The sequence below is a fragment of the Zonotrichia leucophrys genome, chromosome 1 (genome assembly GCF_028769735.1).
Source record: "Zonotrichia leucophrys gambelii isolate GWCS_2022_RI chromosome 1, RI_Zleu_2.0, whole genome shotgun sequence".
Lineage (NCBI taxonomy): Eukaryota > Metazoa > Chordata > Aves > Passeriformes > Passerellidae > Zonotrichia > Zonotrichia leucophrys.
In genome coordinates this window covers 48,678,423-48,750,511 of record NC_088169.1, presented here as the reverse complement: position 1 = coordinate 48,750,511, position 72,089 = coordinate 48,678,423, and the positions used below count along the sequence as shown (strand labels likewise).

Genomic DNA, 72,089 nt, shown 5'->3' with positions numbered 1-72,089 from the left:
AAAGTGCACATTTTATTACAGCTGAGGGAATATGGCAAAACATCTTTCACTAGTACTTGTTCAAAATTTTAAACACATTTATTTCCCTCACTCTTTCACATTTCTCTCACTTGCCTAGCAAAGGATTTTATGGATAAGGATATTGATGGATATAGAACTTAAAGAAAATCTGTAAATTAGTTTCTGAAATGATAAATCAGACATCTACACCAAGAACCAAGTTCGAAGACCTGCATATTCTCATTTACTTAGGAGACAGATTAACGTAATGAAGACAGTTCAGAATCTAATTTCCCTTTTCAGAAACTGCCTTTAAGCCCTACTGTCATAAACTCACCCTCAGAGGTGATATTTTGTTTTCTGGCTGTTTCATTTGCTCCCTTCCATTCTCTGTTTCTCACACTACTTCAGAATAAATATAATAATACACATAACTAAGTTCAGAGAAAGGCAGAGGAGGTAAAACAAGGGATGAGGATTATTTTTTTTAATGAACAAAAAAATTCCAGGATTTAGCAATAAAATTTCTATGCCTCAAGAAGTTCTATCAGAAACAAAGCAAGACATTATTTTGTGTTATTTTCTGGTTAAAAACTGAGAAAGGAATCTTATCCCTATGCATAGTTTTTTATTCTTAATTCAGTTCTACCAGGTTTAACATATCTATGGGATTTTCAGATCAAGTCATTGCATGGTAAGATGAGATAACAGTTTAGCAATAAACATTAGCCCCGCTGCTGAGGAATAGGGGAACAAAATTTTTTATTCTTCTCTTTATATGAAGAAAATTTACTTTAAAAACACAACGTATTCCCTTGAGTAGATAAATTTTCTTCTGCCTCTTTGGCCGCAAAGATGTCTCAGGATATTTCAGCTATTGGGATGTATTTTGTAAATGGAAGGAAGCTGGGAGGGAATATTAGGCTCACTCTGGAATATCTTGTTGAAGGTTACTCAGAGTAAAAGATGCAACAACATTCTGGAAATTTGCCAGCGATCTTTTGTTCTGGACCAGGAGCTGCTACTTCACAGATTTTCAGAATCAAACCTGTTGGCAGCATAGCTGCAGTTTTTCAAGAACAGAACGAAGTTTTTTGTTAATTAACTTACATTAATTTCTTGAATTTTTGCTTTTCTCAGATGCTGTGGGTTTGATATGCTAATGAACAGCCTGTTCCAAACATCTGTATCCCTCTTTTCCAAACATTTTATTTTGCAAATATGATTTATGTATTTAGTGTAACTCATTGGCAAACTTGAGAAAGAGGGCAGGAAAGGAGGTCAACTGTAAAAAGCTGTTAAGGAGGAAGGGGATAAAGTAGAATGATGTGGAGGAAGGATGAAAAAGGAAACTGATAGTATTTTAGTGATCACAAGCCAAATGTAGGAGCACAGAGTACAGCACAAGTAATTTCTGCTGGTACATTTTTAATTACAATAGAATTCAGTCTCGAAAATGAGGAGAAGGACAGTGTTCTCCAACATACTGATTTGTGAATGCTACAATCTGATATTGCTGCAGTTAAATATACTGAGCTTTGTCAAAGGTCTTTAAGAGTTCAGTCCATTTAGCCTTGTGAAATGAAGGCTGCGACAATGTGACAGCTTTTGACAAACATATCAAGGAAGTAAACATCAGGAAGGGAGAAAAACCATTTAAAACAAACAACACCTAACTACAGATAACCTGGATGAAAGTCAGTTTAGGTACAAACTTACCAGAGAAACAGTTGGGAATATCTTACAGTTTTAAGATATATCCTTGATCAGTTATAGATTACATTCTATCCTTTCACAGTCACAATAAAATGAAATTAAAAAGGATTTTAAGCAAAATAATTTCAATTTTATTTTCTTCCAACAGTATTTCAGCCATAGATGCTGATAAATACTTTTTTCAATTGAAAACAATTATTTTGATATTTTAGAACGTCTAGAAAAATATAGATTTTTGTTATACATCTAAATACCAGTTTTTCTTACTAAGTTGTTTTTAGAAGCCTTCAATGGTCCTGATAGATTTATATTCACTATGCCCATGTTATCATCCACCTTCCTAAATGATGACAGTTATGGGCATTCAGAGTATAACCAGCCAATGACAGTACCAAAGGGATGGATGATTTGGTTTTGTAGATGATTCTGGTTTTTCAATAGATAATTGTTTGGCTCTCCCCTAGCAAAAAAGCAACATGATATTCAACTGTTTTAATTGGTGCTCTCTTGGTATAAATCATAAGAAGCATTTACAGCTAAGTAAAGAGAAAGTATTCTGAATTAGAAATACAACAGCAGTTGTAAGTACATTTGGAAAGCAAAGTCAAAGCCCAGAATTTTGAAAAATCACAATAATTTGAACAATACTACATCCATGATCTTTCAATGGCAGTTCAAAAATGGGTCTTAATTTCAAATAAATACAGAATCTCTGTAATAAGCTGCCATAAAGTACTCAGAAATAAGATTGTGGGTTTTTTACTATTTCAATTTCAGGAGAAAATATTAGCTTTCATTTTGAAATAATATATTTCCTTCCGCTATACAATCAAAAGCAAAGACATTTTCCAGGTTTACAGAAGGACAAGATAAAAATGGCAAAATGCAAAGGCATATACCAGTAATAGACTGCAAAATCAATTTAAGAAGTGCAACTGCAGTTGTCTTTCCCAGGTTTTTAATTATGTGTTTGTTTGCCATGGTGGCCTAATTTAGTCAAGTAGATGAGCCAACATTAAAAGCTGGTAGGAGAGGTAAGTAATCCCCAGGGTGGGCTGCTTGTGTAGAGAGTTTAAAAGCTACATGTACAGAAGCAGAAGCCAAGGCAAATTTGAGAAGGGGGTCCACATGATAAACAGTGAAAAGCCAGCAAATCAAATTTTTCACAATTAGTTGAACAACAACTGTGACAGGTTCAGCGCTTAGCATTTTCATTTGTGTGCTCAAATTTGGTTATCCGTCCTCTTTTATGCAAATGTGATGTGACAGGAGAAGCTGGGAGCACTCAAGCAGGCCGATCACTCACAACAGGAGCTGGGTCTGTACAGCTGAGAGGTCTGGATTAAATGGACTGAGCGCTGATGGATAAATGACATAACCTAGGCTGAAAGCCTCATGAAGTGATTTAGAACTTCCACAAGATGATGCCCAGAATATAAATTGCATTTTATTCTCAAATGTAAAAATAAAAGAGATAAAAACATCAGCTTCTGCTAGTAAATAACCATACTTATAATCTAGCTAAATCCAACATGCTTGTTGCCTACTACAATAAGGAACTTGGGAAAACTCTAATAGGTATCTCTAATAATTGCTTATACACCAACCTTGTAACTCTACAACTCACGGTGATGTTTTTGTGCTTGCATGGGAGACTTGGAAAGCTGATTAGGCCATTAAATAATTCAATCTACTTTGACAGATGGGAGCATGGCTGATGAAATACATGCATAGACACAGAAAATATTTTTACAATGTACTTGCAAGTAATTTGGCAGCAGAAATTATCAGGTCACAGAATTCCATCCTACTGCAGAAAGTGTAATACTTAAGGTGATGTATTGTGCCAAATGCATACTTACACATGAAGGGCCAAAGGAAGAATTATCTGTGTAGAGCTCCCCCTCTGCCAGTATATACTGAAATTCTAGAGGAAAGCGTGCCAGAAGAGTATTGCAGCTTGCCCCTTTGACTACACCACTGCATTATTATTAGGTTAATTTTCAAGGCTGTTGGTAATACTCAGAGATTGTTCAAGAGACCTTCAAACCTTACTAATGACAGGAAAGTTTGAATAAATCACCTACATGAATTTCAACTTGAAGATTACTATTAATTTTCTTTAATAAGGTTTTTTCTCATTTTGCATCTCACAAGACCGCCATTTTATACCTTTCATTAAATCCAGTAGTTATGGTCTACAAAATTTTAATTGTTAATTGCATTTGTCCGTTAGCTAAAGTACTAGGATTTTTATTTTTTTAGTACCCATTCCCTGTTTCAGTTAGCGACATTTATCTCTGGAGAAGATGGATTCCTTGAAGAACATTGAGGACAATTGTCACTGCTTTTGAAAAGAACAGATTTTCCCTAAAGCTCCTTCATCTACCAGTGGAAACAAATCATATTACCTACTGTTAGACTAAGCTTGGCAACTCAATCACATATCTGAATCTTGACACATTTAGTGAAACAAATAGGTCCAGCATACATCATAGGCACCAGAACCCTGTTGTGGGTGCCACAACTATGTTGCTAGGGCATAGCACCTCAGAGGCCCAGATTAGCTATCCCAAGTCAGACCTTTTCTAGCAGAGAACATGGACATGGTGGTCCTGTTTTGAAACCTAATAGTGTGTGTGAGACTTGTTCCATGCCAGTTGGCCTCAGTGTCAGAGAATGGTCCCAGCCATGTTTAATTTACTAGTATTTTTGTAGACCAGGAGGCTGAGTACCAGCATTCCGACAGGGAACAAGACACTGAAATAACCTATGTCTCTAGTGAGTTCTACTAAAAGCAAAAGCTATGAAAACATACTGAAATGTGATACTGCTGGATATGCAGCACCTAAACCACAGCATTATTCCATGACATGAAATTATTTGGAAGCCCCCACAGTCTACCACCTTGCAAGATCTTTAGGCAAGCTACTATAGGCAGTAGTTGGTGTTGCAAGTACGTTCATGGGCTTTTCTCACCATTTATGTGGTTGTTGGGGTGGAAGAAAAATTCAGAAAGTCCCACATCAATCTAAAATACCATTTAAAATTCATGCAGAGGATTCCTAACACATTGTTCCCATAACCACTAACCAATACTAAACAGAGTGGTTAGAGAAGACTATTCATTCTTTGTCCAGACATTTGGAGGAAAACAAAGTGCTGAGTTCTTCAAAAGCCAAGGTATACTTCTGCAAGTAACAGTATATACAGTATTTGGGGATATTTTCGAGATTTGAATCCATGGAGATAAAAGTAGATCATTATTTTTCATAGTGATTTTGGACTCTGATTATGACTGAAAAATACAGTCTACCTTTCCTTTCGCATAAATATTTTAATTTTGAATGGTTTTGATTATCTGATTTTAGAAAGCAGACGTCAAAGCACACACAACCTCTCTCAGGTAAGACAGTACTAGGGATGGCTCCTAACAGTTCTAAAGTCCAGAACAGTTACAAAGCAGTTCAGAGAAAGATGGTCATGACAAGACCATTTGTTCTTTGTGCAACTGGAGAGATATCTGAAAGGAGTTAGGTACTGAAATTTTTTGGACTGCAAAAGTGTCCACTTCGAAGGCTGAATTGACGAGTTTCTGTTAATGTAACCACAAGAGCTTAGACCAGTACTTTTCATCTTACTCTGCAGCCAGGATAATGAAAGAGGATTCCCTTGTTCCATGACAATAACTCAACATCGTACCATTTGTTCACTCAGCCAACAAGTTAAACAGCTTAACAAACAGGAAAGTTCCATTAACTGACGTGTTGATGTTATCCTACCTAACTTGGATGAACAGGTTTGAACACACAAGCACCCATTGACTGGATAAGTAGTCTTTCAAAAGAGTAACTGACTGTTGACACAACCTACTCCACAGGGACTCATAACAAGGAACACTAAATTCTGCAATCACTCTGCCATGTAGAAATAATCACTAAAGTGAGGCTTCTCTTTACTTCTAGGTATCTTGGATGATAGTCTAAAGCGCCAAATGAAAGCTTCTTTGAAAGTACTAGTCAGAATCAGTATTTCCTGGCCCTATTTTCCAGATTTAGCAGTATTTCCCAAATCTTTTACAGCATGGCTTGTCTGCAACAAACTAGGCTACCCAGAGGTCTGGCAGAGAGGGTAGATTGCAGGAAAGGAAACCTGCAGATAAAAAATTCTTTGGCCAAGAACTTGAAACCTCAGCTTCCATCTGCCTCAGCACTGTGAGAATTTACAAAATTAGAGGGTTTTAAGAAAGCTGCAAAATACAGGCCCCAAAGACTGCAGAACTGCAATTAGAGCTAAGCAGTAGTCATGAGATATGTCAGCAGAAAAATTATTTATACTGTAGAAAAGCAAGGACAAATAGAACAATGATCTGTGTATTAACGATTGTCTAGAATAGCTCGCTAAGCTACAGAAAACTTTATCTAGCAAGATATTAGGAAGGTTAAAGCTTACTAGTGGAGCTCTGTGCGTTGTGTTTTAAGGCTTACAAGTAGATATTGTATTCGAAATAAGCAAGCATTGTTTTAACCAAAGGTACGTGTGCTCATGGTGATTGGATAGAACTACTGTCAATATGCTTTTGCTTTGTGTGATTGGTTAAGAAACTTATAAAATAAGTTGTAACTTTAAGTTCTTTGTCTGCTGCCTAGAATGTGAGCTGCTGGCATCTTCCATTGTCATAATCATATAATGACACCGATGCTGAAAAATAAAACAGCTCAAGGCACGTTCCACAGCAGTCCCGTCCTGTTCGTGGTCTCTAAATAGCCCCCCTGCTGGCAATAAGCACCTCCTTCTAGAATTTTAATATTGGTAGTTTATTTCATTAACACCCAACAAATTTAAACAAAGCCAGCCTTTCTACCATCTAACCTAATTTCAAGTCCTACAGTGCATGGTACAGACCTACATTTAGTTTTCTTCTCACCTTCTGGGTTCCCTGACTAAGGTGCCTAAATGCTGTCAGAATTGCTTTTGTTCCCTGCCAATGGTTTAGCTTTTCTACACAGATCCATTCGAGAAAATGATCTCCTGCTCCAACCTAGCCTCAAGGCTGCTTCACCCAGCTGGCAAAGCTGAGTTTAGGAAGTGCAAGTGCAAGCATATTGGTTCTGCTGCACCATGGTGAGTAGAGGAGGAAACCCTGCTCCTGCTGGATTAGCACTGCACTAACATAGGGCCACACAGCCTTTAACACAAAGCTACCATACTCACAATAAGCTAAATGAAGGTCCTAAAAATCAGACAAAAATCAAGGTTTCTCACAATCTTTTGGAGATGATTGTTGACTGATCCGAGACTGCCTTGCCCACATCAGAACCACTGAAGGATGTGCCAAAAGGAGTCAGAGCTCCTACAGCCAAGTCCCAGTTTGTAAGGCTATGAAGAACACAAATGGGTCCAGAGAGTCAGCTCAAATGCAGGGCTATACAGCTTTCAATTCAGTGGATCATGGCTGATGCACAGCATGTTCTGTGCTTGTCCTGAGTCCTGTGCAAAGTTCAAGGCTTCTGTTCTCAACTGCTCTTCTGATCTTCTGTGGAAGCACTTCAGCTTCCACATTCTGCTCACTAAAGTTTTTATTAAATGTTTTGTTCTGCTCCTGTAAATCAGGGGAAGAGAAGAGACAAACCAAGAGTTGAAGCCAAACATACGTAACCAAGAAGAGCACAGTGGTGTGGCTTTTTCAGCGAATGTAGCATGGCTTGAAACAGAATCATGGGATGAAGAGGTCTACTGATACCACCTCCTCACTCCTGTTCCCCCAGCATCCCCCACCAGTAACATCTTTTCAGTCATCAGACAGACGAGGAAGGTAATTCATTTGTACTATCCCATTTTAAATTACTACATTATCACTTAAGTAACCTGCTGTGTCAAGCACAGAGCACGGGCAGGAGTGATCAGCCATGGTACTCTCTGATCCTGGCGCAGAACAAGACTATTTATGAGAACATTTTTCACAACTTAGTCCAGGCCATCAAAGAGTTAATACTGCTTTATATAGAAAATTAATTCTTGAAAAACACTATAAAGTTCAACAGTGGGCAGAATTTATTTCACAGAAAGATTCAAATGCTAAAAACTATCTCAGTATTTGTTAATTCAGGGTGACTCCAGAGAGTAATTCATAAGCTTCTAAATTAATATTTTTAAGGAGGTCATAAAATGTGAACTTTAGTAACTGCTACAGCCAATCAAGGTGCCATCAATCTTGCCTTAGACTACTAACACACTAGTAATTACCTACTCAAATTACTTCAAAAGTTTAACAAAAGCTTATCTACAGATAGTATTGTAGCATGATATACTGCCATCTTAAAAATGGTAGTGTACTGAATTCTCCTGGTTAATCTTATAGTTACTTCAGATTCAAATTTCTGTAACTTACTCTCTATTTATTCTGTGTTTTCCTGGTAAACTGTCTTCAAAAAATTCAATATATGGTAGATTTGCAGAGAAAAGCCACTAAAGAGCAAAGATCTCAGTCTTTGCTCAGAGACTCAAAGACCTCAGTCCTTTTTAGTAGAGAAAGGATTACAGAAAACAAGGATGGAAAAGAAATAGTACTTACTTTAAATTCACTTGAAAGGATGTTTGGAGACACCTCAACACAGAAACTGAAGAAATAAATATATTTGAAATTATTTTAATATTTTAGTTATTAGAACATAAATTTAGTGAAGACATGCAAATAATATTGTGAGAATTCAACAGTACAAAATTGCATGTACAGAGCGAACTAACCTATTGAAACTTAACAAGGTCTAATATGACTTACATTCCTTAATTTTTCATTATATATTGACAGGAAAAAGTGTTCTGTATCATTCTGTTGTACTGCCAACATCCTTACATTACCTCTAATAGAAAACTTATTTTTTAATTCAGGTCAGGTACCAAGTCTGCTGACCAGCACTTTGCTTATTCCACCATATAGGCTACAGCTATTGCTTTTTGCTCTTTAATCTCACATTTTCAGAAACAGAAAACTCTCACAGATAAATTTGGCTACATCACATTAATACATCTAAATACACAATACACAGGATGTTGCTTCTGGGAACAAAGAATTCCAAATCCTAAACAATAAAAGTTTTCTAAGGTAAATTATTATCACAGAGAAAGCAGATAGAAAAATATAATTAAAAACTGTATTAAAAATACTCTTTGATTTCCTATTTAATGGGTAGAAAGATCACACAGGGGATGTATGATTTTAAACATTACCCAATATCTCTCTCAGAGCAGCAGTGGGTAAATGTTAATAATCTATCAGATCAGAAAGCAAAGAAATATTCATGATAAATAAAACCATGTAATTTTTACAACCAGAATTCCTCTTCTCTCAATCACTTCTGGTAAGTAAGGTTTCCTTCTTTAGGTGAATTCAAAGACACTGACTCCTTGGAAGTCTTGCAGCATTTTGTGATGTTTATCCACAGGTGCTGATACAGCGGCCCCTTTCAAGAAAAAAGGAGAGAATATAATAATCTCCACATAGCTGATTTTGTGAGTTAGGAGGAATGTAACAAAATCTGTGGTGCCTCAGCACTTTTTGACATTGCACTAATGACTGAAAGGGAATAGAAAACAAGACAGAATGAGTTACATACACGTCCTGCATGGTGTTGGCCTATATATGATTTGTGTGCATGGGGATTGCACTCTGAGCTCCAAGTGCTCCACTGCACACTCAGGGTTCCAATGCATGGGCTAACAGCAGCTTCCTGGTGCACCCAGGCAAGACTGTAAGAGACAGTGAATGGGTGTAGAAGGATCAGCAAGTATTCCACATCACAGCTGAAAAACTGTTTTGGGTAATTACAGTGCACCAGTTGGAGGAGCTACAGTAGTAATTATTTGATGTATTTCAGATGAGTCTACCATAAAGCAAATATAACTGGCTACAGTGGTGGAGTTTATTCAAACTATGTTAGGCTGGTGATTTCTTTTTGTAGTTTGTATGAAAACTCAATGTTGTGTGCCGTTTCTGTCCACCTCCACTTTCCAGCAATAAGTTTTAGCTTTCCCTATGCCAGAGCACAAACACATGCTTAAAAGATTAATTCTTACAAAAATCTTTGACAAACAGGATGAAGCTACCCAAAGTTTTCTATAAGTTCAAACCTAATTCAACTCCCAGAGCAGAAAAGGCATCAGATACATGCCTTTTGCAACACAGAAACATTCTTCTGTTTTATTCAGATTTAAACACCCGGAGTCATGTTTTATCACTGGTACCTAAATCCAGAGAGATACTTTGTTTCAGTTCACACACATAGGATTTCTGCTGACATAGTAGAGATGTATACAGGTTTTTCCAAGAAATGCAAATATTAGCATGAGAACTGAAACAGGAAAAATATCACTGAAGTGTTAAAATAGGAGCACTTCCCAGCTTTTGTTTCACTTGTGTAGCCATAGTGCCCTCTAGCAGCCGAAAGAGAAAATGCAAGGCTTTACCTCGAGAAAAAAAAAACCCAAAAAAACAAAAACCACACACACGAAATCAAAAGTGATTTTGTTTTTTGGGTTTTTTTTTTTTTTTTTTTTTTTTTTAAGCAGAAAAAGGACAGTTTGCAAATGAGAGGAAAAACTTTGCTTCGTGTAAAAACAAGGTACTTTAATGGAAAGGACACTTATCTTGGCTTCTATGTAGCAGAGCTCTGCAGAACTGGGAACCTCTATAAAAATGAGGGGTTTTACCCTAAAGGCATTTCTGTGCCTCAGCAGATCTTAGCTACACTATACAAGCCCTAGCAACATGCACCCGACTTTAGCAAAAGGATACAGATTCTTACCTGCATAGATCAACACACATTTCTGCGAAGTCTTTTTTCTCTTTGGCTCAAATATCTTTATTACACAAAATTTTGTGCAAGACAAAGAACAAATTATGACCTTTAAAAGCTAAAAAACTTGTCATTTCCCTAGAGAGCAAATTATTGCTTAGAGTTCATGGGTCATAGAGCTGGGACATATCCTGTCTGGCTGCAGACTATAACAAAAACATTTTTGAGAAGCTAGTGTTTCTGTTCCTTTTAAACTAGGTTTAAGAAACAGAAGCCATTCTTCAGCAACTAGGAAAAGAACATCTGCACTGTTGAAGTTTTCAGGCCTGTAAACAACATTTCCGATTTCCAGTAATCTTCTGAGCTTGTCAGGAAATTACTTTCTCCTGGGAGAGAAAGTGCTTTTCTCCCTTTTCTTTGCAGATAAAGAGTGTACATTACATGATATCAGAAGATCTTTTTAAAGAAAATTTTTACCCATCAAATTACTACCAAAAAATTTATGTACATCTGCAAGACAGAAAAAATAAAATAGTGTAAAAGAGTAAAAAGGCTATTCTACCCTCTCTGTTTCCAAGAGGTCAAAATGAAACAAACAGGTCTACTGCAGATGTTTTTCAGAAAAGTGAATTTTGAAGAGCATATGTCTCAAACTTTTTTCTTTTATTTGCTGATAAGAAAATACTAAAATCCAGTTCATCAACTAGACCAGACAGATTTGCTAAATATGGTATTCCACTCTTTGGCAGAGAAAGGTGAGAAACTGAATTAATCAGTTCTGCTAACAAAGCAAGAAGAATATTGGAATACAAGAATTAAAACTATAATATCAAAATTACTACACTATACCACAGGGTCAGATGAGATGATTTTCAAAGACATCAACTGGTCTCAGGATTACAAGCTTACTGCAAAAAGAAGAAAAAAACATTAATCTTCACTCAAGCCAAGAACAAAGAACAACCATTAAGTTTTAGCATTAACACATAGAGAAGAATTTTAAAAATAATTATCTATTAGGAAAAATAGATTGTATGGGTAGTATAGGTGGTATGTTCTTGAAATCCTTCTCATTAGATTTCCCACTAGATCTCAACAGAATTCAAATAAAGATTGAAATCACCGAAGTCTATTTTTGTTGTATTTTTGATGTCCTCAGAGTAAAAACATGGTTCAGAATAAAACATGCAGAGGCATATTTAAATAAAAAAACTTAAAAGACTGCAGTATTTAGAAACCTATGCAACAAGCACACTAGTGCATTTAAAAAGGTCTACATTGACCTCTTTACAGAGTCCACAAAAACTAAAGGTTCATCTGCCCCAAGGATAAGTTTACAGACATATTTGCTCATAAGAGAAAGATGAAGCTTTCTTCTTTTATCTTGATCAAGAACTTTTACTTTGTCTGACTTAACAGGTTCATTTGAAAGTAATCAAGTGCTGTAACACCAATACAGTAAGATACAGCTCCAGTCAGACCACTGTGATGAATAATAAAATTTTTTTCAAATTTCACTTTGTTTTCCCAGAAACCCCTCAAATTTCTGTTATGTGTTCCAGTTGCTCTAAATTTAAATTTTTTCATTGTAACTTACTGTCTCAGTTGTAATAAATATAAGTAATACAGGATTAAATCTGACTATATCTTCATTAGTTGTAACATAAAATAAAAAGCAAATTTGAATTAGTCAACAAGGTGTTTCATTGAAGGTCTCTACCCCTTTATATTACTTCGTGTGTTTGTACAACTGTAGTGTATGACTGGTCTTAAGACAAGGAAAAATATGAAGAGTTCTGGCCATAAATATTGTTTCAAAGATTTATTCTTGCTAATCTACTGTTCTGTAGAGATTGTAATATAGTCTGAATTACTGATTCTCTTTACTTTAAATGTTTTGTAGTTCAACCAAATCTAGTTTTAAACAATATTGCCATTGAACTGCATGTCAGCTCACATCTTACCTAAGTCCTTTAGCATCCAAGTGGAAAATCCCATACCTTCTTAAATGTTACCTTTTATTCCATGGAAATTTTGAAAAGCTGTACTGAGGAAAACCAAGCCAGCAGGATGTTTGGTTTGTTGACTGAAACAGGGATGCTGCTCCAGGTGACAAAAGATTTCACTGTAAGTTACGTTAATAAGGATCTGACTGAACTGAAGTGACAAGCATTAGCTAAGGTAGCAGCAAAAAGATGGAGGGAAGAGCAGGGCTAGTCAAGGAAGACAGAGCAAGCCAACAAGAAATCGAATGAAGAAAATAATTTGACAGTGACAGAAATCTGCATAGCATTCATTCAGACTGTAACTGGGACACTTTTCTTATACTGAATGACATACAGCCACAGACTGGTTTTGAATGGGGTTGGTTTTAAAATGAGAATAAGCCAAGCCATTCTGGATCCAGGTGTTTTTCAACCACTCAGAATGTCACAAGGGAACAGGAGGGAACAAAATACACACCAGTAGAAAGTTTGCAGAAGGAAGGTGATAAAAAGAATTTTAAAAGGTTTCCTCCTTTGCAGGGTGTAAAGTTTCAATGAAAGGAATCTTGGATGGATGCACTACCAGGCTGAATTCAAAACAAGCAGACAAACTTGGAACCCAAGTTTTCAAATTATAAGATACAGCAACTTCAGATAATTTGTAAGACGCACCCGTGTAATAAACACACTTATAGTTGGTGGTAGCTTGTGTTGAATGACTGCAGTGAAAAGGCAGGTTTGAACAACAAAGCATGCCACACAAACACTTTATGGAGCATGGACAATGTTTCACTATGCTGTACCTGTTCTGTAAGACAACACACAAAAAAATCTCCACATTGTGGATTGTCAATTTGGCCCCCTCCAAATGTACTAAATTAATTAAATAAGTAGGAAAGCTTGCACTTAATTCAGTGAATTAGAACAGCTCATTCAGAGCACTGGATAAAAAGTTTCTTAAAATATTTTATTTTGCCTGAAATTCAGTGTAAAAGGAAATCAATATCCCAAATACAATTCCTTACGGCAAAATTTAGAACTTAGTGTAACAAGCATGGCAGTCAATTGTGACATTTCAATGTGAAACTAGGACTGTACAAAAATTTAAGTGCATGTTTTTTGCAATAAGATATGCATACACATCAGGACAGAAGGGAAAATCAACCAAAAAGCTCAAAAAAAAAAAACCAACAAAAAAACCCAGGATCCAGTTCTTGAAATCCCTTCAAATAACTGGAAAGCAAACAAAAATTCTACAGCTGGAGCTCTTCTCTCTAGAATGCTACTACTTCTACTTTCCTCCATTCCTACTTTGGAAATGAAAAAAAAAAAAAAAACAGAGACATGACTTATATCCACTCTACCCCTCTTTCCAGCAAAACACAAAAACACGGACTAAAGAAAACACCCTATTAACTGAAGTACTACCACAAAATCACAGACTATTCCAAGTTGGAAGGGACTCACAAGGATCATCGAGTCCAACACTTAAGTGAATGGTGGTACAGGCTCACATCCATCTATTTGATAAGTAAGACAGTGGTATTATGATGCACTCGTTAATGAATTAATGGGGGGAAAAGATTAAATCAAAACAACACCCCACCCACTCCCTTCAGAAAAAAACAAAACCCAAGAATTTAATACTCAACATGGGTTTCCTTTTGAAACCAGTCCAGTAAAATGCCACTAAGTAGAAATAAAACCAAGTCTTCCTGAGAAGTCCTTTACTGCAAAAGAGTAGGCAGTTCCCCTTCCTAAGAAGCAACTTCAGACCTCATATACCAGAAAGACCAGCTAAAAAGAGCCAATGAAGACTTCCTGGAGAGCACACTAACATTTCACCTATTTTTGAATGGTGAATATGTGCTATAGTGTGAATACAGGATTTTCCAAGTGTTTCATTTGGAATGAAAAAAAGTAATCACAAAAACATAAGAATATAAAAAAATGTTTAGACTATTACCTACTAAGTATTGAGATTCTCTTCACATATTTTTCTAAATTGTATTTCAGTACTGCATGTAATTTTTGTGGCATCAAACTTTCTTCTAGAGTTGCCCAGTGCAAGATATATTAAAAAAAAATTCCTTATTGTTGAGAGTACTATTCTATTTAAGATTTGACTTGCATGACTTCAAATTCAGAACATCGAAAAGTTTTTATGAAGAGTACACCATGTGTTAATGTGGATAAAACACGATTGAGATTGGTTTCATATATTCAGTATTATTTTAGTGTAAGTGATAGTGATTCAAGCTCCTTTTGTGAACATGGGGGTGGGGGTTGCCATCTGGAATGGTCTTTTCTCTTTTTTTTCTTTTTTTTTTTTTTTTTTTCATCATGAAGGACCATTGCCTTAGCTTTTTTGGTTATTGCTTTTTTTTTCTTTTTCTTTTTTTTTTAAGACCATTCCATTTCTTTATTTTTTTAACATCTTAAAGTCATAAGGACTTATATGCAAAGCAGTCATACACTTTATCATTAAAACCCATAGGTAAAATACGTACACAAATCCAACAAAAGGCTAGTACATAGTAAAGCCTAAGCATACTACTATGCAATATTATGAATACATAACTTTAGAGACTTCAGTTTAGTACTGTTATCTATTCATTTCTGAAAACATTCACAAAGATTTTAAATGCAAATTTTCATTCCGTATCTGGAATAGAACAAAAATTATCTATGTTATAACAACTTTTGGTCATTTTTGTTTGACCAATTCAGTAAATTACAAAGAACCCAAAGAATTCTGTAACTTTCTGTAGAACTATGTAATAAAAACATTGCATATGTTCCTAGTATGATGTCTTTAGCAATCATTTACTGAAATGTAACTCAAACATCAATCTCCCAAAATGTATAACCGACCAGCTGCTTTTTAATCTATATCTGAATCCAACTTCATCACAAAACCCCTTTTAATACAAAGATGCAGAAGTACATTAGGTAATACTAATGCAACACAGGTGCAGCTCTAGCATTGTCGATCAGTTGAATCATCTTCTCCACGAACGAGATTCATTCTCCTCCTCCTCTTCATCATCATCTTGAAGCAGTGAGTCATCCACCAAAGATTCTTCCTGAAACTTCAAGAGAAAAATGTAATAACCGTTATATCAAAAAATGTTAAAGATCAAAAGGCAAAATACAAATCTCTGGCACTTGCACTTTAATACAGAAGAAAATTTGGTTGTGAATAGGTAAACATTAATGCTTTCAATAAAGTACACTGGATATATATGTCTTATATAGATATATTACTAAATGGCAAATGAAACTTTTTTTCAATAGACTTCAAGATGACCATGACACATGTACCTCATCTTTAAACAGCTCTTCTGATTCTTCAGCATATCATTCATGTCCAAGCTGCTATATTCCCATGAAACTTAATATGCTATACTGAAAACTAATTTTTTTTGCATGTTCACAGTACCTACATCTGTTTTCATCCAAGAGCTTAAATCCACATGTTCCACAATATGAAAAAGGCTGAATCTGGGATTTTTTGATTTTGACAGCTTAATCAAGATTGAAATCAATATAAAAATTTAAACTAGGCAGGGAGACAGGTATTTAGAGAAATTCAGACACACTGTATTAGTATATTCTCAATTCTGTTCTGTAACACAGTAACTTGACAGACTTCAAAGCTTTTGAATGTAAGTTGATTTAATTTCTATCTACATATAGACATAGAGGTGTATATAAACTATCCTATCTTGGAAATTTTTTGACCATCAACCCTAACACAGCATACTCTGCTATTGCTAAGGAAAGGAATAAAACACAAGGATGTCTTTCCCTAGCAAAACTGCCCAGCTGTTAGCTGCTGTGTTCTTATTTGTTCTTTGTGTCTAAGGAATGGTAGGTTTTTTGCTTCAGTATTTCCAAATTCAGCAAGAGGTGTGAAGGTTGATTTCCAAAATTATGAAGTCTTCTGAGAGAGAAACTACTATCTTCATTACTCTTGCATATGAAAAGCACAGTTTCAAAAGGAGGTCTGTTAACTCCTTACCTGTCTATCAATGTATGCCTGCACAGACTGACCCTGACTAAAACACAGAAGCTTTCGGAGGACTTAGATTCTTTCCCAGTATTCCCTGATGTTCAGTGAGCTAAAATACAACACTGCAACAGCCAAAGAGGAGTAGTCCTGGGCAGTGCACAGCACAGAACTCTACAGAGCACAAGACTGAGTGGTAGTACAGATGATCAAAAAGGCAAGCTTCCATAGAGGGGAACAACTACAGGGAGATAAAAGAAGTGAGGGGAACTATGACAGTGTCCCTGCATATTAAGAATCATAAAGAAAGTGAAGAGAGAACATGTAGGTGGCAGATCCAATAGAACAATACTTATTCAGGGTAGAGAGAGTTGAACACGAGCATTCCTTGATACAGGACATTACAGATGATACTCAGATTCTAAAGAAACCAGCTAAATTAATACAATAAACACATGCCAAGGCCTTTTAACTACAAAGACATCTGACTCAAGAGGTCCCTCAACTGCAAACCCCTGATGATTAAAAGGTTATCTCTACTTACACATTTTATAGTCTTCTTAGGGATCAACTGTTGACTCAGCAGAGTCAACTTTTTTGTTAGGCACCCAGGTGTAGAACATAAGGCATCTAGGAATACCAGATGCTTTTATAATTAGCTGCCTACTCACCAGGGATTTTCTAAAGTGCTCAAGTCCGAAAGACTGAAGAAAAACTTTTTCATGTGCTTACAACTGCTGCTATAAAACAAATTAAGTAAGTAGCAAGCAGACAAAACCCATGAAGAGCTAAGGGTTTTGATCCAAGTTCAACTCCTAGGTATTTTCCACAAGAATGATTAGCTAAGGGAGTTAAAAGACAGATCTCTCTGTAGTTCACCTACCAATGAATCTGTACATTCCTTCCTTTACTATGCTGAAATGTTTGCCTATCCCTGCATGCCCTTCCTTCACTACAAAAAAAGGCTCAGTGAAGTGGCTACTAAAAGAGACCTCTCAAAAATGCAGACTCCTTGCATCAACACACTGCTGTTGATCTTCCAAGGCAGTACTTCCCTGAAGGAGATGTGACAAAATACCTACAATGCTCTGAAGATTCCATAATACAGTCTCTTGTTCACTCACAGCCCATGACCATCTGACAATGCTTGAGGTTTGTGTACATGAGGAAAGCAGCACTCAGTAAACTGGAACGCACAAATGCACCTATCTTCAACTGGCACACAAAAAACAAATTGGCATTTTTGGAGACAGGAAGCCAGCAGACAATGTGGCTTTCTTCGGGAAAAAAACAGAAAATTAACACCACCAATGTAAGAAAACTAACCAAATTTGGTTGTATCAAAGCAAACCTGTGAAGCTGCTTCTAGGGTAGATCCACCAAAAGGCCACAGGAAAAAGATGCGGACAAAATATTGTCATCAAGTAAGTCAAGGTGCACTTCCACTTCAACTTTTCTATGCCAATTATGTGGATACAGCTAACTGACAGTAAATAAATTTGGAAAAAATTGCTTGACTTTATAGCCAGGTGACATTACTTTTTCTGAATTCACAAACATAGGTATTTTGAGTGTAATGAGTTAGACTGCATCAATACATATTGCCCCACTATTCCTACATTAATCAATTAGGATTATTTGAACAAGGTTTTAGTATCTCTTATGGACCATGATGAAGATTAACACTCAGCAAAGGTACTTTAGATCACTTCACTTGCAGTGAAGTCAGAAAATGCTCTGAATTACTCCTTCACCTGTATCCTCTGAGCCATATTCATAAAGTGAAATTAGAGTCTAAAATATGATCCTCTAAGAAATTAGTGCCAAAAGCAGATGGCACAAACCCATGTTTTGGACAAAATCATCAATCTCATGCAAGTTCAAACTTGTGCCTTCCATATTCTAGCTATATCCTCTTAAGTTTTTTGTTATGTAAGAAATTAAGTATTTCTGCAAGCACAAGCAAAGTATCTAGACTTCCAACACCCTAAACCCCAAGAAATATACAGAAATCTACTTTCAGATATCAAAATGTGAGTTAGATTAAAAAAACAAGTATGAATCCACAGATAAATGTTATTTTTGAAAAAGCTGTATTATTTAATCTTAAAAAAGAAAAATTAAAATAAAAAATAAAGAAAAAGCAAGCTTACTTCTTCTTCATCAGGTTCAGCTTCTTCTGTTTCAACAGCTGACATACTAGCAACAGGCTTGTTCCATGCCAACTTTAGCTCTTGTCCTTTGAAACGAGATCCATGAATTGCAGCCTAAAACAAGTTTAACTATCTTAGTTACACATGACTACAAAAGAAAGTCTAAGTTGCAATATGTTCATACTGAAGTACTGTTACTAGGTTAAATGAAACAACTTGATCCACTGCACATGCAATTCATACAGCCTTTGAGGAAAATGATGAAAATATATTCAGAAGAAAATAAGCTTGGAAAACCATAAATTATTTCGTAATGTGGGTAACATAAAAACCAGGAAGGTGTTGGTTCAGTAAGTATTATTTTGCTGGATCCCCCACCTTTCAAAGACAGACACAAAACTGTTAATGCATAACTTACTGGAAGAAGTAAGACATCCCTACAAATGATTTAACATATTTTTAAAAACCCAACAACCAAACAACTGAAAAAAGCCCCTCTGTGATTACAATTTAATCTACTGGAAAACGTTCCACTTCCTGTAAAGCTGTTGTAATTGAAATGTAAAAATTTTTAACTTATGGGATATTCATGTCTTTCTAAGTACCAGCTGCATTAAGTGTCTGCTTTAGAAATAGTATGTTCAAATTAAAGTAACATGAATGAGCATAAATCAGCGTTAGCAACATTCCGAAATAACCGTCATGGTCACAAAAGATTTATAGTACAATCTGAAAGTACAGCATAATGTGAAATGTAGAAACAATTACATGTTCAATGACATCTGAACATGAATTGTGTGATATTAAAGTCCCCAGGTATAAATTTTAAATCTGTACATATAAATTTATGATAAATTTAAAAGATTCTATGCTTATTAAAATGCAGCTCAGGAGCGTTTTGTCCATGGTCTCATCACAATGTCACAGAACTAGAATTTTTAAAAGTACTTATAAGTGACATTTAGGTCCAAAAATAACTTGTAATCTTTGGAAGAAATTACTACTACATAAAAATGCAATGTTTTACAACAGGGAATCTTCCTCCTCCTTCTAGGCTAGAACATGCATGATCATAAAGCCTTGGTCTATTTTCATTTAAGAAGGTAAAATATTAGGTGCATTTACTTCACAATTTGCCTCAGCAGATGTTTTTAATGATTACCTTCTACAACTTCCCAAACTACCAGCCTTAATGCTTTAGTTGTAAACACAGACATTCCAATGGAAATACATTGACTATGTAAGAAAATCTTAAAGAAAATACAAATTTTCCTAGATTTGATTGAATCTAGTCTTCATAAAATCTTCCTATAAAAATGAATGTAAAATTAGACACAAAGTCTAATCAAACACAAAGATGACAGTTAAATATTTTAATGCTCACTAAAACATGGACATCTGAAACACTGATCATGAATCCTGATCCTGATCCTTGCACTGAGTCATACTTCATCTGGGAGAAGTAAAGACTTTATTTGGATAGTCCACAAACACAGATTATTGTTCTAGGTGACCTATTTTTATTTTCAGGGAAGCAGAACTTTCTCTCCACACTTAAGAGTATTTCTTATGTAAACTACAATATCAAAGAATATGAAACTGCAAAAGGAAGTACCCAATACCAGGAAGCACCAGAACTAAAATCCCAAGTTTAATTCAATTCATTTATGAATATACTAATTACAGTAGCTTTTATCTTTGAACAGAACTTTTGTTCACTGTTGAACTGTGTTCCTTCAATACAGCTGTACAATACTAGCTTTCCTCTATCAGTCAGTATCCACCATGTACCATTAATTGTACCTCCTTTTTCACAGAATAAATACTATCTCCATACAGTTAGTGCTCATCATTCCTATAGCTAAGAGTTTCACAAACAAAACTAATTCAGTGTTTTTCTAAAACATCTTTGGCACATGGATATCAAAATAGCTAACCATAAATGACACTCTGAGCGTTCAAAGCTATTGTCCCCAGTGGTTAATGTGCATTGTAAATAGCAGTTTTTTTCTGTCAATCACCTCACTGGTGTCTCAAGATGAAAAGAGAACAGTCTGGCCAGGTATGAAAACTGTGTTCCGGTAAACTCCATAAGATAAAATTTGTACAAAATATAAACATAAACTGAAATTTTTTCATACAGCAATACTGCAAATATGAATCCACTCTTGCTGTAGTCCCTACTATTTTCAGGATTATTCCATCCCAACAGTGACACAAGGATTTTGAAGGAAAAAAAGCTTTTGTAGAACAAGTATGTTCATGAATTTGTTCAGAATCACATAATATACCTATATTATATGCCTACACCATGGACCAAGTAAGACAGGAGTCTTGCTGAGCCAAATGTATTAAGTTCTAATGGTCCAAATGTAATGATAGCAAATTATAATCTAAGTCAACTCCAGATTTTAGTTTCTAGAAGTTACTTCTGCAACCCTATGCTTCTGCAATTGCATAAATTTCTAAAAATACTCTAAAAGAGGGGGAAAAATATCAGATCAAATCCCATTTACAGCACCAGAGGTTTTTAGACAAAGGTAAACCAAACTGATCCCCAAATAAAAATATAGGTTGACTCTGCAGGATGTCAGTGAAAATTACAGGTAGACTATGAGGGTACCATGTCTTCAGGTGAAAAAACCTGGCAACTAAATGAAGATAAACCAAGACATCTAAATACAAATTCCTAAGTGTTTCTCTTAATTTCCCTCTTACATCCTGCACCTCGCTTTGCTATAAACTTAATTTCTTAAGTATTTCAGTGCCATACAATTTTGATATTTGTGTTTAATTTACACTTTTGTGTCAATAGTTTTAAAATAGTTAACAGCATTACATTTAATCAAATACAGAAGTGTAACATAAACAGAAAGTATCTGAATGCTGCAGTGTACTACCAAGAAAGACTATACTCACAGCTTCAGCTTCTGCTCTTGTTTTAAAAGTAATCACCGCATGGAGAGAAGAGTCATCTATCTGGCAATCTTCAATTTCACCATATTGCTTTTGATAAATAAACAACAAAAAAAAAGTTTAGTAAAATAGTTCTCCCACCCCTAAAAATGCAGTCCTAAATAAAATGTCATTTAAAAAAAAGTAGAAAACTAGCACAGTGTATACTTCAGTCTAAATGCCAGAGTACTAGTCCTAGACAAGAATACAGTTACTCATACTTGCACTTTTAAACCATCAAAGTGCTCTCGTCTCTGGATTTTCCAATTCCTATAGGTATGAGGTAAAAATATTATAGAAACAGGCCTACTCTGCTTTGGTATTTCTCTTCTGATTAGAAAGATGTGATCTTGAAATGATTACATTAGTCTATTATGAAATTATTCCACAGAAATATTTCTACAGGAGCTGCAGAAAAAGTTTGAAAACTTTACTGTATTTCAGCATCTTAATAAAATGACTTAGCTATTAATGGTCACAATGGTACTTGTAACTTTGATACTGCCACCACTGTAAGCTGCAAAGACCAACAAAAAACCACATCTGTGCAGGTGGACTGCACTGCTGACGTGCAGAGGACTGTGGTTTCACATCACAAAATCAGCAATACAGCTCAGAGCATTTCCAATGGAATTTGAAACAAGTTTAAAACATCAAACTTGCAACCTGCAAAATTGAGTAATTAATTTTTTTTCTCAGTTATCCTACTAACACTGTGAATGGATTTGTCTCTGTTCATGTTACTAAGATACTTTTTGATTAATATTTTTGCTTGTTGAAGACAGTAAGGTTCCTATACAAAGAGAGACAGGTTCTTGTTTGATTTTTTTTCAAAGCTTCTTGCATGACTGCCTGACAAGAAATATTAAGTACACTGACTGGAGGAGAATTTAGGGACTAACTGGCTCCTAGACTTCTCCCTTCAGAAAGAACCACTGCAATTGAATGCTGGGGAAAAAAAACCCAAACAAATAAGGAGGGTTGCACAGATGGAGATTCACATGATATTCTTAGCATTTATTCCACAAAATAAACAAATTTGCTTTTGTTGTACTCTTTTTTTTCAATTGGAGGATAAGTGGTTTTATAAATTTATGTTGAGTTTTCACTATTACATTTGCAAACAAAAATTTGCTAAAAAATTATGAATGCCAATTTATCGTTTTTTAGACTGAAAATAGAAAAAAAAGTAGGAAAATATCTGACTTCTTAAGCTCAAGTATATGATCAGACAGAAATGTTTGGATGCCTTTTCAAGATGTACACAATTTTTACTCTGACTCTTAAACTCAGAAATTTGGGCAAAAGCATGGAAAATGTTTGAAGAAAATGTCCGTTAAGGTACTTCAACAAAGACAGACTGACTTCAGGTACTGAAAGTTTGGCAACAAATCTTTGTTCTCACCATCCCTTCAATTATTTTATCTTTTTGTACCTAAAAAAATGTAAAAATTTTACATTTGTCCTGAGCAAATAAATATTACAAGCCATTTGTCTTTGTAAGAAAAAAAAAAAAGCCTTGTATAAATGCTATGTGATTACAGCTATAACTAGTTGAAGCAATAGTGTATTTTTCCTGTTTTACCTTTTCCTACTGCTTCCTCTGCATATCATGCTAAAGATTCATTCCTAGACAATATTTCCAGAGGAACTGAATCAGGTGAAAACAAGTGATTCAATGGAAAGACGTTATCCAAAGGAGAAAGAAAAGAGCGCAAATGTGACATACCGCAAAATGCGGCAGAAGATCTTCCCTGTCGCTCTCGGTGAAGGCGGAGATCTCCAGCGCCCGGGGCCGATGATCCACCACGGCGTGCACAGGAACGCCCCTGCCCCTGCCGCGGCCCCGGATCCCTCTGCCTCTGCTGCGCGCCGCGCCCCGGCCTCTGGCGTGAACCCCTCTGCCGCGCACCGAGGAGAGAATGCCCCGCTTGGCAGCCTGCGGTGTGCACACGTAACACTGACAGGTTAAAATTCACACTCCGCATGTTTAGATAGAATTAGCAAACACATATACTCATGTTTCCTAAAAACACACCCCTAAGAAAGCACCACAAAGAACAGTTTGCAGGTCTTAAAAAAACAGAAGGTGAACATTTAAGTAACATTCAAAAGCCAATTATCTAAGGGTCAATTATTACCAGATCAATAATAGGATGGAAATAGGAAACAAGAACCAGGTATCAAAAGAGCCCTTATCTGTGAAGAATAATTCCTCATAGGAAAAAACAACTGCTGCATAACTGAAATTTCATTATCAAAATTTCTTGTTATGGTGTCTAGCTACTTAATTAGTCTCTTTATGCATTTGTCCCAGAAGTTTAGGCAAGACCTTTATTCTGACCAGAATTATTTTGGCCACAGAATTTTAAGATACGAAACAAAGGCTTCTAAGGGGCACCTCTGAGGGCAAAGTATTCAATGAACACTTGGCTCTAGGTACTCAAAAATTTCCATTTCCACAGTACCTGTGTACCCCTTCTAAAGAACTAGCATATGCTCTTCAAGAGCTATCAAAAGGCCAATGACAGGGACAGTCATTTAAAAAAATAATTTCAAAAAGTTACTTTAAGCTTTGAAGGACCACTTTCAGGTATCTAATTTCAATGTTGACAGCAAGAAAATACACCTTTTTGAACCCAAATACATCTGCCATAGGAATCAAATGTTAAATGAAATCACCACACTTTTAATAAACCCTACAGTGTTTACAAACTCAAGCAGTGATGGCACTACTTTAATCCATGTCAGTGATGCTACCCATGAAGAGATAATTTTCTTATGGCTTTATTCATTAAATTATTCAGATAATTTTACAATAGTATCTAGTTTGCTTTTTAGTTTTTTATAAACATAATCCTGAGGTGCTTGGGTTTTCTTAGTTTTGTTCTTTGTTTGGGTTTTTTTAAGCATTTTAAAATGTTTAAGTGAGTAATTCAGGGCATGCTGACTCAACAAACAAGCTGTAAACTACTTGGATTTTCTTTCAGTAAAGTCAGGGTCACCTGGAACAGAAAAACAGGTTATGAGTCAAAGAAACAACACATTAAATATTGTGGGAGTCAAAGCCACAAGCATAATGTGTAAATAAAAGTTTTTAGAAGAATTTTTAAGAATACTTAAAAATCAAACAAACATCAAGGGAAAAAAACTCCATATGCCTCTTGTAATCTGGGCAAGGGGTATATTTCATGCTGTTCCCTGAAACATAAGTGTGCATTACTGATGAGCCTGTTTTTCTCCATCTAATTCTGTTGGTATTTGCTAAAGGCTTCAGAAAATTCATTTAAATATTACTGTCCTGAAAGAGCTCTTTTTTACCCAACTCAAACTACAAACAGACTTAGAGACAGAGTAAGATTAGTGCACTCAGCTATGATGTAACTTTATCTTAAATGTGCACCTACTTTTCCTAATTTACATATCATTCAATTCACTTGTTTTATGAGATGCAGAATTTATAAACAAGCATTCACTACACTTATACAGCATTACTCACATAAGCTTTTGTACCATCATTATTCAATTGGCTTAATTTATTAGCGAAACTATTTTCACAATTACTAAAGCTGCATAACAACTAAAGGATTTAATGCAACTTGGCCACACATTGGTGCACCGTATTCATGTGCAGTAATACACAAACTTCATTAAGACAAGAGCGTTTTAAGTGACACAGCAGCCCTGCTTAACAATAAAAAGAAATAAGATTATTAAGTGATTCAAGTAGATATTGCAAGAAAGTGCAGTGTAACTATAAATACTACTCACAGTATTTATAGTGTCTCAAAACTAGACACACATATAAAGAATTTTGTACAGCCATCTCAATTTTTTTTCAAATTAAATACTTGAAGAAAAAATTGTGTGTTTACACAATGAATACTTCTTCAAACACTGTATTTGCTTCTGTTAAGTTCTCCTCTTGAAACCAACACTGTAATAATATTATTTCTGGCATCTTGGCCTTTTTGATTAATCTCATTAAAAGGATGCTAACACTTAGGAACAAAAGATTAGGCAGTATTTCTTAACTTGTCTGGGTCAAACACAAAACGACCTTCAGGCAACAATTTAAAAACACTACACATTCTCAAGAAAGCATTATTACCCACAAATCTATAAAATATCATGTCATCTAGTTACAGAATTTAAACAGATTAGCAATTGCAATTAGAGACAATACTATTTCTCAATTCCACTGCAACAGAGAAAGTGTCTCCATCTACATGCAACTTAATAGTGCACTCTGGATAAAATAGTTCATGATACAACATGCAAGCTAATAAACATAAAGGAAAATATTTGATTAGAACTTAATTGCTACAAAAGAAACACAAACATACTTCCAGCTGCAGCTCTGTATATTTTCGTCTTAATTCAGTAACTTCCTCCCCAGCTTGCATCTTCTTGTATAAATCCAGTTCAGTATCTAGTAATTCCTTCTGCATCTAAGAAATTGTTATGGTAAATTATTAGTTCCACAGTTCACATTCTGTACTAAGGAAACAACTGTTAAGTAAAAAGCTGTAACTTTGCAGGTATACTGCTCATTACACTGGGTTTCCACCTCCAAAAACAAAGCACAAGCTTAGGAGCCTTCATGGCAAGGTGAAACTTCATCTAAGCTTTGTGATGTCAAACCTTTTAGACTACCAAGCAAAGCCAAAGCTAATGGAATTTTTTCTAAAGACACATACAATAAAAATTCAAGATGTTATGGTGATGAGATGAACTAAAACAAGCCGAGGGAAAAGTACTTCTCACAGGTAAAATCTAAATATGGGCACCCAGATAAAAAGAAAATTGAGCAGTATAATCTTCAATCTTAAAAGATTATCATATTAACAAATTTCCGCAACACAGAGTCACAGGAAATTACATACCAGTACAGTTTGTTTTGTGTATAAAGCCTGACCAGAAGATATTTGTGCTGCCTAACTATACTATGATCCTTCGATAAGAAGGCAAAATAAATCTCACTTCAAAGAGAACTTAAAACCTAAACCAGTTTGGGTTTTAAAAACTGCTGATGGGACTATTTATTTTTATTCTTCTGAAACAAACATGTGAATTGATCCATTAAAAAGCTGACCAAAACTTGAGTACCTGAGTTTTAGTTTTCATGCTTTTTAAAGGAGGCCCTCCTCCTGGTGATACACCTTTTAATTCATCCTTTAACTTGGTAATGCTATTAGTCAAAATTTCCAGTGTTTTCATGATTTCTGCCTTGTCTTCTGACTTCATGGCTTTATTCTTCTCCAGCTTTGAAATCAGCATCTGTCCCGTTCAGAAAAAGAAAAGTCTTTTTACTCAGCAACTACGAATACATACCTGTTTTCCAGTGTTCATTACAACTAATGGAAAAAACAAATACTGCATTTCTTTTGCTTTGACCTACAAATCAACACATAGAACTTTTAACAGTTTGTATAAACGGAAATCTTTGTCTGAATCTCTGATTCATTTCCAAATGAACACCTGATATTTCCAATTCACTTGGACAGATTTGCTTAACTTAACACTTGAATTATTTCAAAATTTTATTCAACTTAAATGACACTCTGGCTTTTTTTCTCTTCCTAAGCCTAAGTGCATTCATGCATCATTTTCTACGTCATTCTCTCCTGCTCTTGTCAAACAGAACTTAGGCTTTCCCTTCTCCCAAACATATACATGTCACTCCCAAATTAGGCAATATCAATTAAATTTGACATAAATTGAATGAGCTTGTAGGGTTTTATTTAAATGAACTATCAGCACAAGTTAAATTAAAACTATAAACTTGAAATATTATGATAATGCCATTCTAAGAGAATGCTTATTTTACAGACTTTTTTTTTGTTCATTCTTACAAATTCGGAAATATTTTAAACTGAACTGAGATTTTGTAACTGAATTGGTGACTATCTTTAATACCAGTATTTTACCTTCTGTGTTTCAATGTGCTTCTCCAAGATTTCTTGCTTCTTTTTCCTCACATCTTGTTGAAGTCGCAGTGCTTCCTAGAAGCATAAAAAGATTACAGAAAGTTTCTAGACTTTGAAGCATTAATGCCAGAATAATATACTATGCCTGACAACTACACAGTAGTAACTTACAATAACAGGGGAAAAAATAGTAACAGGAAATGCAAGGTACTGATATTTCCAACTATGTTTTAGAATATAACACATTACCAAATTAAAGAAAGATCTAATTATCTTTTTTAGTTAGATCTGTGCTGGGAAGACTTTTATTATTGCTCACATATAAAGTAACACCTTACACAACTCCACTGAAAGCTGAAAGGCAACATATTACACTACCTCAAGAGGTACAGCATGCAAGTTTTAAATGTGTGAGCACAATTATTTTGAAAGCAATTGCAAATCAAGCCCATCAATTAAAACCCAGTCTCCAAAACTTTTACAAGTAAAAAAACGCTTTTTCTTTCCCTAAACTTGAAGTGTCACCCAAAGAAAAGCACCCCTTGTGTATGAGCACTCTAACTGGGAACGACCAGTACAGCTACTCCATCTGCCAACCACAGAACCTTGAGCAGGCAATGGGCAAATCAAAATGAACTGAAACTCATCAGTAAGTGACAACACTGCACTCCAAATGAGAAGCAGGATGAGATGCCACCCCTGCTGTGCTCAGAGCCTACTAATGGTGCTTGTAAGAAAGCGGTTGCTTCTTGTTCTCAGATACAGAAGCCTTAGACGGTAGAAAACCCTTAAGAGCTTTGATATCAACATATTTCATGGAGTAGTAGAGGAGAGGCAGAAGATGATCAGCTGGGATCAATTGCAAGTGGAATATCTTATACAAGTATTGCAAATCCACAGCAGCCATAGAAAAAGAAATAGCAGTCAAATTTCTGTATGTCTTCCCAAATACTGACAAATTCTGCTGCATGAAATGTTAGTTTTTCAATACAGTGTGCAATCATTTTTTTGAAGGGAAAGGCAAGGTAAGATAATGGGATGAATGTGAAAAAAGCTAGGGAGACAGGAGGAAAAGAAGGGAGTCAGTCCCACAAAATAATGTTTTTCCACAAGTATTGCTATATTGTAACAGAAATCTCTGAAGGCAGGAAGGAGCACAAGATCACATGAAAAAGGAGCCAATCACTTCAGCACAACTTCATTGTCTTCTCTCAAAAAACCCTCTACAACTGTTATGATGAGTCAACAATTTTATTACCAGTTTTTTGCCATTTTACAGGCATTTAGCATCTTAACTTGAAAGGTAAAGGCTCTAATTCTAAAAACATGTGTTAGGGGACAAACATTAAATGAAATCTCAAAATCAGAACTGCTTTCTATAAATTCTGGACCAGTGGCAAAATTCATGTGCAGCTACAAACTGCTAGTTCAAATGACATTAGACATAAATTACAGAAATTTAGTGGTACTTGACCAAAATCTTTAACAATTATACTGATTTCAACACTTACATTTGGATGTAACCTTAGTACTGTAATTTGTAATCTGTGGTTAAAAAACAATAAGGCAAATAATGTCCTGTATTCAGTTTCTCTAAATGATAAGGATAAACCTGAAGAAGGAGCTTTGATGTGCCCTCCTGGAAATTATAAGCAAGCTAAACTATAACTAAGTGACTTATTAAGTCCAAATACATTTTTATTGCATTTCTCTTCTAACATATGCAAAAAAGAGAAAGCCTAGCACTATGTAAAAATAAACGTGGGTGCAGAAGAACTATAGCTCAGAAACAACAAAATGCAGGCATAAAATTCTCAGTTCTCCTGAAGAAACCACTTTGGTCACATGTACAAAATGCACTGAGAATAGAGGCCAGTTCCAGAATAGTTTAAGAGAGAAGAACAGTGACTAAACTATACTCCCTTTCACTCACAACAGACAATTCATACCTCAACGTGTAGATTCTGATTCCAGGAAAAAGTGTTTCACATTTTGAATTTCTACAGTTTTAAACCTGCTTACACTGCCTGAACATACACTGAAAAATAACAAAACAATGCTGAATTTTCTTGTAATATGTGGGGGGAAAAAAACACATTATAGTGAATTCAATCTTGCAACAAGTTTCATCTACGTTCTTGTGATGAATATACATAGTGCTCTATCTCTAGGCCACAAGTTCCCAACCTAGGTCCATTTTAAAAAGAAGCATATTTAATTTACCTGTTTTTTCTTCTGTGCTTCATTAGAGTCTAGCACGGAAGTGGAAACAACAGGCAAAGATTTCTGTGCTGCCTTCAAAGCAGCAGGGTTGTACACAGTTTTTGTCAAGCCAGTAGAAGTAGATAAAACCTATAGGAGGAAATCATTTTATTTTTTTGCCAGTGAATTTCAATCTTTTAAAAAACCCGCATGAGTGCTTAAAAATATATAAGCGTATTTTCTTTTGTCTCCTTTGATGATACGGAATCTAAAAATTTGGTGTAGCTATTATATTTGGAGTTGTTGAAGTTAAACAATTTCTGAAGAGGCAGCACTACATCAGGTATGTAAGCTATCAACATCAGCTTATAAATCCTCTCCACTGAGATTTTGTATGCACTTCCAAGTTTCAAATACATAAATATTTATGTATTTGAGCATAACTAAGGAAACAGAAGATCGAGATTTTTGCAAGAGTAACTGTTGTTTTTGTGTTTTGAAGTCTAAAATACAGTATTTCATGGCTGCATGAACTTTCCAAGAAAAAGTTCAACATAATTTTAGAGACTAAGGTCATAGAGACAACAGTTTCTTTTCATATGCAGTTGGTGCAAAGTAGAGCTTGCACAATCAGCAAGAAGTAACTCAAGAACAAGGAAGTCCTCAACATTATACAGCACAGGAAGAGACTCCTATGTCTCTCTGTTCTCTTTCCTACATTTGTAATGAGGTATGAAATTTCTTCATGACTTACTGAGAACACTGAGAACTGCTTTATTATCTCCCTAAAACATACTATGCACTTCTCCACAATATCTGAAGATCTGAACTGCTTTCTGAGCCTGTTCCTTAAAGAGTTTTTTTGGCATGCTACTATTGAAAAGTACCCAGCTAAGTCGTTGAGATAATATAGGTATGATCTTGTCCACCTTGTTAGAAAATAGAAAAATTTCTGTAATCAGTATGGTTTCCAGGAGCTTAAAAATACTTTCTATCTATGTGGAAAATTAAAAGATGCATGCAGATTCTATTAGTCACCATGCACTCCATAAAATAGCAAAATGCCCACCAACAGGGAGGGGAGAAAAAAAGAGACAGACAAGAAACAGAAAGGAAGAAAAGACCAAGAGCTCAGAAGAATTCACAACAGGAACAGTTCATATAAACCCTCTGCACTTCAGTGTGATATTATATTATTTCTTCCCATAGTAAAGTGTTTTCAAGAGTACACAGTGCATAGAAAACAGCAGCAAAAAGAAACCAACACATGTTATGAGTTACTATAGAAGGTGGTACAAAATGCTCTAAGCAGGCCATTACAGAGATGAAGGATTTTTTTTATAAATTATTAAAGAACATTTAAGTATGCATATCTGAATCATACAGTCTCTATTACAAAGTAGATTTAGGACAGGCTACAAGACAAACAAACAGAGAATCAAGCAAAGACAAAAATATTGACAATGTAACATTCCGCTCGGCCTGAACTGTCTTCAGGGCAGAGTGAACCACATCTCCTCGTCTCTTCTATGTAGGAGATGTAAGGAGAGAAGCCACAGCACCAACGCAGACAAGTCAAAAGCAACACTAAGGTCTTCTAAATTGCTTAATACTATTCAAGAGAAGCAATAGTGTGAATAGCGTGCATCTCTTCACAAGTACACAAATCATAAATCCCTATACAGATCCTACGAAGTCTCACAATGACTGTTTCAGCACCTTTTCTTCCTGCTCTTTGGGAAGAATAGCCACCTCTGTTCTCACTGCAAAGTTCTTGTCAAACCGTGCTCTCCATCAGGAGAGCATCTACATCCATCATCTACAACATGACGTCTCTTTTTTTTTGACAGATGTCAATCATTTTACTTCTAGTGGTTATAGAATACAATGCCTGCAAACTAAGCAAGGTATTTCTTTGTAAAAAGGCAGTAGTAGGTAAAAATAAGTCAAATCAGGCTCTAGAATCCTACTAAAAATGTCAAAGGAAACTGCTGTTTCACAACACATCCAGTGAACAGCCACTCACCAAAATCACATCTGTACTATAAGACAACAGAACAGAAAAACATTCTAGCATAAAATTTACTCTTTGTAGAAAAGTGTTTCAGGATAACTCAATTCTTACACAATGAGAAAAAGTATTTCCATTCAAGCTGCAAGATGAAGCAGACTTCCTATTTCTAAAGTAAGCATGTACTATGTATGTAAAATGCAGATCAGGAATACACAGCAAGGTATTTATCTGCAACTAATTTAGAGTACCAAGAGTGGAACTAATGAGACTAACGACAAAATACAGGCAAGAAGCCTTGATCCATGCATTTAGGAGGACTGCTCGGCTTGAAATGAATCAAAGACACATTCTCTAATATGACAACTAATATTATCAGCTTCAAGTATTGTTGCCTTTCTATGTTAATTATCACTCTATGTAAGTGAATTTTACCTGTTAGATGCCACTTAATCCATCAACTGCCATACTGAAAAGGGGTGGGAGGGGATGTGTGTGGGGAAATATAGTGGATGCTTCATTTATTTCAGGTCAAGCTAACTCCCAATAGAAAAGATAGATACCTACACAGAGGAATCCTGTTACGAGGCAAAACTTTGTGTTTCTGCTACAAGTTTTCTCAAATCAATGTTAAGAACATTGGGGAAGCCTATCCCCTGAAGTGCTAAATAGATCTGGAAACACGCATTACAAACTTTGCTACTATAGTAAACACATCAACCACTTTCAGTATTCTGAAAATTGGAAACACTGGCCAAAATACACAGCTCATTACCACAATTCAGATGCACCTTTCCCCCCTTACCTTTGTCCTTTCTATACTGATTAATTTCCACCTTTATCTTTTCACAAGTACTGCAAATTGTAAAACCAAATAAAATGGTAAATGTTTACAGCATCATCTTTTAAAGGTCACAGAAGACCAGAAATATTTTATAGAAGTGTGTTCTACAGAGTCATATGTAATGTCAAAAATTTATTTATTTTTTAATTTTGTTTGGTATACTTCTAAACAAGTCAGGATTATGAAACATATCCAGTTCTTTGTACGACTGAATAAAAGGAACATGACAGATTAAACAAAATCCACAAAATAGCAGCTTCTGCCCTTCTTATAATCATTTAGCCATCTGCTGACTTTTGACTCATTATACTTCCTAATACTAATCCTTCACAAATTATTTTATTCATAGTTATGAAACAATACTGACACAAGGGGTTTGATAAAAAAATAATTCTACTGAAAATAAGTATGAGAGAATAGGAAACATTTTCTTACCTTTTCAGTTGTTGGAGTAACTGGCTTTGACACAAAACCCAGTCTATCCTTCACAGATAATTTAGTCACATTCTAAGAAAACAAAGCATAATTATAGTTCAAATGTACACTACAAGCACTAGCAATTTAGAAAAAATATTTAATAAAATCATAGACTTTTAAGCAACAATAGAAGAAAAATATTCAAATAATTAATAAAATTCATTTTAGATATTTTTCAGTTACTATACATCTACAATTGGTAAGACAAATACAAAGCCAAATTTGGAATCAAAGATTATCCTTCGTATTTTTTGCAAGAAGTTCCAGACATGCTAGCTGGCAGAGGATTATCTGCACAGGCCCTTTTAAATATACTACAGCTCTTGTGTTCTATAATCTGCTATTTGCAGATTACATCTGTATCAAATGCAGAAAGTTGTTTGAATTTAAATTACAAATGTGTTCTGATTTGTGCTGGTCTTCCTTTCCAGAGCTAAAACCAAAGCAGCGGCATAATGCTAATAAGGAAATGTTGCAAATATAATAAAACATTAAAGACTATTTCTAATGGGAGTAACACACCAGATTCTGTCATTATTCACACTGGTACTGTGTTACATTCTTCCTTTTATTAGGGGAGAGGAACAAATTCTAAAATCTATTCTAGATACAGAGCTTCATTCTCTAATGATTTTAGGTGTTTAACAGATAAAATACATATATAAAGAAAAAAATTATCTTTTAGTTCTTTGGATAGAGATTCACTTTATTTTGAAATCTCACACCAGCAATATAACACAACAATCCTGAAACAGTCTGTAAGTCTTTCAGTTTTTCTTTTTAAACTATATAAAAAGCAACAATACTAAAAAATTAAGTACCAGGCTCAGGTAAAAAAGACAAATATCATTGCACTGAGGAAAACTTTAACAGGAAAGCACCACTAACAATGTAAGCAAAAGCACTTTGAAGTAGTAAATCTGTACTTGCACCACAGAAGTAACTGGTACATTCCTACACCACAGAACCTATTTCAGAAAGAGCAGGCAACTGAATTCCTCCCTAGGGTACAAACCTGAGCGACTTCTGCGTTGGCACCCTGTGCTTCTGCAGGTTCAATATTGCTCGCAGGCACCGGGCCGAGCCGCTCCTTCACCGACTGCTTCACTACAGGCAAAGTGGGCTGCTGCACCAAGGGCTGGATCACCTGCAACACCAGCCAGCCCCCAAAAGGCACAGCACAAGATTAACAACAGAGGCTGCTACACGTGTCATTCAGTTAGTACACAATGAAATTACAATGGAATTTATGTTTACACTTCTTCCCTTCTACCATTCACCTGATGGGATAAACGAGCACTTCATGAAATTTATTATGTTATACTGAATGTCTGTGTAGCGTGAGTGGCAATAACATTCACTCTACACTTACAACTTACAGAAGTTACCAAACAACTGATTTACTTCTATTAATTACATTTACTCAGCCTAACTTAAATTCCATCTGTTAGAACAAAATAAAACATAATAAAGAGGTCTTCTGATTCCTCCTACAATTCTTTCACCATAAACTGTTTAGTTATGAAAAAACAGAATACAAACTTGTATCACAAAGACTTTCACTTTTTACAGCGATAGGTCACACTTTTCATCCCCTCTGTGTTTAACTTGGACAAAATAGAAAAAAAAAGATATAGAAACATGCAGTCATGGGACTGAAGAATAAGAAAAGAGAGTAGGTAATCTGTGAATCTACAATGGATATACCCTGACAGCTAACACCTTTCCTTTTTTTTTCTTCGACAAAAACATTCCACGGTTAAGACCAAAAAATATGCTTCCAAGCAAGTTTACTGTCATATTTATAGCTCTCAGAAGGTCACCTAATCCATTTCTCTCCACTGCAAGGCAAAGTCAGTTATGCCATTACTGACAGTATCTATCTATCTCGTTCTTACAAATTTCAGATGAAACAGGTCCTGTCACCTCTCTAGGCAGAAGTGCTTCAGTATGCTTTGGCATTAGAAAATGTTTTTTTAATATTTAACCTAAATCTCTTTGTGCTGCCTTTTAGGCCTAGAACTTCCTCTTTTATCTGCCTCAGATGTGGAAAGCGTATTATTTTCTGCTTCTTGGCAGAAGCCTTTTATTTGATGATTTATTATAGTTGACTCCCACCATCTTTACCTAAGTACTTCCACCTCTCTGGAAATTCTACAGCAAAGAATTTCTAAAGTAATCCTGCTGATAAAATAGCAATGGTTAAGCAATTGTGCTGGACCAGATACTACTGAAGGGACAATTTAAAAGTCAACTGACTTTCCACTTGGTGTATGATGGACAAAACCTGGTTGGAAGTCATTACAATTACAGGTGAAATTAATTAACCCATAATTAATTAATGTAACAGAAATCTTGACAAAAATATAAGTATTTATAGTATATGAAGAAGTATAAAGTTTCCATACTACTCACAGATACGATACCAAATATTAATTTCAACAAAAAAAGAAGTAAATATTCATGCTCCTGGAATACTTACAAACAAAAAACACCTGTTTACTGACCCAACAATTTGTTAAATGTTATATCTTGGAGTAGAAGAACATTGAAGCATTGTACTTAAAACTTTATTTTCCTGTTAAAAGTTTTTCTTGTTACTGTGTGCCTTCTATTGCTGATAACAGACTTCAAAATGCAGTCTGCATACATGTGCTAAATGGCTGTTCTGGGTGAGGCAGGAACATCTAATACTGTCCCCAGGACTAAGGGAAATTCATTCTCAAACCAGCAAAGTTAACTTGCTAAAGGTGCTGTGATTGGAAGCTGTTAGTTAACACTACTAAAAATTATGGGACTACTACAAATAAGACCTACATAGATCGAATGCTTGTTTGGGAATATAGAGTTAATACTCCAATAATACTCTGAATAGCATAATCAGCAAATAAGCTGATAGCATAGTCCAAGCTATCCTTTGAGTAAGAGGGAATGTCTATAGGAATGCAAATGACGTACTCCACTGCCCTCTTCTGGCTGAGATGAAAATCAAACTTAGAAAATAAATACCCTCTTTGAGCAGCGCTACTTTAGACAAAGTATTAAGGATACTGATAAAATCTAAAGGATAATAACAGGGAAGACAGTGAGATAGATGTCATTAAAACCGAATTTTTGAAGATAAAAATCAGGGCATTTCTTACAAAGAAGGAGAGAAAGAAAACTGTTAAAATGCTGTAAACCAGGATTGCCAGGGAAAATCAGGTCACTGATTCTAAATGATGATGACACAAACCATCAAGAGGAAGTAGGAATTCCCAGCTCAGAGCAGCAATTGAAAGAATCCCCTAACTCAAGTAATTCACATATCAAATCAGCATATATAATTAAGCGACTGTTTCTTCTACAGAGCCTGTCTCGTATTTTTGAAGTGCAGAATGTGTACTCCACACTGATGGCAAATCCAATAGAGCAGGATACACAGATATTTTGAAGGACTTGTTACACCAGCCGCTAACTGAGAAGACTCAACTCAATAACCCAGAGAGCCATGGCAAACCCCAGGTTCCTCTTCTGCTTGACTACAGCCACTGCTGTACTGCTGACAAGTCTGATTTGGCCTGACACAGGTTACAAATCTACCCTTCACAACAGTAATTGCTGTTTTATTGTTTTTAATGTTGCCAATGCTGCTACGAACATGACAACTTCCAAATGTGTCTCTGCAATTCAATAAAAAAATGTAGATCAGAGTATTTCAGTTGTAAGGGACCTGCAACAATCATCTAGTCCAACTGTCTGGTCAGGGTTGACCAAAAGTTCGGGGCTGACCAGAAGTTAAAGCACATTGTTAACAGTACTATCCAAATACCTCTTAAAAACAGTGACAGGCTTGGGGCCATCTGCCACCCCTATAGAAAACTGGTTTCATTGTCTGACCACTCTCAGCAAAGAAATGCTTCATGCCCACTCTGGACCTCTTATGATACACCTCCAATCCATTCCCAGACATTCTATCCCTGGATATCATAGAGATCATCAACTACCTCCCTACTTAAAAACATCCCTGATCCCTTCCTAGAAAATCAGCCTCTGTAATGCAGTTCTTTTCCACTGCTGTTTGCATGTCCTTAGATCTACGTGTATATACGTGTATATACAGAGACACCTATGTGTAAACCAAATTGTTCTGTTACTTTGTACAACAATACCCATGCTCAACAGGAAGGGAAAGGGAAAGACCAGAATCTAATGGAAGAAAATGGAGATCATCTTTCATGAAAAGAAATATAACTCTGCTGTATTTCTTATGCTCACCAAAAGAAATCAAAAAGCCTATATTAATTAAAGCAAAATAGATGTTATTCAGCAGAGAGCTTCCTCAAATCTTGCTTGACATGATAGCAGAGTGGAATACACAGAAAGTCACAGAAGGGCTTTCCTTAAATACCTTCGGTCTCATCTTGCTAATCAACTGCTGAACGTTGTACATCAGGTAAAAGAATTTACAACTGAAGAGTGACTTTGGAAATTAAGTAGTCATTATTTCAAAATGACTTAGTTTACTTGATATGAACAGTCTCTTGAAAATGTTTTGAAGATTCTTTTTTACACAATATGCTAAAACAGACTTAGATCCTCTACCTTCTGTGCAGTAGTCTGGATTTGCGGTGCGCTGCCTTCTCGATGCCAATAAACTTTAATAAAACGATTATTTAATACTGCTTCTGTACTTGATATAGCTTTCTTTGCTTCCTCATGGGTGGCAAACTGAATAAGGGCACCCTCTGGATCACCCTGATATGCAACCTAAGATTTAAAAGAGAAGAACAAAACTTACCATACAGAGGATTCTCATTTGTGTCTAAATTATCATTAAATCATTAACTTTTAGGCTTAGAAGCTCACAATTTACACCCAAATCCCAATATGTGTCATTAGATACTTCCCATTCATGAGTCCGTTTGAAAGGCCTGGTGTCAAAATCAACCTCGAGTTTATATTAATAAACTTTAAGAATAGTTTAAAAAACCTCAAACTAACAAAGTAAAGCAAAACCCCCAGTTAACCAGTAACAGTATTTCTGTTTGCAAATATGAGCAGTTGTTTGAAAGACAAAAGGAATCATCAGCAAAATAAAGAAAATTACTACAAAAAATGCAGGGGTCAGATAGTAAATGTCCTATCTAATATTAGAGCTAGACAGCAAAGTTCATTTTGATTTCCCTCCTTTGAGCATTAACACATCACTTTAGCTTCCAAAGCCAAGATTATACTCTGCAAGAAGAGCACAGCTTGCAATCACCATATACATATCTGTCTCTCCATACACACCCATGTTTTACTTGCCTTAATGAATAATATTGCCTGCTAATACACCATATTCTTAGGTAAACTACAGAAAAGCTTAAGAAATATTTAATAGCAATTAAGAGAGAGTTAAAATCCCTCCAGTGTTCAGACAGGCACAGAGTTTATTCTGTACTGTATCAGTGTGTACAAAAATATTGCTGCACTTCTTCATTCCAGCCCTCAGTACAAAGAAAAAAAGGGTTTCGAAAAATGCATGGCAGCACCTGAAACTTGTTGATAATGAAGCACAGTGAAAGGTCACACTGAGTAGCTCAGAGACTGGGTATGCAATACTGACATTACAGCAATATGTAACATCAGCCTAAGTCAGGGCCTAGTTCTTTCACTGCTTTCCTCTCTCTTCAATTGCTTATTGGGTGACTCCAATAAATCACAAGGTGATTTTAAGGGACAAACCGTCATTACCATGGAAAGCAATTATGTCACAGGGACTGCCTTCTGGATGAGAAATGCAGGTTTTCTGTATTTACAATTTATCTCTGTATATACAGAGTGTTTATGAGAGCATATCCAAACTTGATAAAATGTGTGGGAAAAACCGACGTGTAATCAATTTTCAATGTTTTAAACAATGTCTCTTAAAAGTCTTATCTCTGAGGAACACATTTGTTCAAAATCTAAAAGATGACTAGAACATTTCATTTCTGCTTCTTCAATGGCAATATCATTAAAAACAATGAGATCTTGTTTAAGAAACAAGTTAGGAAAATAATTAGGAGTTTCAGGGAACCAGGAAAAAAACTGTCATTCTTCTTTCAGCAACTACCATTACCTTTACATCAAAACATACTGCTTTCTCTTTGTTGACTCTTACCTGCAAGTTGACTAAGTTTCCAAACTTACTGAAGTGCTCATTAAGTTTGCTGATGTTGTTAAGTTCTGGTGGAACTTTTCTCAATTCAAGTTTTGTATTTTCATTTCCAAACTGCACTTTCTTCTGGAAACCTGGACTATTTGTTCTGTTAAAATTTTGCCTGCAACAAATAAAAAATCAAGCCAGAAATCCATAGCAAACTAGCAAACACAATGTTAAATTGTATATGCTTACACAGAAGCATGTGTGTATGAGACACAAAGATCTGCAGACTTAAAAAATAATGCAATTTTAGAAGAGTGAAGGAGAGTACAGGACACACACCCATACAACTGCTATCTTCCCCACTGATATTCTCAGCATACCTCAGCACATAAATCCGTGAAATAATTCATATTTATTTGCTCATGTCAGTCTAATTGCTGACTTTTACATTGCTTCTTTCCAAAAACTGCTTCTTAGCTATTCCATGAAACTTCCCCACTACTGTTTCAAATAACTATTACCTCAAGGCTTTCCTCACTCCCAGCAATCTCTTAAAATCCCTTCCCACCTTGCACCTTCTGTTTTTTTCTCAGTAACATACCTGGCAACTCAAATCAAAATAGCAGTGACAAAATTCACATTTCACTACTAAAATCAGTCATCTAACAACCATCACACTGCAGCTTCTCTGTTTCTTATATCGTGCCAACTTTCAAGGAACAGATCAAAGTATCATCCAAAGAAACTTCATCTATCTGTATACTATCTTTGATAGGAAACAGTCAAATAAATACAGCTCACACTTTAGTATGACTTACTTTAGTACCATAAGTGTACTGAGTTTCACTTGCTTGCAATTTATATATATACACATATATATATGTTTCAGATTACAGTAAAGCAGTTAATGAAATTCCAGCTCTAAAGCCAACACTGTGTTAACAGTCACTCACTTGTCAAACCAAGTCTTCTTTGTAGGAACTCCACCATCCCCTGCACCAATTGTTCTTTTCCTGGATTCAGCATCTACCACTATTCTCATACTACTTTTATTAGGAGGTTTTTCTGTAAATAGATGAGAAGATTTTACTTTTTTATAATTTATTTTCTGTGCATTTGATTGTAAAAAAATATTCTGCTCACACTGAATTTGCACTGAAAAGCACAATTGTTTATTTTGAAATTACTATGATTATTGTTCTGACTGAATCAAACCTTGGTCACAGACTTCTTAACTATCAACAGATGTTGTGACAGATCAAAGTAGCTAATAGCACTCATTTTGTCACAGTAACATCACACATATAGAAAACAAAAGAGGTGTGACAGAAGGCATCTGCCTCGAGATGACTGTGCTCTGATTCACAATGATTCACAATGTCCCATGCAATACTCAGAGGCTCACACCACTCCAGCTAACACCTCCATTCTACTATTAGATGGCACACACAAAAATGGTCATGATAGGAAATGCACATTACTCCAGGGCAATAGCACCTAGGAGCAAGATTTATGGATGGACTGGGAAAGGAGTCACTTTTGCTGAAGAACAGGAATCACACTGGGGGACTCCTCACTGAAAATACACCAACAGAAACATAGTAAGATTAAATAGAAATACATACAAATGCAAATAAAAACCACATTAAAAATGGTTTTATCCCTTTTCCATTCTTATTTTGTGTGCTGCTGCTTCTTCTCAGGATCACAGGAACTGTGAGGTTAAGATTATTCGTGCATAAAACTGCTACCAGATAAAAATGACTCCCTCCTCTATAAGCAAAAAATCATCCTGAGATTCTACTACAGAAACATTAACATTTTTCTGTTCAAAAGATACACAAAGTGACCAGTTACTACAGCTAGAGGTAAACTGCAATACTCTAGCAAGAGATTTCATTCTACCTGTAAAAATGCACACACAAAGCAATTACAGACATAGTTCCCTATTCAACTAAACATCTCTTAATTCCAGAAGATTTTAGGAAAATGCTGTATTTTCCAGTATTCTCTGCAAAGTTCCTCAACCTGCATTAATGTAAGAAAATCAGCTAAACTAAGTATAGCTTTGAGAGCATACCTCTGGGTGGTAGATCCATATCACCTGATGTGAGTCCTATCAAATTTGGTCTTTGGGCATGTACTCTATGTCTATACATAGGTCTTGAAGTATTTGTTATACTTGGAGCCTCTGGATTATAGCCATCTGTGTCATACGTTTCTGGTAACAAAGAAATTGTCTAATTAAAATAAATTGCAGTTAAAACCCTTAAGCTTTCAGATACAATATTTAATTTAATTACAATATAGAGTTACAATAAAAGAGTTGTATAACCACTATCATAAAAAACCATCATGCCAAGTCTTCTGCTTTAACACAACGAAAATATTACTCTCCAGTCAAAATTCATACTTTATATGCAAATTTTACTTTACATCTTGAATTAAGTCTGAAAAGAAGAATGTTAATTTACAGTCCCAATCTATACGATACAAACTTATTCTCCCAAATTATGACATTATAATCTCTATAAAGTACAGTATAATATGAATCAATGTTATTCTATTTAGCAAACCTTGTGGGCAAAGCCTCAGTACTACACCTGCTGTAAAAAGAGAGGGTGGAGCAGGAGGCGGCTGGTGATGAATACCCGTGGTAACAACGGTAGGAACTGAGCTGGTGGCTGAGTTTGGGGGGGCATCCATGCCAGCAGGCTGCAGTGGCGGAAGGGGAGGGGGTGGTCCTGTCAAAAACAAAGGAAAACGCTGCATTCATTTATTATCCACTACATTTTCATTACACTCCCCTCATAAGGAAACTGATCTGAAATGCTTTTAAGGTTATTTAAGAAAAAAGAGGCTGAGAGGGCACATCTGTAGACTTGATGCTGTACCACAAATTCACATGAAACCACCCCCAATAGCAAATGACTCACAACTTGGATTAGACAGAAAAGCATTTGAATCATTTAACATTTCTCCAAACACCTTCTTTCTACAAGTAAAATTTAATTGCTAGACCAGTATTCATCTTTACCAAATGAAGCATTTTAAAATGTTCAATAAAAGCTGATCAAAGAAACAAATTCTATTTTTGAAGTAAAAAAGGTTTTTTTAATATTACAAAAATATGCCATGATGACAATAACTAACTTGATTGAAATTATTTTTCCAAATACTCAAGAAGAAACCTTCAACTCTAAAGGAACTCTTATTAAAATTGAGGGAGTTTTTTTGTTTGGTTGGTTTGACTTTTTTTAAAACAGGTAATGTGAATCCTTCAAAGCTGAGCAGTCAAGCCTGATGTTCAGTTTAATCACTGACAAGAGCAGGTTTTGGGAAAAGTTATAAAGTGATATATCTGAACTTGTGAACCAGATCTGAAAATAGCATGTAAGGCAGAACTGCCCAAACCAGAGGAAGTTACATTCTATATTAACTGAAATAAATACATTCATTCATATCTTTCTTAAATATACTATCAACAGGAAATTAAAACAGTTTAAGAAACTTCTACGCAAGATCAAATATCAATTACTCCTGAATAATTTTATGAAGTGGGACACACCCAAGTTAGGAAAAAAAAGAGAGAAAGGAATAATCACATAAAACTAACATAACAGCTTTTAAACCACACAAGGCAACTGAGCACTAAACTTTAACTACTTTATAAATGACAGCCAGGGTCATAAATTTTCATGTAATTCTTAGTGCTTCAGCTGAAGTACTTCCCAGCGAAACAGTAAACAAAGCTGAGACTTTTTCTTAGTTACTTTACAAGTTTAGTTTTAAAATTTATCTTAAATGGTATTTTCAGGTATAAATTTGATGTGGTCATGAATTATCTTTACTTCTATTACTGTGAATGAAACAGTAAGTATCAGTTGTTTCCAGGATTTTCATTTCTTTGACAGTAGTCAGTTTTGGACAACTTCTCCTATAAAACTCAAGGAACTGAATTTTGCCATGTCAGGCTTTTGCTTAAATACAGTGAGAATATTATTCCATATTAAAGGGTAGTCATATTTAGCATGCAACATTTTACAATAACCAACTCTGCAACAATTATCAGACAGAATAGTTTTGAGGTAAGCTATGCCATAGTAGAGCACAGTTCAACTTTACATAATACAGCTGGGATTGTTCAAAACAGCTTTTTAAACTGCATACAATTCAAGTAAGATCCAGGCTTTCCTAAAAAAAAACCCTGGGTTTAATCTTTTGTAATTACCTGTTACAGGTGGGAGGCTAGGTGGTAAGGGGCCTGGTGGTGGTACTGGAGGTCTAAGGTTAACAGGAGGAGGACTGAGAATTGGTGGAGGGGGAGGAAGTCCAGGAGGAGGTGGTCCTTCGACAACAGGGGGCTGTGCTGGAAAAGGCAGAATGCCAGGAAGATTCACATCTTCTACCACTACTGGATCGCTTCCATGATCAAAAGGGCACATGTCTCCTCTCATACAGAAACCCTTCTCTGAAACATCAAAAAGAACTGATGTTAGCATTCAGCTGTAGCTTGATTCAGGGTAGATACAAGACATTCAATGTGTAATGCGGTAGTTTGTAAATTAAGATCTCCACATACCAGCAGAAGCTTAGATTAGAAAATAAAATTGTTTAATTTTATTCTAAACAGTCAGCACGCACAGACATTGCAGAAACTTGCTAGCATAAAAGTGTTTAATTTATTGTTAAAGAACTAATTCTGTACTGTATTGTAACAAATGGTGAAAGCAAAGAATGAACTCTAGATGTCATCACATTAACAAAATCAATTTGTTTCTAAGCAAAAAGTGCAGATGCTGGGATTGAGAAACCCCAATTAAAAGCTAGAAGTTAATATTATGAAATTCCAACATTAGCAAATTCACTTACTTTTTTCCCTCTTTTGCAATTATTTCAGGACACATTATAAACATTTGCCATAGTTTAATGTGGTTACATGAGAGCAAAATTTGTTATTTACAAATAACATATGCATTTGTAAATATTAAATATATATAAATAAAAATGAATACACATTCACTTTTTTTTTACATACAAGTCAAACACAGAAGGAGGTCAGAGGAGGGCCACAAAAACTACCAAAAGCCTGAAGCACCTCTCTTACGAGGAAGGGCTGAGTGAGAATTGGAGCTGTTCAAAGTGGAGAAAAGGTGGCTCAGAGCAGTGAATTTAAGTACTCACTGCAGCCTTTATACTTCAAACTTTCTGGTGGGACATGAAGTGATAGGACCAGGGGTGACAGTTTTAAACTAAAAAATGGTAGATTCAAATATAAGAAAAAGAAATTATTATAATGAGGGTGGCTAAACAGTGGAAGAGGTTGCCCAGAAAAGTGCAGAAAAGTGGTGGATGCCCCATCCCTGGAAACATTCAAGGTCATAATGGAGTGGGCTCTGAACAACAAGATCCCGTTGAAGATAACCTTGCCTACTGTAGGGATGCCAGACTAGATGACTTTAAATGGCCTTTCTAGCCCAGATTCCTCTATTATTATCTGTTTGGTAACAGTGTCCACAGAAACAACACCAAAATACCAATCAGTGCAATACAGGGAAAAGGCTGAAACACCTTCTGGTAAATAGGAATAAAGATGAGTGCTCACTTCCTCAAAACATGATGTGGGGAAGCAGTATGTATTACCTCATCTTCAAGAAGAGTTATAGAGCACATTAAATTGAAATGTTGAACAAAACCAGAATTTCAGCAGAGGGTAAAGTTGAAAATTTGAAAGTGCAGATAGGAAGAACAGTATGATGGAAACACGTAGCCACTGAAGAGAGAAAACTTCAAAACAAAATGACACATTGACAATTCCACTTGCTCCATATTGCTGTGATGTACACTGGCAAAGCTATTTGTCAGTACAACTCTGCCAACATTTGAAAGCTCAGTTTCCCATTTTTTTTTTACTTAAAAAAAATTCTAATCAGAGTTCTGAATGTAAACTGTTCTAGAACTTAAACTCCTCATTGTGGTACACAATAAAACAACAACAAAATCCATCAGAAGGAACTTTACAGGAAGATTTCAACTCTCCTGAGTTCACAGGTTGACGGGTTGAGTTCAGTTAAGGCACCGCCAGCTGCAGCAGCCTCTTGGGTGTATTTTGGCACAAGACATTTAAAATGAAAGCTTAAGACAGAGATAAGTAAAAACCTAGCCAGTTTTAAGAAACACCTACACAGAAAGAAATGAGCCTGGGAAGTTTCAGCTCTAGACCTTTCTAGTTAAAAACTGTCTGTTAGTTAGGATAGAATGAAATAGTATGAGACCAGTAAGGTGCCAACCATTGTCAAAACCAGCACACACAGTATTTGGTTGGAACACGACCCAAGACAGAAAACCTGGGTAAAAATGGATTTTTTAATATACTCTTTCTAATTTATACAAAATAGTGTTAGCAAGTAAAAAAATAGACAAACACTAAAAGAGCAAGCTGTCTGAAGTCAGTAAGAAGAGGTAACATGGTAAAATTTGCAATCAAGAAGTGTGCAATAGAAAAACCCAACTACACCAGAGAAGATCAGAAAAAGAAGGTGAATTATCTCAATCTTTTCATAAAGGGGACAATCATGGCTGCAGGAAGCAATTAAAAAATTAAAATGCACTTACCATCATAATCTCTACAGCGTTTCTTTGGCAGCGGAGGTCTTCCATAGGAGTTGTGGTCCAGCTGCTCTTCATGGAACTCCGACCAACTTTCAGTAGTGTTATTTCCATGATGAGCAGGAGCAATAACAGTAATAGTACTGCTCAGTGTAGGGACAGGGTAGTGGCCAGATGAAATATTTGTCACAGAAGAAACTGGAGTATAATTGTTCTCTAATGGATCTGTTCTATCCATGTCATATTTTGGCTTTCCTAAATCCCTTTCTGTAACAAAAAAATAAAAATAAAAATTATACTCAATAATTCCACCTTTTCACCAGAAGCAGCCACTACTCTCTAAGTATCTTTACTCCACATCAACTCAATACATATACACAAGAATTGAAATGTTTTACAGGTTGCCCAAAGTGCCTGTTGAATCTCCACTCTTGGAGTTATTTATAACCCAGTTGGTCCTAAGCAATCTGCTCCAGTTTATTTGTTTTGATAAAGGGTGTTAGACTACACCACCTTCAGAGGTCTCCACTAACCTCAGCTATTCCATGATTCTACATTCCAAAGGTTTAATGAGAAAAATAATAATCTCTGAAGTACATAGCCAGTCCTTGGGCAATATTAATAACAGATATATCAACAGTAGAGCAGATATCCTATTTAACTTCAGGCAGAGTACATCTTCTTTAGTGACGCATGTAAGAACTTCAGATGTAAAATTTTTTTGAATAAAGGGAAGCAATGGCAAGAAAAGGGCAACCATAGCTTGAAAATACTATAAAAGTTACAAATCTTTAATGGTTCAAGGCAATGTTATTGTTGTGTCTTCATTTTGTTGATCTTCATTTTCTGTTGCACTCAAATGCATGTATTTATTGCATGCAAAGCTTTCCCTTAATAGTGAAATAACAATGCTTGACAGGTGTGGAACATTCCTGGGCAGATACAGCAAGTAAAATGACCTTTCATTCTGAATACATACAAACTATTATCTTCATTTTCTAGTATTACCACCAAATAAAAAGTAAGTATCCCATTTAAGACAGACTAATTATGTCATGACATAAGTTAATAGACTTAAATAACTAGACATTAAAGGAACATTATGAAATGTCTTAAAGATGGCTCATCAGTGTGGGTAAAACAGGCTTTTCTTCATGTTCTAAGAAACAAAGCTTTCACTATAAAATATTGTCCATAAGTACTGTCATTTTTTGTGTAAATAATCTTTAAATTAAGATTTAATCATGTTGTCATCTTTTAGTTAAACTGCTGCATGTCATTTAATTTTCTCGTTAATAAGTTGTCTGGAAAATATCTGCTCTCATATTTTCCAGAAATCTGCATTTCTAGTTTTAAGGCCGAGTTACCAAGGTCTGTTTTACAGAAAAAAAAAATAAATAACACCAAGGAGAGTTCTACCACAGCTTTTTACCCGTACATTGTCAAAGACAGGACAAAGATATAAAATTACTTTCACTTTTCAATTACTTTGGTCTTTTCCAATTTACCATTCAAAACTATTGAGGGAAAAACCACTCTTTTCAGCTGAAAAAGTAGTCCCCTTTTCAAAGAAGTTTAATTCTACAAACTACTGTACTGAAGTCTTAAGTCCTATGGATATGTGCACAAATGCAAGTATTTATTGTAACGATTTCAGCCCTTCACCTATGACAATAAAGAAGGGACAAGACCAAAAGAACTGAGCTGTACTGTTCTGTTTGACAAGTCATTTACTGCCGAACAGGCAATTTCTCTGCCAGTTCCATCGTTATAAAGCAGTAATAATTTTTCTATCTCCCTAAACCAGATTCTGAGTTTCCTAAAACTTAATGAAATGGAAATAACTTGTATTTTTCTGCCTCTCGTGCAACAATGCTTAAAAGTGGCCAGCACAGCCACCTCAATACAAAGATATTAAAGAAGAGCAGAGGGTAAGGGAGGAAAACAAGCACTGAGAACACAATCACAAAAGCCTCATTTCCACAGAAAACAAAGCTAAATCTGAATAAAGGAACAAGAACAACAGAGGAAATTCTAGTACATTTTGAATACAGTTTTCAAGTTTAGTTTCTAAATTTTGTAGAAAACATTCACCGTATTTTAGAGACCAACTGTTGGTACCTCTGCTTCGCGTTCTGCTCCGGCTTCTGCTCCGGTCCCGATCACGGTCCCGCAACCTCTCTTTGCTCCAACTCCTACTTCGGCTCCTGCTGTAGCTGCGACTCCTCCCTCTCCGTCTGTTGTATCGATCCCTGTAGGAATCTCTTCTGGGAGGATTTCGGTCATAATCCCTCTTCCGAGAACGTTCCTCTTTTTTCCTTTCATCACGGCTTCTAAACATGAAATATCAGAGGGTAATTACAAGAGTTATGAAGCCATAATTTCAAATCTTAACCACTTAAAAACTACAAGAAATGTCAATGGAAAACTAGACAAGAGCTACAAAGTGTATGGAACTTGTGGCTATTCCTTTCTTCTCAGAAGGATTTTAAAATTAATTTTGCTTATTTGTTTTATTTTTACCATACCTAAGATTTTAAAACATATAAAAATTTCTGTTTCTGCCCAGTACTGCATATTCCCCAAGTTGGAAACACCAAGACTTATTGAAGGGAATGCTTCTAAATCAAAATTCAACTCAATATCAAGCAGAATAAATACTGCAATATAAACCACAAATCTAACACCAGAATTACTCCTAAAACCCCAAGGATAATAGCTGTGCACAACTCGAGACACAGGTTACAGTGACAGACACTTGCCACTTAACTCCATATGTGTAAAAGCAATAGAAGCCTTCTTTTCAGGCTTATTAGATGATAATACAGAAACAAAGTATTTAATTCAGTAAAGATCTGATTACTGATATAATGCAAGGGGTTAAACAAAATTTTTACCTGGTGTCTCTGTAGCGAGAACTTGACTGAGGAGGGCTGTGATTTAACCTTCTGGAGAACTTTTTCTCTCGCTCTTCCTCTTTAGCGATCTGCATTCAAAGCATATATATTAGATCAAAATATGAGTACACTAAAATGCAAACTTCTGCATAACCAAATAAAAATCAAGACCTCTGAACACAGAGCAATCAGCAGTACCACTGAAATTAAATATTTTACTACCTAACATAACAAGAGAATCTTCATAACATGCTTATTTCTATTTCTAGGAATATCCAAATCTCTGTTAGAGATAATATAAAATAATCTTTATAGTGCTGCACTGAAAATACAGCTGCTTTTACTGCAGGTAGACAAAAAACCATATTAAGCTTTGGGAAGATTTGAGAAAGCATGGATATTCAACAACCAGCACCAAAGTCTTTCTTTCATCAGCAGCTTATCTAGTTCAGTTCACACTTAAAACACTTTCACAGAGGCAAACTTGGGTTGCTATTGAAAATCAAAAACTTACTCTTCTGGCTCAATGAACAACATAAACACATGTGACAAAAGGATATTATCTGCATCCAGCAGCTGAAGGAATGAGAATTGCAATTTAGAATGGCAGCCTGAATTTATGGAGGCTTAAAGTCCTCCTTAAATTTATGGAGGCTGAATTTATGGAGAATTAAAGTGCAGCACAATTACAACAGCAATTTTGACCAGAGAACTAATGCAGGTTATACTGCAGCTCCTACACCACCAAATAATCTCATTTACCTTTGCCTCAGCAAAACCACGTTGGTTTACATTTGAAACACCCACTTGTGTTAGAAAAATTGTGCAGCAGTGCTCAATGAACCAAGAACAAATCTTCTGACTTATTTGAATGCTGTCATGTAATTATTAATAATATGATTAATAAGCATAAATTATTACTGATATGAACTATAATAAATTGCTAATAACTATAATAAATTACTAATAAAAACTATGAAATTGAACACATAAGCAAATTACATGAATGAGGAAAAAGATGTACATGTAAAATAATGAAAATCATTACCCACCTCCTCCTTTTTTGCCTCCTTTTCTTGGTGCTGAAAAAATTCTACTTTCAGGCTTCCTGATGATGGCTGTTCTGGTGGAGGTAGGTAGCTTTTTGTATTCACAGCATCAAACAGTTTTTCCACAAATATCTGAGTTTCTAAAAGTAAGGAGTGTGCAAATATCCATTATAGAAAACCATGGTTAACATTTACTTTAAAAAATAATAAATAAATAAACCCAAAAAACCCAGACAAGCAACCAAAACCTACATTCAGCAAAAAAAACCAAAGAGTATTTTCTTTAAATATTGTGTCCCTAAGTTATATTTAAAAGGACATTTACAGAATCAAAAAACATGTCAATAATGAAGTATCTTTCACATAAGTTTTCAATTCTTCTAATGTCTCTCAATAAAGCACCTGGAAAAATATTTCTGGCATATATATATAGAGAGAGAGAGGTTCAGTAGTTGCCCAGGAAGTTGTGGATGCCCCAGGCTGGAAGTATTCAAGACCAGGTGAGACCGTGCCCTGATAAACCTGGTGTAGTGTGAGATGTCCCTGCCCAGGACAGGGGGCTGGAACTACAGGATCTTTATGGTCCCTTTCAATCCAAACCATTCTATGATTCTGGGCCTCTGTGAGTACTAACAAAACATAAACCTAATATATGCATGCTAACCTATACACCTGGGCTTTTTAAAATTACTTTATGAAAACTGAATTACATTCTACAAAGTAACAAAGTCAATAATGAGATCAAAGCCCAACTCTGTGGTAAACGATTGCTTGAATAAATTGAACAAGACAGAATTTTCACTCAACTGTTATGACAAAGCCCATACCTTTCTGAAGAAATACATCCAGCTGATCAACACACAATGCCTTCAGTTCCTTTTCACTTTTGTCCTTCTTTACCAAAGCCAGAACATATTTAGCTAGGGCAGATGGATCAGCATCACATCTGCAAATAATTAGTTAGAAAAAAAAAGCAAATTAATTACAGAAATTAGTGTCTGAAATTGGTATGACCAATACATACATAGGGCAAAATAATTTCCTACCAAAGCAATTGGAAAACACTCAGGTGTATTTTTCAAAACAGAGTCCAGATAGATAACAGTTCTAAGTATCACTTTTCCTTTCAAGAGAACAATTGCCTAGAATATTTCCTAACAATACTGCACAGAGAACATCAGAGCTAACTAGAACAAACTGTTTCATAAGAAACAGCTTCAACTGCCTAACTGTTTCGCATTAAAAACAAAGACAATGAATACTTCCCTAACTTCCCAAAGATGGGGTCAATAATTCTGAATGCAACACTGAGTAACTGTTATCTGGGAAAAGTCAGTCTATCCAATTACAAATTAATACAGTGATACAGTAGAAGTGATCTATGTTACAAAAAAAAAAAAGTCAGACCCCTGAGTATTCTATTAAATACACTTTTGAACGTTCTTATTACTACTTATATATGAACACCATGAAAACTGAAACTGATTTTTTCAGTTTCAAAAGCCTAAATTCATATATTGTAACAGACACTTCTATAAGAGGTTCACTGAAAACGGAGAGAAATTTAGGATCATTATCCATTTGGCATCTGAATTCAGAATTCAACCTACAATACAGAGCACCTTGACGCAGAAGTTGATGTCTTATGCACATCTACAAAGAACTTGAATGAAGAAAGCCATGTATCTACATTCAGTAGAACATTATTTAATATAAATGGCAGATTTTTACAATGTTTCACAAACAGCAATCTACAATGAACTTTGTGGCGGTGGTATAAAGCCTGCCAAAGCAAGTGAGACTACTGCACAAAACCATTCATGTTTCAAAAGGAGTAATTAATGAAATAGTGAGACATTGGTCTTAAACAACTTAACCTCCTTATTCAGCATATACCAAAGAAGACTTCAGGCCCCACAAAACAATGCAAGATTGAATGGATCATGTGATACAGACAACTTATTTGGGTGGTCCTCAAAGTTTGTACTAATGTTTTAAAGAATAAGAAAAAAAACTGCACTGATGCATCCTGACTGTACATGCTTTCTAGCAAAAATAACCAATAAGAAAAATTAATCTATGGTCAGGGAGTTGCACTGAATATGAACATTACACAAATACTGCTCTAGCATAGAGGTCCATCAGTCATCTAAAGGAATAAGAAGTTTGAAATCCCTTCCACAATGAGTAAGATATATATATTGGAGCTTAATTATCAATCTAAATGTTGATCATTGAAATGACATTATTTTGAACACTGGGCAAAAGAACCCAAATCCCTAAGCAAACATATCACACAACCTAATTTCTCTCACTAGAGAAACTTATCTCCTGCACAGCAAGCAACATCCCCCACTCAAACACATCTGCTAAGCAAAGGAAGCCAATCTGTCAGCATTACTTATGGACAGCCTGGGCCCAGCACAGAGAGCCCTGAAGTTAAAGGTCAGAGCTCCAAACATAACCCAGCATCCTTTAGAAAGGAGACAATACTAGAATTTCATGCTGAAAAAGCAACTTGGGCTGCTAGTGGATGTACCACTGTATTCCATGTTAGTCTGCATTATTTATAGATACAGGAAATGGGAGTTCATAATCATTGCAAAAGAACCCATGGACACTAAATGAACAAAATATATACTGCTAATCAAAAACCAGACTGCACACTGACTAGAAATTCTTCAGAAATTTTTCAAATCTAGTTTGCCCCATTCAGATCTGACAATTCTTTATTCAGAAGAAAATACAATCTGAGCACCAAGTCAATGCACAACTGGACACAACCTCCTCCTAGCAGGACTCTTAACACTGCAAGCACCTGAGCACATCAGCCAAGCAAATTATCTGAAAGCCCAGTGTCGAACAGTATCCATCACAGTCTGTAATGATGGTTCTCTCTAAGCCTTCAGCAGGCACTAAGACCAGCATTTCATAACCTCAATCCTTGAATTTGAAAAGTTATTAACTTGTATTACTGTTTCTTCACACAACTTCAATGGCGCTTCACATTTTCAATACTTTCCCAGTTTCAAGTTGAATTGTGCCATGGAAAATTGATGTGCTGTTGTCATCATGATAGGTGAGGAGGGGAGCAGACAATTTTCACATGATTATTCTCAGTTTTTCTTTTTTAATTTCAATTTCCATAAATTTGGTTCTCATTCAATAATATGAACAGTCAGCTGTTGTTCAAAATCCTCTCCAACTTACTTAAATGACACGTGCACTCAAAATTTAGTGGGGGAAAAAACCCAAGTCAGTCTAGAAGGTAAAAAAAATCTACTGCTCTGAACTACTACAATGCATTTTAATTCTCCAGCTCCTACAGCACGGACTATACAACAACCTCATATTCAGTTTAAAGCAATTCCCCTTTCATGAGCAGGATAAAAACCAGAAAATCTTCTCTGGAAAGCCACCTAGACCATAACAAAATACACAAAGCATAAATTATCTCCATAAAAACAAACCAAAAAACCCACAAAACCACACAAAACCAACAAACAAAACCCCAAAACCCAAACAAACAGATGATGTTTAAAAATAATGAACAGTTAACGCTTTCATCCTCCCTGCAATGCTGACTTTGGAAATCTTGGCAATCCTGCCCACCCCAGGACTTGAAATCATCCACCCAACTCCAAGATATGCTTACGAAAATATTCTCCATGAAAATGTACTTTTAATTTGCAAAACACAGGATCACTTTGTGCTATGAGCTCGTGCACATGTTTCAACATTTGTCACCCTGCACAGCCACATATCAACAAAACAAAACGATTGCACTGAATTCTACCATTATTATCATTCAGTGTGTACAGGGGAATTTCTACTACAATGAGAATTTACATGCTTTCAATTTTGGCAACTTAACAAGTACCATTTTTTTAAAATACTAACATGAAAATTATTTCAAATTGACACTAATTAAGCAATAATGAATACAGTGAGTTTTGTGGCAGAGTGAGCTAAAGATGCTTTAAACCAGCACCAGGATTTTCTGTGCTTTCTTTTAATTTCTTAAAATGAAACTGCAAATGATCTCTACACAGATAGAGGCTGACTTGAAACACAAGTCTCTTCTATATCTGTTCTTCAAAACTTTAAAAAAACCCCACAATTAATCTGTTTTCCCCACACTAATGCAAAGACTGTTTCTCTAGATACTATCTTAAATAAATCTGTCAAGTCTATAAGATGATCTCTTATGACTTTTCAAACTCTTGCAATGCCTTTTTTTAAGATTATGCTAAAATTAAATTGCTAGCAACCTCAAGTGGTGGAAGAGAGGACTAATTGGTCTCACAGAGTAAAAAAAAAAAAATTAAATTTACAAAACTGTGAATAAAGGAAGTCTGCCTGAAAATTTCTTTACAGCTATCCAGAGTTCTAGACATAATCTTTAATAATTTTGTTTGGGGGAACTTTTTTTAAAAGTAATTCCTTTCCATTTTTTCACTCAAACCTAATTCTGAAATGTTCTGTATAAATTCTCCATCCACTGGTTTAGTCAAAATCCGCTGGTTTGGATTATGGGGCCTTGAGTTTTTCTGATAAACAAGATCTTATGTTCTCTCGTTTAACAGTATTTTCTTAGAGAATAGCAGCCTTTGTGTGTGAATAATACGCAATATGCCTGCTCTGTCTCTGTTGTGCATACATGGATTTTTCACTGATTTTCAGCTAGCTTTGTCAGTTTTTCTAAACCTCTTTGTCTTGCATTTTATGCTCTTATAATCGACTTTGTTTTGTTAACAAGTAATGTGAGAATAAAGAAAACAGTAAAGGCATCCATGCTGATGGCAGCAAATATACAGCGTAGCACAAGGATTTGTCATACAATATATGTATCATGCTATATTCTTGCAGATTGAAAGATAACAGAGAAAGATCCTTAACTGGTATCTCAGAAAAATGAGAACACCACTAACACATTTTGAGTACTCTAAGTTGCTCTAAAAATGAACAAAAAGTTTGTAATTTGATTCTACTGCTCATTGAATGATATACATTTTCAGTCATCAAATACTGGTTTGAATTTAATAAACTTGAATATAGTGTGGTACATCAGTCCTCACCATAAACACAATTTGTGCATTACAAGTGTGACAGAACTTTATACATAATTTCATTCTTATGACAACACATGGCTACTAGAAAAATGGCCACATTCATTGAAGCGTGCAGAGAAACATTTCTCAACTCTGATTTCCCTATCTTCATCCCCTAAACATACTGCAGCCATGCGCTGCAAGCACTAATACACATCTGTAATCACAAATTTCTCCTCCTGTTTTCACTTGTGTTTTCTTTAACAAACAAACAAGCACCAGCTGGCACAAGCAATCCGAATTCATTTCCACTGCAGCAAGTACATCCCAGTGTGTGTTACCATTAAACACCATAGCATGTTTTGTTACACCCAAATTCTCAATATATATCATATACTCAGAAATATACATGTATCATTTTTCCTAGCAATGTTAAATGTTTTTACCTCTAGTAATACCTTTTTTGCAGTCTGTGCTCTCTAAGTCAGAAAATACACAGTGCTAATCCTCTCTCTTAAACAAGGGTGACTGCTCATGTAATCCTGCTTTAATAAACACAGTACTGAATATGCAGGCATAGATGGAAGAATTCTCTTGTGAGATCTCTACATGTTCTTCAGAGAACTATACGGATACCTCCAATTGCTATGCAACAGATAGAAGCTTCAAAAAGGAAAGCAATTTCCAATCAAATATTCTGCTCAATCACAGAAGGAACAGTTCAATAAAGCTCACAGGAAAGTTCAAAAACTCATGTTTCTGACCTCATGTTGTTTTGTGGTCATTATTTGAAATTACTATTTCAAATGAAGATAAACCAGAAAAAATTAAACTGTCAGGGTAAATTTAAGTCCTATTTTTTTTGTTGCAAATAATATTTGAAAAAGGAAAAGTAATTTGGCTGAGTGACCTCTCAGTACAGTATTTACTTCTTATTTGAATACTTTGCAATTCATTAAACACTTTTTAACTGGTTTCCAATACTCACATTTTTTTAAATATAAAATATGCTCTGAGAACCCACTGTGACTTTTTAATCACCAGGCAACTACAGACTTTAGCATTAAGTGAGAAATGGAGCATATGAGGAACAGACATAAAAGGTGTTAGCAACAACATGTTAATAGTGTAGCTGTACGTTCAAAAGCCCTTATTAACACATACCTTACACGCTGTATGCACACACTACTGTTTTAAGATGTAAAGGAACTACAAAAGGGGATTTTTTCTTCAGTTTTAAAATTAAATGTACAAACCAAAAAGATGCTGCAAATCCTGAAACTAGTTCCCTGACAAATTTAAACTAGCACAACACAGTGAAACCTCAGAAGAACGTCTGTAGTACTCCAGGCAACAAATGGTGCTGCTGTAGAGGAAATGACATGTAGGTGCATGCTATTTGCCATGCTCTGATCCTGTGTTAATAACCTAAATTTCAGAGTCTAGTTTTGTTGCCTGAAGACCAACTGCTAAAATACTGCTCAGTTCTTGACACTAACCAAGGTGGACATGGCTGTGTTTGAAGGCAGAGAGAAATGCTTTCCACTTGCAGGGCCGAGTGGGTGCAGAAAGGTGTACATGGCCTACTGGGCAATGCAGCCAGCTTAATTCAGGCAGTTGTGCTACTCTGTTGTTACTAAAAAAAAAATCTATAAAGAGCTATGGTGTAAAGTAATACGGTGCAAACTTACTTCAGTAAGTAAAATGAATGACAAACTCATTCAGCAAGATCCAACTTTTATCCTGAGACACTATTGTGGCTGAGGAGGACTACTCGTATGATCCTCACTTTAATTACCTCTCTAAGAGTACTTAAAGCAATAGAAACACATCGAGGAACGCTGCAGCCTCCAGAGCTGCTGTTCAAGCTAATGATGCCATTAAATCAGTTTGAAATTATTCTGATACCCAGATCTGACATGCTCATACAGCTGCAAGCAGTAATTGGCAACCTAGAATACCACCCCTAGATTCAAGACAGCTCTCATGAGGCAGAACAGCTGTCAGCTTGCTGGCTCTCCAACACCCATTCAGTGCAGAAAGCAAAACTCATCAGTGTCTCTGTGACTCGCAATGCAGTCAAAGGGGCTACACTTTGCTGCTGATATTCACTGCAAGAACAAAAAAGGTTTCCTGTAACAGGAGTAATTTTCTCCTTTTTATTTTCTGCTTTCAACTATACCTAATAGTGCCAATCTTTTAATACTAATATAATATTTTTACTCAGAAGCTCAGCAGTATCAGCACTCTAAGCTAGGTACCTTGATTTCTCAAACACAGTAGCTCTCTGTGAGTCAGGTGAAAAAACTATCAGGTTTCATAGCAGATGTAGAAAAATAACTAGTGTTAAAAACTACATACCACTGATGTGCATTTGTGCTTTATTTGTCTTAGTTACAAATAGCTTCACATGAGGTGTTAACAAAATGAGTGAAATGAAGAGAAATGCTTATTGCCTCTGAACTTCTTAGGAAGTTTCATGGAAAATCAGAGAAATCTCATGGTGGCCCAATAAGTGTTATTGGTAGGATGATGTGCCACATGAAATAAATGACAAGGTTTTTCATTTAACTTATTTCTATGCTTCCAATGTCCTGGCTTATTAGCATAGTCCTTACAACACTGTTAAACTTTTTTTATTTGCTACCTTTTCTCAGTAACCTGTGAAGCCAAAAAAAAACGGGCTGAAAAACTTGACAAACAAATAATAGTGAGAGCATAACACCAGAGGACACAGATCACTGGCCAAAAAATATTCCAATGATAAATATACTCAAAATATTCTTTAAACAATTTTCATTTTATTCCATCTGATGAAAGTCATTACAACACCCCATTCACTTACAGAATTCACCAATGAAAAATATCTTTCCATTTAAATGAGGTATGCCTAAACAGTGTACAATGTTGTTGTAGGCATTTCATCTTTTTTTCAAGTTTGATTTAGGACAGGAACAAACCTTCACTAAAATGTAAATACAGTGAAGTGGAAAAAAATTAGATATGAGAGCCTTAATCAAATTGAAAGTAAAATTCAGCAGGCCACAAATATTTCAATTTAATTTATTTTACACAAAGTAATTAAAACCAAGGAAACTTTCCAGTGTAGAGAATTAGGGCAAGGGGGAGAATATTACAATGTCTTAAAAGCAAAATTGTGAGTGTAGCATTAGTAGAAAAAGCTATTTTATTTCACAAGTAGATATTCAAACAAATTCAAGAAAAAAATTAAAGAAATCCCTACTTGGAACTTTGCCAAGACAGATCCTAATATTCCAGCAAGGACTATATACAGTTTATAGAGTATCTGGAACGGACTTGCAGGAAAGAAACTCATCACAATTGACAGGCTCAGTGAGTGCCTTGTTAGTACAGAAATCACAAGTGACAGGCAGACGGTTATATTCCAAGTTTAACATTTTCCAACACTTGATAGAAACCATGCCACAAACAAGAAAGTGTGTAACACCAGAAACTTAGCTCATTGCTGTCTGCAAGCAACGAGGATGACTGGTAACAAATGCCTTCTTTACAGAGCTGACTGGAGTTGAATATACAAGATAATTCTAGTCAAACACACAGTAGCCACAGCACAAAAAGCCTCTTGCCAGTTTATTTCTACTGGTAGTACATTTACATGGCTGTATCTGCAATGATTCTGTGCATATATTTAGCAATTCTGCACGGAGAGTTACTTCCAAAATGACAAAAGCAGTCTTTTCTTGAAGAGGTGTAGAAAGCTCCTACAGACCTATTAGCCCTAAACCGAGCTGGACTTGCAAAGGCTTCAGCATGGAAGCACTCGCAATTTCTGCCTCACTGCAACAAGACAAAACTCACATAAGGCCTTTTTGTATGGATGATCACCAAGGCTTTGCCAAAGGCATTAGAGTAGTCCAAAACAAACAAACAAACCCAACAACCTACCACTAACAAAATTCCAAATCTTAAATCCTCCACCATCTCTCCCCTTCAAACATTCTTGTCTATGAACACTGTTTCCCAGAGACTCCACGTGAAAGCAGTCCAACAACCAAATCTTGTCCAGTCTATAGAATTACATAACGCACTTGTTTCTTTATATTAAGAAGTCAGCTTTTTTAGAACTGTTTAAAGATTAAATGAGACATTTTTTGTAGCTATTGCGATATTTTAATTCTGAAACATTATGTTTTAGAAGTACATGCATTTTGGCCTTTGGAACAAGTTATACATGCTGATTAAAAAAGGCTAGCTCTTTGGAAAAGGCAACTTGGAAAGTGCAGCATGTTCTAACTATTCAGCTCTAGGTAACTAGCACACAAATATAGATCTAGACATGTTTGTATAAAATTTATTTATGGTTCTTCTTAAATGCACTTCTCCCCTTGAAAGGGCCGAGACACCACCTGGATAATGACCTAATACAGTGGTGTCCTTCTTAGTGCAGTCAGGAGGTTCAGCCATGTATCTTGCAGCTGAAGGTTTCTGAAAGAGCCACTACACAACATTTGGCACTTTTGTTTCATTAACAGGAAAAGACAAACCAAAAAGCATTTCTGGGCTACAGCAACACCTTCTGAGGATCAGCAGTTAGCACCTCACCGCACTAGTAGTGCAACAGTTACTTCTTTAGAGGTAACGCTGAAATTTTCATGCAGCCAGAAGCCACGGCTGCAGTCACACACTTCAGACAGGTGACACCAAAAGCACCTCCAGGAGTACCTGAGTGCCAGGAAAGGGCAATACATCTCGGCCAATTCTAATATCTGTTCAACAGTGCACTTGCACAGGACACGGCAGAAAACTGAATGAATGACAGTCACTGCTGCTGTGTTTTCTCCCAAAGCTAAAAATGCAGAGAACTCATCATCCTCCAGACCAGCATCTCCCTAGCTCTCCACTGTTTTCCAAAACGACAACCACATTTGATCTGCTCACACACCACATTTAACCTAACAGATACATGCTGGTCATCTAAGTGGGAGAAAGCAGAAAATTGCACAGATCATGAAAGCTGAAAATCTCAATTTTACCCTTGTAACTGGTGGCTATTGCTAACAGAGCTCATGGTTTAATATTCAAACAAAGAAACATGGACCAACCTGCGTCTGTTCTAAGCCTCTTAACCAGCACATTCTAAAATACTGGCATCAAACTGCTGATTGCCCTTAACAAAATATTCATACAAGAAAGTACCCAGAAACTAATAGTGAGCATTATGCAGCAGAGGACTAGGGAAGTCTGTTACCCCAGAAGACAACATATTGCATTATACCAACTCAAGATAAAAAGTAATTCACCTTCCCCAAACTACAGCTTTACAAGATGATGCCTTTTTTACCCCCCTCCAAAATAAAAATCTTAAACGTCAAACTTTTTATAACAAAGACACTCAGTGTAATTTGTTGCAAGCCTAATTCAAAGACCACTGAAAGTAAACTCAGTTCATCTATTTCAGTGTGGTCTTGATTAGACCCTATGGAACGAAAGAGAACCACTACCTCCTCCCCACCACCTCAAAAAAAAGCCACAAACAAAAGAACAACCCAGGTGAAGTTCTCCTAAAAATGTCTCAGCATCTTACAACTTTTTCAAGTTATTACAGCATAAGCCCTACAAAGTGTATCTGTACATACAAATAACAAATGGCTATGGAAGCAATAAAGAAAATTTTGCTTCCCCATCTGAGCTCATCAAGAGTAAAAGCTACAGTGGGCAAACACCTCAGCACAAAAGCTAACACCAGACTGAATTCAGGAGTTCTACTTCATTTAACTCAAATCAAACTCCAGCAAATTTAATTCAGACATGTTAAAATAGTGGTCCAGAATGACCACTGGACCAAAAGTGGTCCAGAATGACAAAAAAAAGCACATGCTTTCATCTGTAGACACCATACTTCCAGAAGATACACCTTTAAAACTAAGTTCATGCTTCAGTTCCACTAAAATACCACTGAGAGAAGGAAGATGTATTTACAGAAGAGCCCCACTTACTCACACGAATGTTATCCTTAGAGGGCACGCACGTATTCACAAACAAGCAAATTATTCTCTGGGGCTCCTACTCCCAAGTCCTCTACTGATGCAAGTTTTATTTGGGGGAAGGGAAACCAGAGAGCGTCAAATACAGCAACTAACCAAGAATGATGTGCAATGAGCCTGCAGGGACGATCCCAGGACCCCACTGGACGTCCCAGCGGCACCTGAGCCCTCTGGGAGCAGGTCCCGCACAGGGCGGCGGGCCGTGCCCGTCCCCGCTCATCGCCGGGGCCGAGCGCGGGGCACGCCGAGCTGCACACGCACACGCGGCTCCCGCTCTCCCCGGGCTACAAAGGGAGGAGAACGCGGTCGCTAGGGGGGGAAGCTGCATCCTCAGGAGGGAGATGGTCCTACCTCCCGGCCGAGGACGGCGACGGGAGAGCGGGAGAGCGCAAGAACGACGCGGCCCCTCACACACGGCGGCGGGGAAGAAGGGTGCTGAGAGGGCATCTCCCGGGGTGCCCTCCCGGGACTCGCCGGCACCGCGCTTCCCGCCCCTGCGGATCCCCATCTTCTACAAGGGGAAGGTTTATTTCGAGGGGGCGAGAGGGCGAAGAAGGGTCGCGGTTACTCACATGGGCTCCAAGGTTTTGCTGAGCCAGGATTTCAGCGCCTCGAAGTTTTCTATGATCATTTTAACCACCATTCAGAGCGGCCCGGGCCCCCCGCCTCCCCGCCAGCAGCAACAGCAGCAGCAGCAGCCCCGGCGGCGGGGTCCGCGCCGGCCGGCCGGCACCCCGGCTCCCGCCGCGCCTCCCCGCACTCTCCGCCGCCTCCCGGTTGGGCAGAAGCCGCCCGGCAGGGGCCGGAGGCCCAGCGACACGGAGGGGGCGGAACCAGCCGAGCAGCGGCTGCTTTCCGCGGGCCCCGCTCTCGCCGCTCCTCTGCCGGGGAGCGAGTCCCGGAAGCAGCGCGGGTCCCCCCCGCCGGAGGGCGGCGCGGCCGAGTGTGGCGGCGGAGCGGGACGGGCGGTGCGCAGCGGGACGGGACGGGCGGCCCCCCCCGCCGCCCTGAGCCGCAGCGCCCGACACAGCGAGCGCCCGAGCGAGCGGGTAAGATGGCGGCGCCCCGCTGTCGCGAGAGCCCAGAGTCTCGCGAGGCCGGGCGGCGCGCGGGGGCTGCCGGGAGGCGGGGCCGGGCGGGGAGGCCGCGCTGCGGGGGCGCGTGGGGGGTTCTGAGGGGCCGGGGTCTCTTCAGAACCCACGGCGTGAGGGTGCCTTGGCTGGGCGGAACAGTGCTCCAGGGACAAAGGAAATACCATGGTGTATTCCCGACTGGTGTTTGAAACGCGCATGTACTTGTTTTGTTTCTTGGAAACACTGATGGCCTTACCTAATATGATCACAGAACGGGTGAGACTGGAAGGGACCACATTGGGTCATCTGGGCCAGCCTCCCTGCGCTGGCAGGGCCATCCTAGAGCACATTGAACAGGGTTGGTTCCAGATCGTTCTGGAATAACTCCTTTGAGGAACACAACCTCTCTGGACAATCTGTTCTTGTGTAGGGTCACCTGCACAGTCAAGAAGTTCTTCCTCAGATTCAGGTGGAACTTCCGTGCAGCAGTTTTTGAACATTGCCTCTTGTGCTATTGCCCAGCACCACAGAACAGAGCCTGGCTCCATGCTCTTGGCACCCTCCCTTCAGATAATTATTGGTGAGATCCCCTCTCAGTTGTTTCTTCTTGAGGTTGAACAGGCCCAGCTCCTTCAGCCTTTCCTTGGAAGAGAAATGCCCCAGCTCCTTAATCCACAGCATCTGGATCTGCTCCAGGAGCTCCATGTCTGTCCTGTACTGGGGAGCCCAGAACTGGACACAGCGCTTCAGATTTGGCCTCACCAGGCCTGAGCAGAGGGGCAGAATCATCTCCCACAGCCTACTGGCAATGCTGTTCCTGATGCACCCCAGGATACCATTGGCCTTCCTGGCCACCAGGGCACACTGCTGGCTCATGGACAACTTGTAGTCCATCAGGAACCCCAGGTCTTCCTCAGCAGAGCCGCTTTCCAGCAGGTCACCCTCAATCTGTACTGGTGCTTGGGGTTAGTCCTTGTAATAAGCCACAAGGTGGACACAATTGCTGCTCTGGGGTGCAGAAGAGAGCAGCCCCCCTAATCTCCCGGGCAGCCAGAAGTTGCTGCAATAGGGAACCGCACCCTGGACAAGCAGGAAGGGAGGCACAGCCTGTACTCCTTCGGCTCCCCACATGCAAATTCCCATAAATGTTTGGAACTGACAGGAAAAGGAAAAACATCCAATTTTTTTTTACTTTTTTTTTAAAGAAGATGTAGGACCACAATAAAAGTGTTTGAAAACATGGGACAAAGTTCTGTGTCTTCCTGGCATGGGGGGGGTCCCTGCTCCTCAGGGTGCACCTGGCGAGAGCCCAGCCCCCGCTGCTGCTCAGACCACCATGGACAGCAGTGGTGGGAGAATGTAGGACGGCTCCCTGCACACCTTGCCCTCCAGTGTGGCACCTTCCCCTGGAAAGTTATGTATGTGCTGCTTTCTCTGGTACCTGGGATTAACTGAGCACTGAAAGAAAACATTCCCTCTTGATGCCCCTCAGTCAAATTGATCTGCACTTCCCCAAGATCTGCATCCCACCTGAGCGCCCGAGCTAGGCGTTCTGCACAGGCAGCGCACAAAGGCGAGTGTTTCACGGAAATCATTCACTCTGCCTTCTTGGGGTGACTCCTGAGCTGCCTGCCTGGTGTTCTCAGAGGGAGAGGAACTTCAGGTCATTCACTGTCACTGTCACCAAGACAGCTAAATGAGAGCTGGAGAAAGCTAAGGCTGCCTGCACACAATTATTTGTGACTTGATTGTCATCTTTGTAAGTTTGTGGAAGACTGGAGAGTGTGGCAAGCCAACCAAATAAGCTGCCAGCTTAGTAGGTACTTGGGTGAGGATTTCCCAATTACAAGATACACTTCAGTTTCCCTGCATAGTGGAGAATGAACAGCACATTCTGCCAGTAGACAGAAAATCACCAGAGCCTGAAATTTTCTGGAGACTGTTCTGTAAAAAAAGTCCTCGATTCACAGTCACCAACTTGCAGGTTAACTCCCCATGAACACGTATAAAGGGTCAATAACCTTAGGATTCTGATGGGTCTCTGAAGGGACAGGCACATAGAGATTAGACATTGTGATAAGAATCTTAATTTGTTTCTGGATCTGTCCCCTCAATCCTTTGCAAAAGCCAGTGTCTAGTGAAAATAATTTAGACTGCACTCAGACAAGCACTGCAACTACCTTTGATCCTTGGATATACAACAGCCAGCAAAAAAACACAGACTCTAAGGCTTCCCCACATAAATGTATGGATATAATCACAGTAGCAACTTTTCTCATATTTAAATTTTCCAAACTGCTTTCTCAGCCATTCGGGAGCTGTTAGTAAATGAAATTAATGATCACAAAAAGGTTTTCACAAATACATTTTATGCACTGGATAAGACTTGTCTGTATGTGGTAGTTTCTGAACATTTCTGTGTTTATAGAAATGTGCTGTTATCATGCTTCTGTAGTAATATTCAGAGTAACTGTAATAAATAAATAAATGCTGAATGCCCTGTTCTAGAGTTTGCAGACTTAAAATCCCAAAAGCCTTTTAAATACTTATAGCCCACCTCTTCAGAAGTGACTGCAATGTTTTGGGCAATGTTCATTTCATTTCATAGCTGGAATTACAAGAATACAAAATAAAATTATTTAACAGGTCTGAGGAAATAATTTTCTCTGAAATATAAAGTGTCTATATATAGATATGTATAAGGTGGCTACTATTTAAGATAGAAATACCTTTAGGTTCATAATAGTTTTTAAAACACACAAAAGAGGAATAGTTTTCACTTGACTCAAACTTCATTCACATGTGAAATCAGTACTTTACCTAAAACCTAAATCATAAAGATCATGTTTCATTTAGGGCAACATAAGAATCTGTACAAAGGGTCAAAGTAATAATTAACTTCTACAGTGTCATAATTCTGTAAGACAAATAAGTTTTTATTTCTCCTGCAGCTGTTCAATATAAAATTCACAAACTGTTAGAGAAAAAAAAGAACATAACCTAAATTTCATCCCTAGCTGTACAAAAAAACCCTGAAGGGAGTAAGAAGGAAAAGAGAACAAGCTGAACAAGTATCCTTAGATTTCAACAATTTAATGCTTTCATTTAAGAAATCAGTTACAGCTGATACATGATAATGACATCATATGGGTACCAAACAGTTATTAGGAACTAAATAACTACCTAATAATTTCAAATCTTTGAAAATTGACATATACTGTGTATTAATATAGAGGTTACATTTTAACATCAACAAACCCAAAATATAAATAAACTGTTATGAAAATAAAGTAATACAAGTCTAATTCTCTTAATTCATGCATCATAGATTCCTGACAGCCCTTTTGGCTTATGAAAACTTTGTTAAGTTCTTCAGAGTAGTATAGATGCTTTCATGTGTAATAACTCCCAAAGTTCATAGGTTTGGTGTGCACTTAGATTGAAGTAATCTTATCTAACTCGATGTAGTGACCTTTGATGTCTAAAAACAATGGGTTGTATTTATTCACATTTTTATTGGATCCCCTGCTAACATGAGAGCTGAATGAGGCCAGTGAAGTTGAGAGATCGATCCTTCCTGACATTTCTTGAGATTTTTTTTTCACTGACTCCTCTCCAAATCCATTGAACTTTTACCCATAAGCAATCTTTCTCAATGTGTAAAGTTGCAATTTCAAGTGTTAAAGATTTTTATTTGAAAGGTGAAATTTTCGTAACTTTCCATAGATGTCTTTTTAACTCAGATTTGTCCCTCTTTTTTTAAATACAAAAAGCAGCTGCAGAAGACAATAACTTCCAGGCACATCATCCAACTTTTTGCCAAACCTATACTACCTTCATTAGTCCCTGTTTCTGCCACACAGGGAAAAAAAAAGGTTAATTCTTCTTTTTTATTTGTTTGTCTATGGTTTGGTTGTTTTGGTTCGGCTTGGGTTTTTTCTTTATTGAGTGTAATTTTCTTTTGAAGACAAGGCAGACTGGTCTATGTTATTAAAAATTCTTCAATCTATGCTTCTAACACTTCACCTTTTTGTTTAGGAAAATGCAATTGCATTTCCAATTGTATTTAAACAGTCATCTCTGACTGGAGGTTTTCTGATAGTGTTAAATGTGATTCTGGTTTTGTGTAGCGAGTATAACACACCAGACTTGGGGTTCCTAGTGTCTGTTTTCTCCCAGGAAAAGCATTTCTGTGAGAAAACAGGGGCTCCTGTTTTCTCCCAGAAAAAGCATTTCAGTATTATAGACCTCAGGTGGGTCAGACCTGTTATCAAGGGTTCCTTGTCCCTGAAATTTAGCACAAGCCCTAGCATCAACACACAGGCTAAAAAGCAGGGCTGCTGAAACTGGCTGGCATCAAGATGGGTCAATGAGCTAAACCATTTTGTATGTAGCTCAGATTTTTAGTTTGTACTGTCATTGAGTTTTGGGGCTTGCCATTGGTTGCTATCTAGACAAATATCTGTACGTGCACTGCCTTTACTCTCTGTAAAAGGATCAAATGATACTTCTCCTGATGCCCCTTGTCTATGGTAAGTTTCATTTCTGGAGGTGTCAATATAAGTTTTGAGAATCATTTCTCAGAATTGATCCAGACCTGAAGACTACCCCTTCCATCCTTCACAAACAGACAATATTTATCAGTTCTTGAGCATCTGAAAGATGAGGCACTTTTGCCCTTCTTCATGAATACACTTACTAATGCTTCCACAGGTATAACACTTCCACAGGTATAACAAAGCAGTTCAGCTTTGTAATACTTTCACTTGATTGTGGTCCAAAAAGAATAATGTTCATAGGAATGTTTAGTCCTTTGCTTTTTTACTATTGACTCCTGAATAGTGAATTTAACCGAATAGAACTATTGCTACGTAAAAAGCAGAGTCTGTAGAAACTCACAGAGCAGATGGTCTGTAAGATGTAAATGTCTTCCTCTAACCTTGAAACAAAAATTTTAATTATTAAATAAGCTCTGGACATTAGACAACTTCCTTGTCCATAGTCTTTCTATACAACAGGCCTAAACTTTGGGATTATCTATCTCTCCGGCTTTCTCTTGCTGCAGGAAGCGCATATGTGACATCGGTGGAGAAAAGGGATCCACATGGCCCTGCTGAGCAGGGGAGGACTCCAGAGGTGCCTTCCAAACTAAACCACCCTACAATTCTAGGAAGGGCTTTGTGCAGAGTGTCCCAAACCCACAAGTGTTTGAAGTATTCATAGCTGGTGCATGTAGCATTTAGCTTGAGATTGCAAGTCATTGAATAAGCATTGCTTTTTTTGAAATGACCTAACAGTTGTTTGACAGGTTTTCTTGAAAGCCAAAGTTGCAACAGAAGTCTGTCAGAAGTCAAACCTACAAATTTTGTGGGTTTAATTATTGTTTGAATACAGAGACCAGAAGTGAGATATTTAGTTGATATTTAGCAGAATACATCATACTTCTGTAGTCACACTCTTCTAAGTGTGTATTGTATAACTCTAAATGACTTTGTGTTTTGAAAAGTAGGAAGTGTTGGTTTTGTAAGTCAAGATGCTGGTGTTTTAGAACCTCATCAACTTGTATGAATGCAGGGATAGCTTGTTGTGGACTTGCTCATCCTGCCTCAGCACAGAGGCAGGCTTGCTCCACTTCGCCAACAGCAGCAAAATTAGCCTTAGCCCCTGCTTGTGCCTATGGGGAAGGATGACTGAAAAAAGGGCCAGGGTGTAATTAATACGTCTTTCCTTTTCTTCCCAGGTTGCAGAGTAGCAGGAAAGGAAATACATAGCTCATAACTCTGCCCCTATGATACCAACCAGCAGAACAACTTCTTCCAGAAATCTTAATGGAGTCTCAAGCTACTGTGTCATTCTGGCTTGCACGAGCAAATGATTATGGGGCAGAGCCACACCTGAATTTATGCCTGCATGTGGAGTAAGAGGCTGCCCACATTCCCCAATTCCCTTGGGCAAAATGCTGTGAAGGAGGAGTTGAGGTTAGAGGCAACTGTGACACTGCTGATGGTGCTGTGGTCTCAGCTGTCATGTCATGGAGAACATATGCTGTGGTTGGGATTTACTGCTAGGGAAGAGAGGCTGCTTCCCTAGTAATTAACCTGGTCCATCCCAGATGTTATTTTCTAAGTCCTGTCTGCAGTGTGTCTTAGACACCGTCTAATGTTCTGCCCCAGTTTTGGGTCACACTACACAGTATGTGGACAGTTCTTTCCTGGAGTGGCAGATTTTTGCTTAGTGCTGTCTAGTGTATTTTTCTTTGCAAATCTCGTGGGGAAAAAAAAAATAAAAAGGTATCCTTTCCATTTCAAATGTTAATAATACCAAAAATGTAGGAGGAAGAAAGCAGGATCTTTATTTTGCCCTTCCTGCTACCCCTCATGCCCAGCTCACCTTTCTATTAAATTGAACAAGAGGAGTGTTATCATCTTATTGCAAAATTCCATGCCTTCTTGGTGATTTCTCATGGGCATCTCTTTATAGTTTCTTCACAGCACAGCCAACAAACTCCAACTCTCTCCTTACCCATCTACCCCGCTCTTTTGTAGCACTCATCTTCTTATTGGACACAGCTGTGGCCTGTTAAGGGCAGGCCTGTTCCTAATCTTTGGTGATTAGCACAGCTGCAACTCCTCAGGTGTGAGACTGCCTTCTGCGCTATTCTCTCACATTCTATCCATCCACAGAGGAGAGGAAAGTTGTTTTTCCTAGTTTTTGTTTAGGGTATACCACACTAGAGAGAAGGTATTCCTGAGTCACAGTATGAACCTTATTGTCTCTGATGGCTCAGCTATCTAAGAGCACAATAAAATTGTAATGAATGAAAAAGAAATCTCAAGTGCCAGAATGTACTTTATCCATTTATTGTGTAACCACTAATTTATTTTTAATTATAAATGAATATATTTTCTTAGTTAAGGCTGAAATAACCAGCCATTATTAAAGGCTGCTGAGAAGATACATGACTAATCCAGCAAGGATGGCTTCATCCTACAGATGAAAGAGCTATGTGTTGAATGTAGTAGAACCACTCCAAAGAATTTTAAAGGATACCTTCTGTCATATTGGAGGTAGAAGTTGTATTGTTCACTCCCCCTGTTCTTCTTCATAGTAGACTATACATAAAAATCTATGGTGATGCAATAAAGTGTTGGTCCTATGAGTTTTTTCTATAGAAATAAATTGCACCTGAGAGGATGAAGTTGTCTTCTTTTTATTTCTGATACTGTTTGGTTTTGGGGAGCTACTTTGGGGTTTACAATTACACAGTAAAAAATGATCTAATTTTAGCATTAAAAAGGTTATTTAAATCTTCTTTGTGAACAATTTATTAGATAAACTATTATTTTAAATATTTCAGATTGCCCACCACGGAGGTCAGGATATCTGTAACTAACTATTCTTAAAAATTACCTTCAATGTTACAAACTGAGAAAACTGCTGTTGTCCCTTGTGCAAGGCACTTTTATATTTTTTAATTGTCAGATATTGGGGAAAACTTTCAAGAAGCTTGGAAATATTTAAAAATAATTCTAGTTTCCATTTGAAGCAACTTCTATTTTTCTCATTGAGGAAGCTGAAACAGTGCAGTGCTTCACATTTTTGTTCTTTCTGTTGTGCACAGGCTTCAGCCCTGATATTATCCTGGTTAGCATTTGCCCAGGTCAATGTTGCTGCAGAGCCAGGAGAGGGAGCACTGACATTGCTGCTTCCTGGTAATGATTTTAGAGGTAATTTGGATTATTTCCAGAGGAAAATCACTAAACTTAGGAGGAGGCATTGTGGAATCCTCTTTTTATACTCTTTTTCCTCCCAAGTTTTTGAATAATATTTAATTAGGGAAAATTAAAAACCCCTGCAATTTTTATGAATGGCTGGTATAGTATTTTAACATTTTAGAAACTTGAAGGGGTGTTTTTGCATTTTATTCTGTAGATACTGAGGAAGGTGAAGTTTACCAGAATCCAAATATAGGAGAAAAACTTGATTCACTGCAGTCTAACATTAGAAAGTGTCTTTCAGTGTGTTTTCATAGTTTTAGCCTGACTTCAGATTATATGTTAACTCAGTAATTTTCAGGTATTAAAAAGATTATTTTAAAGACACAAAGGGTACATAAATTCTTTCGAACTTTTTAATAGCAATTCTTAGAATTTCCCATTTCTCACTTCTGTTATAATTTCCTCAATTTCTCAGTTATATTTTCTCATACCACTTAGATATTCCCGACTTTAGAGACAAAACCATCCAAAAGTGCCTTGTTTTGTCCTGATAATAATTTCTACTACTTAATCAATTATATAGAGACTTGCACTGCTTTCCTGTAGCAGAACTTGGGTGAAGCTTTTGTAAGAATTCCATAAATAAAATAAAAATGTATAATCTGTGAGATGGCTTTGTAGTACTGAAGAAATATTCGCTCATGTCTTTGGTTTGAGATCTGTGTCCAAAGAGCATTGACAGCATTACAAGGATGACATCTTGCAAGTCAGGCAATGCCCAAGTGAAGACTGCCAGTTGTCCTGCTGGCCAGCTATGGCATTCAGGGCCACAAACTCTCTATCCCAGGTGCTCAGGGAGCAGGAGGCTGGCTTCTCCCTCAGAGATACGAGGCAACATGTCAGGTCACTTCGTAGCTCTGTGTGTCTCCCCATGGCTGCTTAAATACTCAACAGATGAGACCTTATCACCTCTTATCTGTGTGTAGAGGACTCATAGGAGAAGTGATGATAGGTGTAGTAACACAAATTGTAATCATCTGGCCACACTGATCACGAAATGGTGGAGTTTGAAATTTGCAGTGTAATGAGAGAAAAGGTCAGTGAAGTCACTACCCTGGACTAGAAGAGAGCAAGCCTTTAGTTGCTGAGGGAGACATTTTACAGTGCCCTGCCTTTTGAGCATGCAGGGATTTCTGTGAGAGCAGGTTGATTTTGAAGAACTGCCTTCTGCAAGCCCAGGAGCAGGTAATGCCATGGAATTGTAAATCAAGCAAATGGGACAGAGGACCATTTTAGCTGAACTGGGAACTTCTTTTGCTACTTGGAGGGAAGAAGAAATTGTATGTTCTCTGGAAGCAAGGTCAGGCTTTGCAGGAGGATCATAGAGCTGTAGTTCTCATGGATAGGGAGAAAACACTAAAGGCTAAGAGTTGAAATTGGTCAGTGATGTGTCAAGACAATAAAAATGGCTTTTTAAATAGCAGGAAGAGGTTTAAGGAAAATATTGAACCAAAACTGATGAAGCTGGTCACCTGACAAATGGTGATGAAGAAAAGGCAGAGGCACTGAATGCTTTTTTTGAGTCAGTCTTTAGTATTACTGATAAACCTTGGGGTGCTGAGTCGCTGAGTCACAGGGCTGCAGGAACAGTGGTTCTCCATTTGTGGACACCAGAATTTTAAGGGACCAGCTGTATCATCAGAATGTTCACAATTCCATGGGCCCTGATGGGATTCATCCCAGAATTCTCAAGGTGCAAGTGGATGTTATGGCAGGACCTCTCTTGACCATCCAGCAAAGGTCTTGGATGTCTGGGGGGGTCCCTACTGACTGGAAATTGGCCAGTGTTATTCCCATCCATGAATATATATATAAAGGCTCCCAGCCTTTAGTTGCTAAGGGAGCCAGTTTACTCTGGGATGGGATGGGAGCAAGGGAAGATAGAGACATTTTATTTTACCCTCAATTTCTGTAGAAGATTATACTGGGTACTACTGAAAGGCTTTTAAAGAATAATGTAATCATCAGTCACAATCTACATGGGCTTACAAGGAGAAATTCCTATTCAGCTATAATTTGAAATTGTTCTATGACAAGGTCATCCACCTCATGGAGGAAGAGAATGCAGTGGATGTAGAGTTCTGCATTTCAGTAAGGCTTTGGATACCGACCTACAGCATCCTTCTGGACAAGTTGTGCAGTTTTGGGAGGAGCAGTACATGGGGCACTGGGTGAAGAGCTCCCTCAATGACAAGGCCCAAAGTATTGTAGTGAATAGGTGTAGCAATTAGTGTAGCAATTGTAGTGAATAGGTGTAGCAATACAAAGTAAATGAAGGTTTCCCATTCTTAACAACTTTTTCAGAGTATGTTTACATTTTCTTCTGCAGCCTCTGAGGAAGGTAAAGCTTATCAAAATGGATGAAGCTTATCGAAATTGACGAATCACAGTGAATGAGGGGACGACAGTTATGT

General features: G+C 37.0%; 1 protein-coding gene across 3 annotated transcripts; it reads right to left on the bottom strand.

Annotated features, from left to right (window-relative positions):
* Positions 1-14,772: 14,772 nt before the first annotated feature.
* Positions 14,773-61,881, bottom strand: RBM26 (RNA binding motif protein 26). Of its 3 annotated transcripts, none has more exons than XM_064712966.1 (22): positions 61,397-61,881; positions 50,575-50,693; positions 49,751-49,887; positions 48,699-48,787; positions 47,923-48,134; positions 45,808-46,068; positions 43,424-43,663; positions 41,769-41,936; positions 41,273-41,413; positions 40,146-40,257; positions 39,208-39,367; positions 37,665-37,829; positions 34,096-34,227; positions 33,039-33,110; positions 29,770-29,898; positions 27,547-27,621; positions 26,726-26,896; positions 25,963-26,067; positions 23,346-23,555; positions 21,581-21,667; positions 18,662-18,775; positions 14,773-15,588 (listed from the first exon to the last, which is right to left on the bottom strand). In XM_064712966.1, exons 1-22 carry the CDS (start codon positions 61,465-61,467, stop codon positions 15,499-15,501), a joined length of 3,060 nt encoding a protein of 1,019 aa, XP_064569036.1. In that variant the 5' UTR covers positions 61,468-61,881; the 3' UTR covers positions 14,773-15,498. The 3 variants fall into 3 exon arrangements, with proteins under 3 accessions (XP_064569036.1, XP_064569046.1, XP_064569055.1); XM_064712976.1 differs by having other exon boundaries at positions 41,796-41,936; XM_064712985.1 differs by lacking the exon at positions 29,770-29,898.
* Between the last annotated feature and the right edge of the window lie 10,208 nt (positions 61,882-72,089).

Bases quoted from the DNA above. Each gene is read 5' to 3' on its own strand.
- RBM26 (XM_064712966.1), bottom strand. From the start codon at position 61,467: ATGGTGGTTAAAATGATCATAGAAAACTTCGAGGCGCTGAAATCCTGG. The intron at 41,937-43,423 runs GTAATTACAAAA...TGTTTTTGACAG, and splicing joins TAGCCTCCCACCTGTAACAG to GACCACCCCCTCCCCTTCCG. The intron at 39,368-40,145 runs GTGAGTGACTGT...TATTTGTTGCAG, and splicing joins AAGAAGACTTGGTTTGACAA to GCAAAATTTTAACAGAACAA.